This window comes from Schistocerca cancellata, chromosome 5, assembly GCF_023864275.1.
Source record: "Schistocerca cancellata isolate TAMUIC-IGC-003103 chromosome 5, iqSchCanc2.1, whole genome shotgun sequence".
NCBI lineage: Eukaryota > Metazoa > Arthropoda > Insecta > Orthoptera > Acrididae > Schistocerca > Schistocerca cancellata.
In genome coordinates this window covers 497,119,921-497,192,009 of record NC_064630.1, presented here as the reverse complement: position 1 = coordinate 497,192,009, position 72,089 = coordinate 497,119,921, and the positions used below count along the sequence as shown (strand labels likewise).

General features: G+C 43.8%; 1 protein-coding gene across 1 annotated transcript; it reads right to left on the bottom strand.

Annotated features, from left to right (window-relative positions):
• Nucleotides 1-46,178: 46,178 nt before the first annotated feature.
• On the bottom strand, nucleotides 46,179-67,285 carry LOC126188630 (uncharacterized). Its single transcript, XM_049930232.1, has 2 exons — nucleotides 67,232-67,285; nucleotides 46,179-47,129 (listed from the first exon to the last, which is right to left on the bottom strand). The coding sequence occupies exons 1-2, from the start codon at nucleotides 67,283-67,285 to the stop codon at nucleotides 46,179-46,181; spliced, it is 1,005 nt and encodes a 334-aa protein (XP_049786189.1).
• Nucleotides 67,286-72,089: the final 4,804 nt, after the last annotated feature.

Here is a 72,089-nt window from a genome sequence, read left to right as displayed (position 1 = left end):
TCGGTCTCTTCGGATTAGGGAAGGACGGGGAAGGAAGTCGGCCGTGCCCTTTCGAAGAACCATCCCGGCATTTGCCTGGAGCGATTTAGGGAAATCACGGAAAACCTAAATCAGGATGGCCGGAAGCGGGATTGAACCGTCGTCCTCCCGAATGCGTCCCCACATGGAACGAGCCTCTTTTAACTGTCAGCGTGGTGTTTAGTTACTCACGTTGAAACTTTCCCTTAGAAAAATTATAAGTAACTGTGCTAGTAAGCCTCTTACGTTATTTCATTTTCAAATAGATGAGCAAAACTGACATTTCTCTCTTTACTTACTTTGATAATCACTAAACTGACACACAATATTTTTGCACAACACAATCTGACTTTCAATAATCCCTACAAAAGAATGGCCCTGAATAACCTTTCATGAATCATTTACCTCACCAAAATCTTCGTTACTCCAACTACTGCAATACAGCGAGCGCAATACTGCCAGGTAAATAAATGATTCTGACTACTGAAGGCACTATCTACCGATAGGCATAGTTAGCAAATGGAAATTTTTTATAGAGAACAAACAATGTATTTACCTTAATAATGTTCAAAAGTCATAATACATATAGCAGCTCATGACATCCAGTTTTACAAATTTACTGTCTCTGATGGACACACGTCCAGATCATCCGCTGTCAAAACTCTGCCATCTCTCCCCCCACATCCACCACTGCTGGCGGCTCACCTCCAACTGCGCAACGCTACGCGCTGTTAACAGCCAACTGCCCAACACTGCAATATCGAATATTCCAACAATGCCAACCAGCCACAGACTGCACACAGCACAGCCAATGATTTTCATACAGCGCGCTAAGTGGCGTTACCAACATAAAAACGTAAACAGCCTACTTACCATAAAAACCTAAACAGCCTACCTACAACATGGCCAACAAGATCCTCATACCTTTCCCTGATAGAACACTTTTCAGACCAGCTTATACATAAACGCTATCCTGGTGTCAGTATTCATTATATCAAGGACCAGTCACGATGATTTTAGATCAATTTTCATCTGAGGAGCATATAACGGCTTTATGACACCAATTCCAACCGAATCATTACACGAATCCAAGCCAGAGGTGGTGCTATGTCAGAATGGTAAGTGAGCTGTTACTACGAAGTTCTTTTTAATGTGACTCGAGTTTGTAATCACTGAAATAAAATCACAGCCCCTCGCAACCCGTGAAGTTTTATTTAGTTCCCTCGTCCCGGTCCGGTCGCTGCAATTTCTTTTTGGCTGTGAGGCAACAACTCAGTCATACATGTGGCGGAAAAGTTTCTATCGCACGTTAGAAGCAATACGTGTGCGAACTATCAACAAGTTTCTTATCGCCAGTATGATATACAAGTAGACAAACAGTGAGACATGTGCTAAGTACAATGAGACATATAGAGGTATTATATACATAGTAATATCAAAGATAGATAGTGGTTAATAAAATGGGATAAAGCACTAGTGTCTGGAATACAGAAACAGAAACCCACACTTGGATCCATCATGAATAATTCACAACTATCAAAAACTCAAGCCTCAACGAAAGAGATTCTTGAAACTTAAGTATAGAAGTGCAACATTTATGCAGTTTATTTTACAGTTGATTTTTTAAATTATGTTCAAGTGTGTGTGAATTCTTAAGTGATCAAACTGCTGAGGTCAGCGGTTCCTAGACTTACACGCTACTTAAACTAACTTAAACTTAAGTTATGCTGTGAACTAAGTTGCGCTATGAAGAAACTGTGTTCCGCTAACTGAAATGCCGTGAGATACTACCACAAAAAAAAAAAAAAATTAGGAAGGAGACGTTGAAAGAAACTAACGAATGATACAGAAACTACTACCATTTAAAGACTGTAATGTGAAACTCATTTTTACTTGTCACAACAGCTTTTACAGAATTCACTCCTTATTAAAAAAATATAACTCTGCTATGTAATTCGTTATTAAAGGAGTAGTGAATCTACTAGGTGGAGAAAATTAAAGTGACCCTGAGAATGGAGGTCCACGGTACAGAGAAACACGGCAGAAGAAAGAAAATAGATTATTAATGTGGCCATAGCAGGTGGTGAAAGTATCCAAAATTAATCTCTTCTGAATTTTGGGCTCTGGTCAGAAATTTGCTGAAGACGGATCGGCGCTGGGCTGCTGGTATTGCTGCAGTTTCTTCCTTGATGTTTCTCTGCAGTTCTTGAAGACAAGTGGGTCTAAGTTGCATGGGGGCTTTTATTTTTATATATATAATAAGAATGCAAATATTTTTGGTAGCTGTATGTCCGATTACGCAAGTCTCGTAAACGGCTGGCCCTGACTAGTATTAGTACGCAATCTGACTGCTTAGAATGACAACAAAGAATGTAAGAAAATTTCTGTTAGCACAATTAATTAATTAAGTCCCCAGCAACTATAAAACCTACGAAACAACAAACAAGTGTAGCTGTTCTGTATGTGGTAGTATGACTCAACGCACACATCTGGCACGGTTCTTCTTCAACAAGACAAGAAATTTTAAATACCATTTATACTGACGTGATAAAAGAAAATTAGAAATACTATAATTGTGCAAGAAAACCAAATTACACTCTAATACAAGAACACACGCCAGATGCTTTGTTGACTGAATCTGTAATGACACATTATTCAGGTCACTGAAAGAATAAAAGAATAAAAGAAAATACCTCCATATATATTGACGAAATGCACTCTGACCATTACAACATCTCCATTAGAACAACATCTGCTATCTCTTCCATCAAACCACTGCATAAAACATGGAACAACACTCTCCACTACCACATCTCACTCTGACTTCACGACAAGCAGTGTCCACCACAACTTCTCGGTAAGAACTGCCTGCTGCTACGTCTCAATAAGCACTGCCAGTGGAGGCGGCGGAACAATACTCTCTGGCGCGATCTTTGGCGCTGTGGCTCAGTGTAGCCACCTTTCAAAGTGCACCTTAGATTTGAGAGCTCGCCAGGAAAAGTAATCGCACACTGACAGATCGGGTGATGTGGATGGCCAGCTGGAGCCGCGATCAGACAGACCTCTGCTTACAACTTCGTCAAGCGTGAAGATTGTGTAACTGTGCTCCGATTTTCGACCGGCTGTATAGGCAGTTGTTCCATTGCGTTGGAAATAACTACAGTTCTTTTCTTCCTCCGTAAATGCTGCCACAAATGGTCCGGGCAACTTTTATTTGCCCCACCCTGTGTAAATTCGCATCCAAACCCTGTGAGCAGATAATTTTGCTTAATCTCGTCTCGAGAGTCGAACTAATCGACCTGGATCAACAAAGAAATATCACACCGAATATTTATTTTTCTTAAACTTATGAATTACGTACGAGTAAGAAATGCAGCGACAACATTACTTTAATCTCATTTTGGAAGTAAAAACAAACTTTATAAACCATATTTCCAAAAAAAAAAAAGAAAATCAACATCCGATTCATTTGCAATTTTGTATTCTGTTAATTATTCCCAGACCCTCAGCAGCGTGACCATCACACTCAATCAATACTCTTAGAAAACTACTCAGGCAACGAAACAGTACTGAGTGTAACATATATTACTTGCACTCAGAACACTGTGGCCTAACATATCGATTGTTACAGACTTCTCTCTACAAAAGATATTCGGCGTAAGAGTATGAAGTATGGCTCATCGAATAGGAAGAGATCTTTTATCACTCATTGATTATCGAAAGTAAGCTAGAAACCTTACACCTAGACGTTTTCCTTTCTTTTGTAGATTCATTACACTCTGGCAAAAATTTTTTGATATTAAATACGTCAATTACTTGGTTGAGATTTGACTTTATACTGACACCCCCATACAGCTGATTGTTAAATATGACAATGAGACAAGGACATAGGATTTTCAATATGATTATCTGAAGTAAATCTTCGGGTGCAGATGTAAAACTATGGACCATACCGGACTCGAACTTTCGAAAATGGATTTCTCCGGCAATACAGTTCCTGTGTCTCAAGGCATGACTCACGATTTGCCCTCACAGATTCACATCCGCCAGTATATCTGTCATTTTGGGACCAATTTCCTAGGCCGCAGCTAAGCCTTTTTTTCAGCATCGTTCTTCCCTTCAGCAGTGTTTATTCCCTAAGGATAAACTGTCCCTCTGTTTCATTAAAAACAAACTTCCTTCAGACTAAGCTTGAGAGTGAGTTACATACAGAATTTAATCTAAAGAAATTAAATGCAGTCCAAGAACAATCATGAACAGTAGAGAAAGGACAAAATTACTTTCGAACCCATCAGTTTATAGGAAGATGTACCACAGTCTGCAATTTTAAATTGATACCTCTTTATTTAAATTCTGAATTTCAAATAAATAGCCATTGTTAACTACAAATGATGTAACAAACAGGCACAACACGATTCCAGGCCAGACATTACGCCAACAGTGGTCGCCTACCATCTCATGAACACTGTGATTATAGATTGGTATACAAAACTTATAAAACAAGTAGCGAGCATGCATGTCACAACAAACATAATGATCTTAAAAGCCCAAAACCTGCCACCATCTCGGGACTCTACAACACAACGGCAATAACTCCAATTAATAAAATATTTTAATAAATAAGAAAATTTCGAAGGCCAACTTTAAATATACAGTGCTTGGCGTCAGTAAATGGCATCGCCATACTATTGAGCAGTTACTTTACTTGAAAGAGGGCAATACACTTTAGAAATAGTCATCAAATAATTAATGGGATACTCATTGCAAATTTTGAGGGTGTTGGACAAGAATGTGTTTCAATGAACTCAGCCCGCTTAAGGTAACTCAATAAAATCGAAATCACACAAAAGATTTCGAAGGAACTTAAACACACGCATGTGAATAAAACACCTGTTTTTTTGAAAAGCGACCAGCACCCGACATACCAAATTCACATAAGGCTATAGATCCTAATACTGTTAGAAGCAGAGAGATACACATTGAACAACTACAGCACAGGAAATCAACAAATTTTCTACAGACTTGCAGATGCTCATCCACGTCATGCCAAAGCAAAACTCAGTTCTGTTCAACCGCATAGAAAAACTTTACATCAGTGAACAACTCTCAATGTAAGCCCGTACAGGGCGGCTTATTAACACGTCACAACACTGCTAGGCTTCCCCTGGTGCCTACCGTTCAGTGGGTAGGAACACTTCACGCAAAATGTTATGTTCCTGGTTTGAGTCCGTTTCGGCACACCGTTTTAAGAGGACTGCAGTTTTCAAAACAACAGACGCTCCACTACTAAGCGAAAACTTCGTCCGAAAACGTTAGAGTTGTGCATGATTTTATCTATATGGTTCCTTGCGCCATAGCGCGTCTATCAATATTCAGCTGCTTTCCAGATCAGACACAATACTATAGTAGCGGAGATCCGTATAAAGGCGGGGATATTTACAGGACAGTTAACATTATCGGTTGGAATAGTTGTGTATAGCGTACATGCTATAGTATGAGATCCAGTATGCCAACAAATCAAGTCAAACTGTACCGTATCTGGCGAAAGTAGTACAACAACACGTGAACGACTTATGTGGTAGAAGGTGGTGATGATTGGTTTGTGGAGCGCTCAACTGCGGGGTCATCAGCGCTCGTACGAAGACCCAATTATTACTCAGTCCAATTTTTCTACTCAGTCCAATCTCGCAGTTGCCACGAATAATGATGATGATGAAATAATCTTGACAGCTCAAACATCCTGTCCCCGGGAGGAGAAAATTCCCAACACGGCCTGGAATCGAACCCAGTAAAAGGTGGAAGTCGCTATTAAGGCCGTTGGATTTGTGAAGTGTTAGTGTGTGGGTAAGTGTTTTTACTGTAGATAGGAAACAGACATCATTAGTGACAGTGCGTGTCGTGTACGTAAATCATGATTATAACAAAGCCACCCAGAAATAGTTATGATGTCATGACTAATAAAAAATCTGTACGTACAAGGAAATCGTCAAATCGACAGGGGTTGAACCTCTCGTGTACAAAGATTAGTAACATCGTTTGATTAGGTCCACAATATGGATAGAATGGGAAATATGGGCGTAGCAAAAAATGATACGAGGGATCGAAACAGTTACTTTAGCTCGAAGCAAGGGCAATAAACCGTTATTGTTCGTGACTTGTTGCTGATTTACAGTTGCCATTAAATACCAGATGCATACGACAAATTTTCTCATATGGAAAACACTTTGCGTTCAAGAAACGACTACAGAAACCTGCCCGAACACCCACATATAAACGGGTTGGATTGGAAAACATATGTCATGGATGTCAGAATGGGATAAAGTGATCTTCGGTAAACAGAAGTTCATTTTAGGTGGGTTGGATAGATTTCAGTATTACTTGCATGATCTGAAAACAGACCAACAGATAAGTTAAAATGTGTGTGAAATCTTAACTGCTAAGGTTATCAGTCCCTAAGCTTACACACTACTTAACCTAAATTATTCTAAGGACAAACACACACACCCATGCCCGAGGGAGGACTCGAACCTCCCCCGGGACCAGCCACACAGTCCATGACTGCAGCGCCTGAGACCGCTCGGCTAATCCCGCGCGGCAACAGATAAGAATAAGGAGAAATGCTGTGGGGAAGTATTATGAATTGGGCAGGCTTCTGCTCTGTGGGTAAATAACGCATTGCTTGGCTGAACACTAGAATGAACTGTAATGTGTATACTGCGATTGTAGAGGCAGAACCGATTTGAGTGTGTGAGGAGGTAGAACACAAGTGTTTCAACAGGGTAATGCATATATGCATGTTTCTGTTAGAACCAAGACAGGTTTGAAGGTAAACTTACCGATTTCTTGCCTTGGCTTGCTTGTAACCCGGATTTTAACCCTATGGAAAATCTTTGGTAAATACATGCTAGGCGTATTTATCGTAATACAAGATAGTTTGAATACACTTGTGAGCTCGAAAGAGAGATACCGCAAGCGTGGGTGAAGATTTCACTGTAAAAACTACGAACACTAATAAAATCAACGTCGAAGTGAATTATTAAGTTAATCAGGGAGGACCGAGGTTGGGGAAAGTACTAACAGTGCAGTAACATAACAGGACAGTGAGCGCCTTTATAACAGTTTCCATCCGGGAAGTGCAAACACCTGATTTTGTTACACTTGCTATGATAGAGACAATGTAATTCCGTCAGGATAGTTTATATCTTGTATGTGTCTACTATTTTCGTAATAAATTCAATACATCTAGGCTTCAGACATCGCAGTATTACTTTCGGAGGAGCCCTGCACTTATACTGAGATGCGCAAGTGTAGCAGTAGTAGTAGTTGTAGTAGTAGTAGTTGTTGTTGTTGTTTTGGCGGGACGTGTAAGACCCGAGGAGCTCTTCGGTTGACACGTGATGTGGGAGTCACGTAGCGTGGCGCGTGGAGAGTCCCATTACTGGTCCACGTGCATGGAGGCCGGCAGCACGTGATATCGGATGGTGCCGCCCCCACCTCCGCCTCCGTCGCCGGCGCCTCCGTCACAGCCGCCTCCCCAGGGAGCAGACGGCGGCTCACAGAGCGGGTCTCTGCGGAGTGGCGGGTACCCAGCATGCTGATGAGCCCTACCTGTCAACAACGACACGCACTGTCCCACTATGCGAATAGCGCAAAGTGACAGGCGCATCTATTCTTCTCCGTCATCCCCTGCAGCCCTTCCAATACGTACGGTACGTGTGTGTTCTGATGAGCCGTAGTTGTGCGCTAGTTTCGGTCATTCCGCTGTTTCTTCCTTCGTCAGTTCCTTCTGCTTACAATTTTTATTATTGACGGGAAGCGACTCCTACCTAACACAGTGCGAGTAATATATCCGCATCAGAAGGTAAAGCTTTCTACTGAAGACTAAAGTATTTAATTATACGTGGAATACCCGTGGTTTCCCTCAGTTATGCCGATACAGGGGTGGCTCCGTCAGCAAGGTCAAAGCAGTTGTCCTCACCTATTCTAGCTAGTGCTTTGTTTCTGACGACACCGACCTCAGTTCAACGATAAATTTTTAACATTGCTAACACTACAGACAGGACAGCAGAAATACTAGTCCCCAGCGAAACAAACCCATCTCTGTACCAATGCTTAACACAGCCAGCTTCTCAGAAATATTTTCTGTCAAGAGCTCGTCTTTGGAACGACCTTCCTCACCGTATCAGACAAATTCAATACCTTTCAATACTTAGTGGTTCGCCTATTACAATAGCTATCTCTTTCATATACTAGTCTACAGACTGTACATAATTGAAACAAAAATACGCAATGAAAATGAGAATATTCTGTATTGTTTTTCGGTATGTGTTTCTACAGGTCCTATTTAAGAGAGGGCTGTGTGGTCCTAATATCTTAATACTAAATAAACAATGGATAAAATAAAATAAATATGGAAGGCTTTATCAGCGATACTCGTCACTGGATTGGCGCCCTTAAAATTTAGAAGCTCCATCTTGCAATAATGATAAGAGTATCCGTTTACAAACAACATACAAGTCGCAGAATGAGCCTAAGGGTAATATATGTACATTCCGCACAGAGGTTAACAGTATGTCAGTGTAGGCTCACTCTGCATGCACAATGAAAAGGTTTCAGATTTCCATACGGGTGACAGTGTGAAAATACCGACGTTATTGCAACACAGGTAACCACCTGGAAATTCGTCTCCCCTTTGACGAAACTGGCTTTTAACTGGTGCATAATTTTGGATGACAATAGGAAGTGTGATGATGATGCTGAAACGCTGTGTGAATGAAAAGAGATGAAACCTGAATAACAAATGATAGCTCTCATAATTCCCTCACCTAGATTGTAGATAGTTCACGATTTGTAGCCATACTAACAATCATCCCGCAAAGTACTGCATTTTTCGCTAACGCTCCAACTGGGGATGCCTTGAGCTGTAGCAATGTCTGAAGCTAGGTACAAATGTTCGAGTTTCTCTCTCACAGAAAGCTTTTCCGTATAATACGTACACTATAAACACATCCGAGAGTCAGCTCAGCGGCAGTGTCTGAAGGTGCTACAAGACCTGAGATAGTCATCATATGCGAGATTGGACCTCTCATGTACACGGTGACTTCCGTCTCTCGAGAGCCGCTCGCCATAGCTATACTTTAGTGGCATACTCGGGAGAGCTGAGTTATCTCTGTGAGTGCTGAGAGGCCATACTGAGTCCAGGATTTGTGCCGTATTTCGCAGTCTTGGTAATACATTTTGACGTACTCATACACCCATTAAATGAAAGTACTCACCAAACAGCGTGGCCATGTCACGTTTCTAAGGGAAGAAATCGCCTGAATTACCTAGTTCACGAACACCGTAAACAGCTGTTTTAGAAAGTTCTAGACTTAAACAATGCAGTGCAGCAAAGTACTCATAAAAACGCTGTAGATGTGTTATATAGAAGTGATACATGAAAGATATTTGCCCCCGAGGAGACTCGATCCTACGTTAATATGAACGAAGGGTAGCCATGTTATCCACCGCGTCACAAATACGCTGGTTTATACGGGGGAAGACCAGCGGTATGGGATGTACGGTTACTGGTCTACAGGGATCTGAGATAGGAAGCAAAGCTTATTGGATGTAATGGCAACAGCACTAAACACCTCCACAGTTTAAGGAGTGAGGCAAAGTAGTTTTATTAGATTAACATAGGGAAGCGAGTTTGAAAGGAACCGATATGGGTCATAAACTAGTAATAAAGCTGTATCTAAATTTTTTGCGACGTATTTATTGACTATATTATTATATTTAGTGCTGGAGAACAGTCCCCCTTGGAATTTATGAGTGGTTCATTCAGTCAATACAAATAAAAAGTAGTTATAAATGTATATCCGGATATGCTTGGGTTATCAGACATCCTCCTTATTTGGCCTTTGAGTGTGAGTATCTATATGAAATCTGGTATAACGCTATGTCATCGTCAGCCTTACTTTACCCAATGTTAAAGGTGAGAAACCTGTCTGATGCTGGAAATCTTAGTGTTATAAGCAGTCTCTCCGGATTTACACGTAATAGTATCTTTCTTGACAAATCTTATCCAATTTAAAGAAGTGTTTCTTCCCTGTCCATTGCTGTCATTCTCATAAAATTTAGATATTGTTGTGAATCTTGCAACGCAAGTTCTACACTGAGATTCTTCCGCGCTCCCAACCCATCCCTCCGCCTGATTCACACACTTATGCAACACGAACACATTCGTCTACGTTTTCTCTTTACCATTACAAAGTATTGAAAGTGCAGCTTCAACCTTTTGCTGTACGCACAGTACTACGAAAGAATGATCTCAATTACAGCGATCTCTCACTCTCGCAGACTCACCCAATCTGCTGCGTGTAAATACATCCGACACCTTCTCTCACGAGACTCTCAGACAATTACAGAGTGTACCCTCAACGGACTATCACATAGTAACCATTAGCTGGAACTCCCCCCTAGTAAAAACAATTCTTCTAGTGCTAACCGAGGAGGAAAAAACTCTCAGATGTATACCAGCAATGAGAGCTCTTCCACAAGCTCCTGTTTATTTAAGGTATATAACACGGCAAATTCAGGTTGAGCTTTGATATTTATATACTTGAGCGAAATCAGGAACACTGCTAAATGTTCACCAACACTGTTTTTGAAAATTCGTCTAAAGTCACCGTTGATAACAGAAAGTCGCTTTTGTAGTGCACATAAAGCAGCAGGTACTGAGTTTGCCATTTTTTCCAGTTTTTTTTATTTTCTGGGACTGAAATCTTTACAACTGGACGTGGTTCTACCAAATAATTATTTCCCTTTAATTAACTATTTTCTGAATTTGTCTTATATCTGTGGAGCATTCAGTGGATTTCAATCAATTTGAAAAGATAATACTTTTTATTTAGAGAATCGTTTATAGCCCATTAGCTTTATATCCACGACTTTTTCCATGTACATGGGAGAAAGACGGCACCCAGTTTTCTGAGACAATTATCCCTGAACGAAATCATCTAGAAACAAATACCCCCAACACAGTTTAGTGTCTAATTAAAACTGACAGTGAAAAAAAGTAACAAGACGCAGTTATCCGCGAACGAGCAGGAGAAAACATCATTCCGAATAAACAACAACAACAAAAACACATTTGGTATAAAATACAATCCAGCCACAGCCCAGGACAATCCAAATTCAGCGAAGATGACATTGTTTACTTATATTGACCTGTGGAGATTTCCATTGGCAGCCACAGGAGTTACACGGTGTAAACTTCAAGGAAAAATAAAAGAAAAAACCCACTGAGGATGCCGCAGTTGTGGTGAAACACGTCTGATTAGTAAAACCAAGTAACTGTATGCTTGCAGAAAGACGGACTCATCCTTCATCCGTTATTATTGATAAAAAAAGGTTAGTACTTCCAGTTTTTGAAACTACAGGGAAACACACATTTTCTCAATAGAATACAGTGCACATCGTAAATCGTGTTCGAAGTTCAAACGGTTCTTTGATTTTCATTGCCACCATAGTCGACAATGCACTTTCACACTGAGAACGTGTGGCGAATGGATCAATATTGCTAATGCTTTTTTCTGATAATATTGGATAATCGTCATCCAGCATTCTCCAAAATGTTGGCAGTTCTGTTTTGGAGCAATCTGTTTTCAGTATGTTGTCTTTATGTAATCCAAGAAATTCTGCTTTGGCTTGAATTTCACTCTCTGAAAATATTCCTTCGTTCCAAATCCCAGGCATTTACTTGTCGATTCTTAAGTTCAGGAAAACAGTTACTGATAGGATTTATTATGGATGATAAGTGCTGACTTATTTTACTTCTGAATGAGCATTTCTCACTGCTGGCATGTCCGAATCCGCGTCCGGCCATCTTGATTTAGGTTCTCCATTATTTCCCTAAGTCGCTTCAGGCAAATACCTTGATGGTTCCTTTGAAAGGGCACGGTCGACTTCCTTCCCCATTCTTCCCTACTCCAGTGGGACTGATAACTTAGTCGCTTGAGATCAACCCAACCCAACCAACCAACCACCGATGGCATCGAACGTTACTGTCAATTCTGGGAACACTGAAATGTCGAACTTCAGCCCTGTGTTGGTAAGGCTCCAGCCTCCGAAGAAAACTGACAACTTTGTCTTCTGCCGTTAAAATGTTCACCGTATTTTCTTATAAGCCGAGGTTAAGTGTATTTATTTCCGCAAAGAAATCCACAACATGTCATTTTGGAAATAAATATATTATCTGTTAGTGGCTGATTGCTCCATTTGAAGCAACTTCTTTCATCAATCTGTGGAATCCAGAGCGAACGCCGAACATGGAAGGTGCTCCGTCAGAACGTAACACCCGCCAACTTCGACCATAGCAAATTATTTTCTTCAACAAGATTCGTTACTAATCGGAAAATATCGTCATCGCGTGTAGTAGTGTCCAGTGATTCCGGGTGCAAGTGGTGTTCTTTCAGGCCATCGTCGTTTTTCTAGTGAACGTAGATCAGCAGCTGGGAAAAAGTTGAAACGTCAGTCGATTAATGTAACTGCACTGCAAAAAAATTACTTGATCTTATTTCGTTGATTAGTGTGTCCAAGATATCCAAACTCACGTCCTCGGTACGACTTCTGAGCGTGTTGTTAGAAAGGTATCCATGGAACACGCCTATCTCACCACTGACTACTAGTGTTAGACACATACGGTTACTGTCAAGAAGTATGGGCCTGAAGACGATGATGTAACAACATAGAAACTAGTTGCCAATAAAACCAACACCTTAATACAGTTGGAGGAATTACATCATTTTTTAACAACTCTCATATATAGTCATAAAATAGGCCCTAGTGCTTTAATGATATGCAGAATATAAATACGTAATACTAAACACGATGAAGTTAGCAACGCGATATGACTCGAAAATACATGGTCACACACGACACATGTACATAAATTCAGGGCAATAGAAATTAGAATGGGTCTGCATATCGAAATATAGTGTGTAGCATGAACAGCTTCGTGAAAGCAACATATTACTTTGAATGTGCGTTAGCTTTTTGCGTGTAGTGCTCAGTTATGCTATGCGACACTATTCCCTGTTGTCTCAGTACAAATTCACAACTCTAAAAATAGTTAATTAAAACATCATTTAATAAAAAGCTGAGCTCCTATCGGACGGGTCATTACAGCAGTCATATGAAGCAGTGGAACTGTGTATCGGCGACCAGTATCGCATATGGCCTTACCTTACTCAGTCCCTTATAGCTAAGTAACATGTACAGAGATTCTACTGCGTGTTATTTAGGACTCAGTGCCGTCAACTGAAGTGACAGATTTGACTTCTACAACAGGAGTACATAGCAGCTGAGGAACGTTGCACATTTAAGTAATGCAAGTACAAAAGATAATGTGTTTCTGGGGAATCAATTCGTAAGACATAATTTCAGCAAGGTTTGCATTGACGCACTATAACAACTGAAACACTTAAGCAGGGATAGTATAACCTACAATTAACCTTCTGAACTAAGACAATCTCATCGTTAGAGACCGCATTACATGCGTCATAAAAACCTTAAAATATGCAATCAAATACGCATGAAAAATGCTTAAAAATGCATAAAAGTGTCGACATACGTAATATCAAATAATAATAAACATGGTAGTCACTGCGTGCATTATGTCTCAAAGTTGAACATATGCAAATCAATTACCAGGAAGAGCGCCGTCCACGGGAAAAATCGGACATTTAGGACGCTGATATTTTCTGCATACTTTCTGGTAGTGGTTAGGAAGGGGGCCTTGCTGGGATTATTGCCTAAAAACTTGCAAGACGGAGACGCATACCGTGTTTGCAGATTTGTTCCTTCTTTGCTATTGTTGTTGGTAACAAGCGGATGCGGTAAGAGTAAGTAGCAGCGAAAAAATCGAATGTAAAGGACCAAGTTCGAGACGTAACATAAGCAGAGGGAAACGGTCAAAAACTTCGTAATATTTTGTTTGAAAATCTACATACAACATTAATTTTTTCTGAATAGCATAACTTTCCATTATCACCATTGGACCAAAGCATCATTTACAATTTGTTTTACGTTTTTCTACTATTGTTAACATAAACCACGAATTAGTGTTCCTAATGTTCGGTAGAAAGATTGTGTCTTTGATGACTCATAACATTTTTATAAGCAGAAAAGGACGGTTCTACATCAACTGAGATAACTGGGCAGTATTTGAATTTGGATGCTATGTTGGCACTTATTGTTTCTGGTAAAGTTCACCCGTCCCGTTAAAGAAACTATCAATTTGGCACAAGGGGTTCAAACAACGCCTAGGTCATTGTTTAAAATCTTTCAAAAATTTCAAGTTACTTGGCAATACCTCCGACAATGAAGGGTTCACTAGAATAATTTTTTTCATTAACTGAGTAGATTCATTCAACGGCAGATCTTTAGTTTCAAGCTCTTTAATACCTGCAGTTATACAGGAAAAGCGAGTGCTAATCACAGCAATGTCTTTTTTCAATATCGGAATCATGAAAAGATTCCTTGCCATGGCAAACCGTCAAAGCGCCTGCACTATCGAAGTCGTTTACTACCCCTCTAATGGGCTCGAAATGTTCATTGTAGAACAACATTGCTTCACCCCACGTACCCCAGCAAGCATATTTGGAAGTATTTCTTTGTAGGTCTTGATGCGAGTAGGAGCCCTTAGAAACTCATTCTTTGTGGATGAAATCAGTTTATTTACATGCACAATCATGGTTCAAATGGCTCTGAGCGCTATGGGACTTAACATCTCAGGTCATCAGTCCCCTAGAACTTAGAAGTACTTAAACCTAACTAGCCTAAAGACATCAGACACATCCATGCCCGAGGCAGGATTCGACCATGCGAACGTAGCGATCGCGAGGTTCCAGACTGAAGCGGCACAAACGTGGAACGTACTTTTTCAGCAAGGCGATATACTCCATAAGCAAAGCACGTCACGTCAATCAAATTGGGATAAAATACTTGGAAGTAGTTTCCTGCTTTGATCATATAGGGAGCAGTATCTGAAATAAACACAAACACCCTTTCATCTGCAGAAGAGTCTGGAAATACTTTTCGAATGCCCTCATTCACAAATCTGGCGATCGTAGAATGATTTACTTTTTCAAGTTCTTAGCAGGCCGCTAAATACGAAGAAGGTTCTTCTTTTAAAGAACCAACAATTAAATTCGCAATGTATCAGTCACAAGTGTATGCAGTTCCGTAAACTGAATGCTGTCCTTGAGTTCACAGCGTATTTCTTTCAGAAACATTACGTAAATTGTCGCTATGTAATTTTTACGCAATGTTGATTCATATGGTATACACTCCTGGAAATTGAAATAAGAACACCCTGAATTCATTGTCCCAGGAAGGGGAAACTTTATTGACACATTCCTGGGGTCAGATACATCACATGATCACACTGACAGAACCACAGGCACATAGACACAGGCAACAGAGCATGCACAATGTCGGCACTAGTACAGTGTATATCCACCTTTCGCAGCAATGCAGGCTGCTATTCTCCCATGGAGACGATCGTAGAGATGCTGGATGTAGTCCTGTGGAACGGCTTGCCATGCCAGTTCCACCTGGCGCCTCAGTTGGACCAGCGTTCGTGCTGGACGTGCAGACCGCGTGAGACGACGCTTCATCCAGTCCCAAACATGCTCAATGGGGGACAGGTCCGGAGATCTTGCTGGCCAGGGTAGTTGACTTACACCTTCTAGAGCACGTTGGGTGGCACGGGATACATGCGGACGTGCATTGTCCTGTTGGAACAGCAAGTTCCCTTGCCGGTCTAGGAATGGTAGAACGATGGGTTCGATGACGGTTTGGATGTACCGTGCACTATTCAGTGTCCCCTCGACGATCACCAGTGGTGTACGGCCAGTGTAGGAGATCGCTCCCCACACCATGATGCCGGGTGTTGGCCCTGTGTGCCTCGGTCGTATGCAGTCCTGATTGTGGCGCTCACCTGCACGGCGCCAAACACGCATACGACCATCATTGGCACCAAGGCAGAAGCGACTCTCATCGCTGAAGACGACACGTCTCCATTCGTCCCTCCATTCACGCCTGTCGCGACACCACTGGAGGCGGGCTGCACGATGTTGGGGCGTGAGCGGAAGACGGCCTAACGGTGTGCGGGACCGTAGCCCAGCTTCATGGAGACGGTTGCGAATGGTCCTCGCCGATACCCCAGGAGCAACAGTGTCCCTAATTTGCTGGGAAGTGGCGGTGCGGTCCCCTACGGCACTGCGTAGGATCCTACGCTCTTGGCGTGCATCCGTGCGTCGCTGCGGTCCGGTCCCAGGTCGACGGGCACGTGCACCTTCCGCCGACCACTGGCGACAACATCGATGTACTGTGGAGACCTCACGCCCCACGTGTTGAGCAATTCGGCGGTACGTCCACCCGGCCTCCCGCATGCCCACTATACGCCCTCGCTCAAAGTCCGTCAACTGCACATACGGTTCACGTCCACGCTGTCGCGGCATGCTAACAGTGTTAAAGACTGCGATGGAGCTCCGTATGCCACGGCAAACTGGCTGACACTGACGGCGGCGGTGCACAAATGCTGCGCAGCTAGCGCCATTCGACGGCCAACACCGCGGTTCCTGGTGTGTCCGCTGTGCCGTGCGTGTGATCATTGCTTGTACAGCCCTCTCGCAGTGTCCGGAGCAAGTATGGTGGGTCTGGCACACCGGTGTCAATGTGTTCTCTTTTCCATTTCCAGGAGTGTATTTTGATTTAAGAAATGTTTGCGGACGAAGCCTTTGATGATATGGTTTCTATATTTGAAAAGAGGAATATTGTCTGAAATGAATGCCTCACGTAGATCCATGTTAAACAGTATTTCTTTGTTACCTTTGGACAAATTCCTGGTACTCCAACTTGCTGTTGTCAGAAGTTGTTGTCGTGATCCTTTCTTCTGCATTCCTGCGATAAGACGACCTGTCTTGACATGCTCGTCTATTTGAAACTTTTTTCAGACGAAACGTTTTTCTCGCAAACCCGACAACATAAAACAATGCCGTCGTATGTAAATTTCCCGGATGGTTAGTTTTCCACGAAGCGATGTTTCTTTTTTCGGGCGGCATGGCAGACAACACGTTACGCACTACACGTCGTAAACACGTTCAACTGTGTACAAGTAAATAGAAAGCTAAACTGAAACTAGGGACGTGCGACTAAAAGCTTACGTAGTTTAATTTAATTGTTGCAGACGTGTACGACATGACAGCGGAGAGGAGTAACCGGAGGCGCGGGTGCACGGACATTGACTCTGTCTGCCTGTTCCTGTTCCTCTTCTGTAAAGATTTCGCTAGGCAGTGGCCTCTCGGTTAGCGATTGCAAGTAGTTCTAGGTCGCTGTTAATCTGTGAGATATCAAAACTAGATCGAGGAAGAGACCGCCCGCCAAAATTTATAAAATATTGTAAACATAGAGCGAAAGTATGCATTGGCACCAGATTTTAGTTAAAATATGCAACAACCGGAGCCAAATATGCAAATACATATAGTCCGGTCTCTACTCATTGTAATACGTAATGCAGAATCATCACCACAAAAAGTAATCTTACACTTTAATGTTGTTTGTTATACTTTCATATTTGCCAAATTCCACAGATTCGATTCATTATGAGTTGTTTCCTTACTTGCACCTTTTGCTGTTTTCTCTGAACCAGCTAGCTGCCTTTCGCTGGGGCGTCTTCTAAGGAAGTTTACTGATGATCTTTGGAAAAAGTATGGCCTGAGCAAATGGGAGTCTATGGCACGCAGAGGCTAAGCCTGCTTTTGCAAGTATTCAGAGAGAACAAGGTCTGTTCTCTCCTTTTAACCTACACCAGGCCGTGCTAGTGTGAAGTTGTTTTATTCTTACTCAGTGAAATGGTGTGCTATTGGAAGTGGCGGCTTTTAAATATGATGAGGAAGACAGAAAGAGGATCAGAAAGTAAAAACTGTTTTCTTAAATAAAAGTGTGACGAGCCGTGTTCTGGGATTTCTTAGGCTCAGAGACTGAATCCAATAGCAGATTGTCGTTCACGGGTACGATTCAATGGAGCTGTTTCCGTTCTGTTTACAAGCTGCGTTTGGTTTTCAAGCAAGTTTAGGGAGTCAGTATTTCATTCTCCAGATATGATTTGCATCTTCCGAGATTTTCTGTCCAACATACAATAACTGGCCTTTTTCTGTGCATTGAGGTCACTTTCATTGGTTTGACATATGTAAAATCTACGTATTCTTGAAGCCCAATATAATTATGAAGTCGACGGAAAATTCACATCTTTATTTCAATTTGATCCCTTCCACAATTTTAACTAAATGAATTATTGATTTCGCTAGGCAGTAAAAGTGATTGACCATGAAGACTGTGACAGATGCTCTGACTTGAGTAACTAAAATACTGTAGTATATTTTCGTGCCTAACTGAACTGCTGTTTCAATCGGCACTCCTATTCTAGCAAATATTCTGTATATTAGTAAATAGCCTACAGATCTTCGAGAGAACAGCTAAATCGATATTTTGATCACGTTTTGCGATTCTGTGGTATTACCAGGTCATGGCAACGAAGCATAATTACTTTGTACATGAATGCACGAGTTTGCGTCCATACGTTGCTATCAGATGAAAACTAAATGTTTTTAACGGGATTCAACTTGGGTCCAATAAAGGGAGAGTTAACCAGTACGCAATTTTTAGTTACTGGTGTTTAAAAAAATGTGTTACGTTACGCTATTCCAGTATTCATGTCTGCAGAACCATAACTGAGGATGTTAAGACGACGTAAAGTAATTCATTTGAGCCTTATTCACCTTAATAGTGGGGGCAATTTTTATGATCAGATATATTTTATACCTTTCATCAGAGAACTGGATGCAAGCAAGGATAGGAAGTTTGCGTACACTTAATGTAGTAACCTCTTGTTTTTGAATTGAGAGGTCGCATAGTGATACTAAAAATTTGTAATTTCTTCTAACAACATGGGCGTACCTGCAAATAGCCTATATTTTGAATGATGGTCATTGTTTAAATATGTAACACAGATTCAGTAGTGTGTCACGCCTCGCAAAGTAATTTAGGTGAGCAGGAACGCTAACACGGTCTTTAGTTTATTGTCCGTCGGCTGTCGTAGTGGGTTTTTATCTTTTGCGAGTGGTATTGAATAGGCGGTTGTGCTTAGACAGTTTAGGTTCGATGTAATCGCGTTAATGGGATGCTTCAAGTTGTCGTGGGCCTTAAAATATTTGTTGGTGGTTTTCGTTCACCGAGTTTGAGAGCTCAAACGAAATTTACCTGTGGTACCTGAGGCAGCTGACAACTTTGTTTTTCCGCAGTTAATATGGAGACTTGCATGTGATGGACTTTTGCTTGTTTTCGCAATGGTTATTTAGGACTATGCGCTTGTGTTTCATGTCACGAGCAAGTGTGTGGAACTGTGCTGTCCGGCTTTGTGCGCTTACTTTCCAATTTCGTGATTAATTGCCTTTTAAACAAACTTCGGACTTACGTGTTCCGTTTAAACTGCCCTGCTGCACTACATTATCATCTTTATTTTCATTGAATCCGCAGCTATGTAAGGATATACATTCGAAAATGAATGAATTATTTACAATTAACATTTATTGGACTTAAACGACAGTTATCGCATCTCGACAACATTATTAATCTCACGCGATTCATACATGCAGTTTACATATTTATAAATTATTTCGATAAACTGACAACCACACTATAATGATATAAAGATCAGATCTTTAATAAGTGCCTGGGCTTTAAAACGCTGGTGTACACTCGATCCCTGCTGAACTGAAGTGAGCCAAGTTAACCATCTAAATCAGACATTTCCCACACTAAAAGTGGATTTTAAAACTAGTAGTACAGTCTAACCACGACAGTGACCTATTTTCTTGCTGAGAAAAAGTGTCGTAATAGGGACAACAGAAACACTTGGTCTCATTTTGACTGGTCGCCAAATGATGGTTGAATTGATCGCTGTATCAAGCAGATATCTACAGATACCGTGTTTGAATGCTGTCTATTTTGAACGGAACTGAGTTTGAAATCTCCCTACACGTCGGTCAGGTGGCCTGAAGATGGCGTAGTAAGACTGGTAGCCAAATAAAATATGTTTGGAAATTAAACGGCTGAAAGGTGTTTGATTTGACATCCTGTTACTCCACAAATTCTGCGCAGTAAAGGCTAATCGAGTTTTCTCGTGATCTTTACTTCATTCCATGAAATTTCATGCTGCAAAATTCAAAAAGCACTTACTAATCTAACGTAAAAATCCACGTGCTATCAACCATTATTCTGACTTGTTTTAACCAACACTTAAACGCTTTAAATGCTCAGCATGTTTTACATCTCACAAAGACACACAATATTTATTGAATACCATCAACAGATTCTTAGCTTCTATGGTCCCTCGACAACTTGCCTGCGCTGATCCTCTCACTGATGATTTGGTACCATAGACCGAGGAGCTTGGGAATTGTGGGGAAGCTGATCACTAAGGTTCTCCTGGGGTCCGTTTTATGATTTTCCCAAGAACGTAAAATAGGATGAATTAGCGAGCAAGTGAAGGTGTAGGAGGGGCCTGACTGTACAGTTAACCGGGAATGTGAACACGACTGTTGTCACTTACGAAGACCGGAGGGTCCAAACTATTCGCATAATGAAGTTCTAGAATCGTGTTAGATGACTGCGACTTGCACACTCGGCGCCTTGCATCGTTTGAAAACGGTCAAAATCGTAAGCATCGGATCACACTACGCGCATCCAGTCAAGTAATGTCCAGTTAATGCATTGGTTGGCACGTTTGAAAACGTGCTGATGTTTGTGCCACTTCGAGCAGACTGTTTACGAGGTATCCAACTGTAAACAATTACTTCAAGGTGCCCCCCACCCCAAATAATGTTATTTCGGGAACTGATTGAGATGTAGCTACATTAACTGACAGCTGCAATCCTAAGAGGTTTGAAGCTTATATTCATCGATAATGGATAATATTTGTTTTTGATCCCTGTTGGCTGGCATCCTTTTATGAAAAGCTTTATCACTGCGATTTGTACACAAATCCTTGTAGGTATGATGGGCATTCCACGCTGTAACAACAACATGGCAATTTCATTGGCGGTTTGGTCACGGGAACTGTTAACCAATCTACCACATCTCCACGATGACCTGTTATGCACCGTTGATTCCATATAACTGACTGGCACATTCATATCACTTGCAATGCTTACTTCAGAGGTGTCAGATGGACATCATCCACATCAAACGTACAAGAATTATTCTTTAAGGGATGAGTACTACATCAATGGAAAAAATCCCAACCAAAACCAGGGGTTGTGCGAGGTAAACGAAAGTTAGTAGGGATGCTTTTACATCTGAAAGAATACATCTATTCATATTTGGGACTATTCTCATAATAGTGGGGCTAGTATCACCACTATGAGAAAGCAAATAAGGTCTGCTTTAAATAAGCTCTGTAACGATCGCGAGTGTTAGTTACCCTTGAGACTGAACGATGTGTTGATGTTACTGAAGAATTCCTTTAAGGCTACAAAGATGCCAGCTTACCGAGTTTGAAGGAGGTCGTGTAATAGGGCTACGAGAACCTGGATGTTCTTTCCGTGATACTGCAGAACGACTTCGCAGACTATAGCAAAATGTGATTGTGGGCAGTGGTGGTCACGGGAAGGTACTTTCGAAAGAAGACCGTGAGGGAACACCATCGTGTTCGGCGCATTGCTCTGGCCCATTGTACTGTGACTGCAGCGGAAATTTGAGCAGCAGTTAGCACTAGTGACACAACAAACTGTCACAGATCAACTACTTCAAGGACAGCTCCGAGCCTGACGCCCTGCAGAGTGCATTCCACTGACCCCAAACCATCGCAGTTTGCGGTTTCACGGGTGTCAAGTGAGAATTCATTGGAAGGCGGGTTGAAGTTCTGTTGCCGGCCGCGGTGTTCTAGCGGTTCTAGGCGCTCAGTCCGGAACTGCGCGACTGCTACGGCCGCAGGTTCGAATCCTGCCTCGGGCATGGATGTGTGTGATGTCCTTAGGTTAGTTAGGTTTAAGTAGTTCTAAGTTCTACGGGACTGATGACCACAGATGTAAAGTCCCATAGTGCTCAGAGCCATTTGAACCATTTTTGTAGTTCCGTTGTTTTCTATTGGTGGTTGGTTATCCTGCAGTGCCAGTGATGGCCGTGTGTTTGCTACGGGGCCTATTGAGAGCCTGCGATCAACCTATCTGCGTGTCAGACACACAGGACCTACACCTTGCCTTATGGGCTGGGGTACGATTTCATATCACAGCAGGAGCAGTCTCGGAGATATCCCACGTGCCTCATCACAAATGTGAACGTCAGCCTGGTGACTCGACCTGTTGCGCTGCCATTCATTAACACATTGCATTGGATAGGGGGGGGGGGCAGAGTCTTCCAACTGGATAACGCTCGGCCACACACCGCTTATGTAACCTAAAACGCTGTACACCGTGTCGGCATACTGCCTCGCCTGCTCGGTCACCAGATGTCTCCAGTCGAGAACGTATGGGAGATCATCCGGACGACAACTCTGGCGTCATCGACGACAAGCATTAACCGTCCCTTCATTGACAGAGCAAGAGCAACAGGCGTGGAACTCCACCCCACAAACTGACATCCGGCACCTGTACGACACAACGCATGCACGTATGCCGGCTTTCATTCAACTCTCTAGCACTTGTAGCTGTTATTAATGCACAACAATTTCACATTTGCAATTGTTTTCCTCACGCTTACATTAACCTGTGACCTTGTAACATTAACAGCTTAAATATGTTACCTACACGAACGTATTTCCGATATTTCTTTTCTCTGCATTATTCATTTCTTGGTATTGGGATTTTTTTTCCGTCATTGTATGTTGTCCAGTGGGAACAGCTGTCTGCTGGCAGGCAAGGTCCTACCTGTTCTGCTGCTCCAGGATGTGAGGGCTGGTAGCAGGGCCTCTTTAACAGGTGCGGAATTTTTCCGAACGAGCGGAGTAGAAATAATTATTAACGCGGCCATGCTGGGAGGGAGTCTGCGAGGAAATGCAGGAAACTCGTGAATTAATTAGCGCTCTCTGGCCCCGGCGCCGCACGACGCAGTCCTCTGCACTGCGGAGCAACATCACACGACCTCAGGGCAGCACGCGTTTCGCGCGCCGCACGACTGCTCCGCAGCGAAATTTTCGTTACACAACAACAAGAAAAGTGGGGAGCGCCGTGCTGTCACTCCGAAGGTCCACATGCATGTTTCTGGTGCGCTCGGCACTATATCGCACGTATCCCCCAACTAAAACACACATACAACTTTCTGTTTCTGAATACTTTGTTATCGTCTGTCCACCTAATCTTTAATAACTTAAGGTCTCTCTTCTATGAGTCGCCATGCTAATTTTGTATCGTTTCGACACATATTTGCTGTTTCTTTTATATACTGGGTAGCTGGGGTCAAACCCACTAAATTACTGCTCGTCTCATCGTTCATGCGACTCAGTGTCAACAGCCGGCTGCGGTGGCCGTGCGGTTCTAGGCGCTTCAGTCCTGAACCGCGGGACTGCTATGGTTGCAGGTTCGAATCCTGCCTCGGGCATGGATGTGTGTGATGTTCTTAGGTTAGTTAGGTTTCAGTAGTTCTAAGTTCTACGGGACTGATGACCACAGATGTCAAGTCCCATAGTGCTCAGAGCCATTTGAACCAACCGTTCAGTGTCAACAATTAAAAATAAAATAATTTTTGAATTGGAATTTCAGTGTCCGTTCGACACGGCGCTTCAAAATTAATCTAGTTCGATATTCGTTTTACCGATACCTATCAACAGAGACAGTAAAGAGCAGAACAAACAGAAATCCAGGAGCAACTCAGTGGCACCCTATGCTCGTCGGTAGCTGGCAATGCAGGCCAAGCAGTGCTATTGCAGTTCAGTTCATAGAGCATTACTGTTCAAATGGTTCAAATGGCACAAATGGCTCTGAGCACTATGGCACTTAACATCTATGGTCATCAGTCCCCTAGAACTTAGAACTACTTAAACCTAACTAACCTATGGACATCACACAACACCCAGTGATCACGAGGCAGAGAAAATCCCTGACCCCGCCGAGAATCGAACCCGGGAATCCGGGCACGGGAAGCGAGAACGCTACCGCACGACCTGGTTGGTGTCACGATCAATGGTTGTTCAGTGTGCTGTTTCCATACAGTTTGTCATACAATTTGTGCTCACTAGTTCATTTCACATGCACTTACACAATATGTGGCGAAACGTATCGTGAGCAGACACTTCTGCTTAGTGTACGACTAAATCGCTGGTGACGTGTGTGTGCTCCGAAGCTAATTATGTGTGAATGCCTCTGACGTGAGGTGGAGATAAACACCAAGACCTGTTCGACACGTGTGCGTATCACATTGGGGTAGTGACGGAGCGAGGGATGTTTGTATGTGTGAACCGACCACGGTAGCGCTGCCCGTCAACCGTCAAACGGTAACAGAGCAAGCCCATGGCCAATCGGAGCACGTGACGCCAAGTCTCCGTAGTTTAAAAATTGTGCGTGGTCGACCTAAACAACATTATACACTACTTTGTGTGTGTGTGTGTGTGTGTGTGTGTGTGTGTGTGTGTGTGTGTGTGTGAGAGAGAGAGAGAGAGAGAGAGAGAGAGAGAGAGAGAGAGATAATTAACATGTCAACGCATTCTAACCACAAACCTGGGTCCGTCTTATGAAATCAGATTTTAAATTAAGGTTTCCTGCAAGCGCCAGAGTAATTTTGTCCAAAATTCTGAATGTTTCCTGGTGGATACCTACCGCTTTCTGATCTGTGACAATTGTACTGGCGACTTAACTTATTGGTCTGTCAAAGAGGTTCTCAGCAACTTTCAGATGGAATTTAGGTATACACCCGATTTCTGGCAACTCTAGGAATATTCTAAATTTCACTGTCATAGGGATCAAACTAACAAGATTATTTACAGCCCGGCATTTAAACAATCATTCTTCCTGCACTCCAAGCGTGAATGGAACGCGAGAAAGCCCTAATAACTGGTACAATGGCTTGTATCCGCTGGTACGGACTCCACACTGGTTTGCAGAGTATAGATAAAGCACTCAGTCACGAACATTGAACAAAACTTAGACATCCTACATGGAGCTCATAGGGGACGGTTTCCTAACATTTTGGAAGAAGTTGAAATATACACCCATAAAAAGAAAGATTTGGATTTAATCCTCAACGAGCAAAGAGTTCAATCGTAACGCCTATTTTAGTATCTACGACGACTTACTGAAATGATCACTGTTGCGTACAGAAGTCCAAACCGAAGGATGATTGATGGTGCACAGTGAATAAGCTGGAAGATGCGTGCAGCGCCTAACGTCATTGACGGGCCCCTCCTGCAAGGCCCTCATACCCACGGCGATGGACATCAGACGACTGAACGGCTCGCGGGAACCACGGAAGCAGACCATGGAGGAAAACAAGTCTACACCAGCATCATGGATATAGAAATCGTCCTTTCATTTCGAACGTATGAAAACGATAATTTTATTGTGTATTTTAATTTTGGCGAGCACAGATATTAACCTTGACAACTAGAGATTTTGAGTATTTTTAGAAATAAAAGTAGATTAGAAAAATCTACTTAATGCTGTATGTGCATATGTAACAAAGTTACCAGATGCCACCTGTCGGTAATAGTTTTACAATTAATATAAATGATGTGCATTCTGCCAACCAATTTAATGTGATGCAGCATGTGAAGGTTGCTGTGTGTGGACGAGTTACTCCTATAACCGATATTGCAGGTAGGTTCTGGTACATTTGGTATTGATCGGATAGGATGAAAAAGGTTTGCATTTGTGGAATAGTGAATTAGTATTATTGTCGTTTCGGATCTGAAGACGATTCTAGAGGAACCGAAAGCGGTCATGTGAATAAATATTTCTGCAATCAAGACGGATTATAAGTAACATTGAATTACCAGTTATTGCGGTATCCCCTCAGACATTCTTCATCTACATCTACGTGATTACTTTGCAATTCACAATAAAATGCCTGGCAGTGGGTTCAATGAACCACCTTCATGCTGTGTCTCTACCGTTCCACTCCCGAACGGCACGCGGGAAAAACGAGCACTTAAATTTTCTGTGTGAGCCCTGATTTATTTTATCGTGATGAACATTTCTCTATATGTAGGTGAGTGCCAACAGGATGTTTTCGCAATCGGAGGAGAAAATTGGTGATTGAAATTTCATGAGAAGATCCAGTCGCAACGAAAACGCCTTTGTTTTAATGATTGCCACTCCAATTCACGTATCATGTCTGTGACACTATCTCCCCTATTTGGCGAGCTGCCCTTCTTTGTACTTTTTCAATGTCATCCGTCAGTCCCACCTGATGCGGATCCCACACCGCACAGTAGTACTCCAGAATAGGGCGGACAAACGTAGTGTAAGCAGTCTCTTTGCTAGACCTATTGCACCTTCTAAGTGTTCAGCCAATGAATCGCAGTCTTTGGTTTGGTCTACCCACAATATCTATGTGATCATTCTCATTTAGGATATTTGTAATTGTAATCTCTAAGTATTTATTTGAATTTACAGCCCTCAGATTTGTGAGACTTATCGCGTAATCGAAATTTAGCTTATTTCTTTTAATACTCATGTGACCAACTTCACACTTTTGTTTATTCAGGGTCAATTGCCACTTTTCGCAAGATACAGATATCATATGTAAATCATTATGCAAGTCATTTTGATCATCTGATGACTTCATAAGACGGTAAATGTCAGCATCATCTGCAAACAATCTAAGACGGCTGCTCAGATGTCTCCTATGAGTTTATGTCTGTCTTTGCAAACTGTTCCATACGTTTGTATCTTTCCTGGTGTTTGCGGGAACAGCTGCAGTATCGTCAAGCAGTTATCCATTTACGCCCTCTCCGTTGCTGCTTACTTTTTAAAGCCGTTATCATTAAGTGAATCGGTAACCGCTATGTTCGAAGTGGCCAAACGTCACGTTCTCGCTGCTAATGCTAAATGGATCGAAGGTGCCTAAAGGATCAGTCGTCATAGGAATCTGGACAGGTAGGCTTAAGATTAGTTGACACAAGTGCGCTCTAAATATCTATAATTTACTCAACTTGTGCGAAAGAACTGCTACACTGTTGACAGCTTGTGGCAGCCGTAGATACCTAAATTAGAATAAGTATTGCATCACCTCGGTTCCGAGAGTTCCGGAACCTGTGCAGAAAATTAGAAGAGAGATCAACGTAAACATCGTTTCCGTCCTTTTTTATTGCTCATGAAAACCACACATTGCAAGTTGTACCACCATACATCGAGAGCTTCAGAGATAGTGATCCAAATTGCAGTACGCAACGGTACATCTAATACCCAGTAGCAGGTCCTCTTGCACTGATGCATCCTGTATTCGTCGTGGCATACTGTCCACAATTTCATCCAGGTACTGTTGGTCCGGATTGTCCCACTCCTCAACGGCGATTCGGCATAGATCCCTCAGACTGGTTGGTGGGTTACGTCGTCCATAAACAGCCCTTTTCGATCAATCCCAGGCATGTTCGATAGGGTTCATGCCTGGAGAACATGCTGGTCACTCTAGTCGAGCGATGTCTGTCCACAAATAAGTCATTCACAAGATGTGCCCGATGGGATATCGAATTGTCGTCCATGAAGACGAATGCCTCGCCAATGTGCTGCCGATAGGGGTGAATGGCATTCACGTATCGTACAGCCGTTACGGTGCCTTCCATGGGCACCAGTTGCGTACGTGGGCCCCACATAATGCCAACAGCAAGGAACATCTACCTTGTTGCACTCGCTGGACGGTGTGTCTAAGGCGTTCAGCAGGACCGGGTTGCATCCAAAAAAATCTCTGACGATTGTCTGGTTGAAGGCATATGTGGCACCCATCGGTGAAGAGAATGTGATGTCAATCCTGAGAGGTCCATTCGACATGTTGTTGGGCCTATCTGCACTGCGCTGCATGGTGTCGTGGTTGCAAAGAAGGAGCCGGCCGAAGTGGCCGAGCGGTTCTAGGCATTACAATTTGGAACCGCGCGACCGCTACGGTCGCAGGTTCGAATCCTGCCTCAGGCATGGATGTGTGTGATGTACTTAGGTTAATGAGGTTTAAGTAGTTCTGCGTTCTAGGGGACTGAGGACCTCAGATGTTACGTCCCATAGTGCTCAGAGCCATTTGAACCATTTTTGCAAAGATGGACCACGGCGTTGACGTCCGGGGTGAAGTTGCGCATCATGCAGCCTATTGCGCACAGTTTGAATCGTAACATGACGTTCTGCGGCTGCACGAAAAGTATTATTGAACATTTTGGTGTTGCTGTCAGGGTTCTTCCGATCCGTATGTAGCGGTCATTCACTACAGTAGTAGCCCTTGGGCAACCTGAGTGAGACATGTCATCGACAGTTCCTGGCTCCCTGTATCTCCACCATGTCCGAACAACATCGCTGGATACTTCGCTTGTCGAGAGCGCTTCCTGGCCGAAGTAACAGAGTGAACGCGATCATTCAGCGGTATTGTCCGTGTAGGCATGGTTGAACTACAGACAAGATTAGCCGTGTACCTCCTTCCTAGTGGAATGAGTGGAATGAGTGGAACTGATCGACTGTTGGACCCCTTCCGTCTAACAGGCATTGCTCATGCATGGTTGTTTGCTTCTTTGGCCGTGTTTAGTGACATTTCCGAATACTCAAAGAGACTGTATCTGTGATACAATATCCGCAGCCAACGTCCATCTCCAGGAGTTCTGGGAATCGGGGTGATACGAAACCTTTTTCATTTGTGTAATTGTAAACAATGGAACGGCACGGTCGTGTATCTGTGTGCTCTGAATATTTTCTGGTAGACCTGGTTAGGTATCAGCAACTCGGTGTAAAGTTGACAAGTTGGGAACTACACCAGAGGTGATCTACCAGAGGACTGTTGCTTACGTCCCCGCTGCTTGTAACACCGTCATGGCGGTATTCATTGGTCGACGGCGTGGAGGTTCTTCATTGGTGGCGATGTTCAAAGCGCCACTTGCGTCGCCGGCAGGTATCTTCGAGGCACCGGCACTGGCAGTATCGATGAACTACGACACTATAGAAACGGAAATGTCGCTCGTTAATATAGTGATGAACAGGCTTATTTACGAAAGACAGAAATTATTGTACTAACATTCGTAGATTTGAAAACAAAGAACTGCTACACTGTTGACAACCTGACCTGTCCTTGCCCAGAGACGCTTAAATGCTTCTTAATGCTAGAACACCTGCTATTAAAACGGGTGTCTATAGAAACTTATATGGAATGCAGTTAAAATAAAAATTAAAAAAATGGTTCAAATGGCTCTGAGCACTATGGGACTTGACATCTGAGGTCATCAGTCCCCTAGAACTTAGAACTACTTAAACCTAACCAACCTAAGGACATCACAAACATCCATGCCCGAGGCAGGATTCGAACGTGTGACCGTAGCGGTTGCGCCGTTCCAGACTGAAGCGCCTAGAGCCGTTCGGCCACGATGGCCGGCCAAAATAAAAATAACATTTTATTCAGAATGACTGGCGAGATGACATCCACAAAACGAATACTTTACTTAACACAACATAGTTCTACATTTCACTTCAGCATTTCCACAAATTACTTATCATCGACTGAAAAACATATTTTCAGCAATGGCGTAGTTAGGGCGTCATGACAGACAGTGGTGGCTATTGTTGTGCCAATGAAGATTTCAGCAGTTCAGTATTGTATGTTACGTAAATGTACATTAATGGTGTTGTTAAACGTTGCTTCGTCGGTGAAGAGCACACTTTGGAAAGCTGTCGTGGCGTATGCCAGGCACTGCAGGGCAAACCGATAAAATTCTGCATGACGTTCGAAATCATGTCCTCCGAGTGCCTGATGATGAGGACGGGTCCACATCCTGCCAAAGTTGTTAGGTTGTTTCGAGTACGCTATGGAAGTTTCGGTGGGAAGACCTGACACATTCTCCACACAGTGCCTATCTCTCCCCAGCGGATTTCCGTATCATTCGAGACACACTCGTGGCCATCGGTCTGCTTCGGACAAGGAGTTGCACGTCTGGGTACAATCATGGTTCTGTAGGAAACCGCTGGCGTTTTTCCATGAAACCACTGACCACCTTGTTTCAGAGTAGGATAAATGTTTTAACATTTATGGCGATTAGTTTTGAAGTAATAAACAGTTTACTTACTTTTCGAACACCTACCTCGTTATCATTTGATTGCCCCTTACCACAGACGAAGGACCGTTAAACGTCATAAAGCTCTTCGGACAGTAAGTGTGTACTTACGAAAAGATCGGAAGCAAGTGCCGTAGTAATGTTAGGCTTTTTCTCTTCTTCATTCTAGTGTAGCGCGCGAACCATGACTTTTTTGCTTGCAGTTATCAGAGATTGGCGTTAGGAATTACACAAAATCTTACGTTCCTCGCCCCTGTATCCCATTTCCTTTTTTCGATTTTGCAAGGGGTGATCAAAAAGATTCAGTTCGAAGGCCGTACAGTCCAGAATCTCTATGCCAATCAGGCAAAATCGCCCTCAGCTTTGAGCAATCACCCCTCCGAGGCACCAGGTTGTGGATACGAGTTCGGTGAAACACAATGTCCTACAGGCTAAGGAAATTAGTAACTGCTTGTTTCCCTTTCTCGTCCGACAGGAATAGTCAATCTTTCATGGCAATTTTTGGGGGACCGAAGGCATGATAATCGCATGGAAGAGGGGTCAGGACTATAGAACTGGTGCTTGGGTGTTTCCCACTAGCGAAACTACTTCATTACGCCTGCCGCGAAGCAGGGACGGGCATTATAAAGAAGTGGCACCCCGTGTCGCATGCCACATACGCATTCTACCGTTGGTTGTCCTTCGGCAGCCAATAAAAGAATAATAGCACTTGATCCTGTTTGGACGCATGTGGTAATAACGTCGCCATAGTTAAAGTTTCCGCATTTACCGTATGCACACAGGAAAGACACGAATGACACATTGATCCCTTGCCTGCATGTTGGTGCTTATACAGCAGCATCGGATTGATGCTACACTGCAGCAATGGCCTCAAACTGAACCTTTTTGATCGCCCATCTTTTTGATACAAAAAGCTGCACTTTCTTACAGCTCATATCAAGTTACTGATGAGTTGTGATAACTAAAAAATTGGGCAAAGTGATTGTTACAGCATCAGAGGGGAGAAATAGGGGAAGACGGGAGACTTACCACGCCTAAAGCAATAAATTTGTTAGTCACAAGGTTCTGTATTTAAAACCGTGGTGTTGAGTGGGTCGGCGGGAGGAATTGCTAACCGACAGGAGAGTCATTTGTATAATTACTTGCTACTTTTTTGGCTAGATTCAAAGACAAGAAACATCCCCTTCATTTCGTTTATTCATTTTCGTCCATGTGTCCATAATTCAGCATTAAGTAAATATAAATTTGGATGACTAATTTTCGTGTAACACTTCACCAGTCCCAATTTCTGCAACGCGACATTCTACACGAACATGACGGGAAAAACAACTCATTAGCTGATGTTAAGCAAAGCACAGTCCGATCTTTTATTGTCTGCATTACGTAGTTTATTTAACGATATAACTTTGGTTAGCGTGCTAAGTGCTTCATATCAGACAATTTGAAAATAAAACATATCACTATTAATTATGAAAATAAAGCGTCAACTCTAGTGCGGAAATGGCTCAATAGAAAGCTAATAATTCACAGTTTGCATAAACATATATCATGTAAATAACTATGAGAATTTTCATATTTCAAGACTATGAATAGTTCTAATTCCAGAAGGACGCTCTATGCATTAAATTTCTCCGTATTTTGAATTTCAACACACACTATAAAAACTTATTTCCAATCAGTGTACATACCACCGAGTGTGCTGTCATCACACAAGTTGGTCAAGCCCGCACCTGATTCTAATTCCGGTTCAGATGCGGAATTTACAAGCTTTGCCTTTTTTGTCTTAGGAGGAAATGCTTTCTTTGTAATTTTTTGTTGGTTCTGATCTTCGCATTTTGTTTGACCTTCAGTTTCTTTTCTGTTATTTTTAACACTTTTTGATTCAAGGACCGTGAAAATTGTGGAATGATGATCTTATCTGTTTGTGTTGAGTTGCTTTGTTGTTACCATGTTTGCAATTAAACTAATGAGTAAGCAAAATATTACTGCCAACTGCAATTATAATAAAAAAAATAATTTTTATTATTGTGGTGCCACATGACCATTTTTCCCCATAATTTATTAATTGCCTACATACGTTACTAGAAATAAGTATCAGGTTCAGTCTATTAAATACTCTTTCTCAGGATGTGCAAGCAAATGGAAATGACTCCTATTGCACGTGCATTTAATAGTAAATTACTCATTGCATCTTACTTCTTAAAACATGTCATTTCGTTGTACTAACTCACAGGCAACTGATGGCTTCTGCACTTGCCGAGTGAGCTGCATGCACAACTACCACGGTTTAGTACCATTCAGGCCCTTATTGATTTATAAAATAACAAAATATATAGGTGTGGCATATTCCCTGCCTTGTGAAATTTCTCAACCGTCCCCTGTTCTACGTCACCCACTTCGGCAAAATAGGTAGGGTCTGACGTGTTTGAGTCCTTATCTGCATCATGTTTCGCATTCGATATTAAATACAATCAAACAATAACTTTTATATCGCAACTATAAGAATATATACGTAAATAACTACAATGCGAACAATTTCCAGCGTTAAACCTCAACCACAGATATTTGCTAATCATTATTTTGTAGACTGATTCCATGCCGCAATTTAAGCCTGAGAACGTTTAACAAGGACGCACAAAATCGCAGTCACTTCCGTTACTCGACTCATCAACGCAGTGTAGCAACGTGTAGCCAGCCCTATTTGGAAGTATCCTCTTGCATATACTGTGTAGTGACTTTGCAATCGTTCACCGCGCATAGCGTGCGGTGCTGTGACGACGAGACGGAGTAGCAGAAACAGCAGACTGCTGTCAGGCGTACAATAGGTCGCCCTGTGAAAGGAGTGGAGGGGGATTTCACCGATACTGCTCTGAAGGTTTATCGTTCCATTTACACATCTCTTTCTACAAGGAATTGCGGCCAAAACAGGACAATGACGGAGTAGGGTCGTGGTGTGTGTTTTGGCCGTGCAAAGAAATCGATTCGCTGCGAGGGATCTATTGATGAAATTTATTAAAAGGACGCTGGAGGAATGTGCTAGACAACAGTGTCGGCTGCCTAAGTGCTAAGCGAGTAGCAGTTTGCTTTATGAAAACATTGTGATACCTATGTAATGGGTAACGACCAGACATTACTAAGATGGTGACCTTTTTTCATTCTGTTTTTGCATATTGCTTCGTAACATGCCACGTAAATTCGTTTGGGGCGAGGTGTTAAAAAGATCAAAAACATTTTATACTACTGTAAGTAGGCTGTTTAGGTTTTTATGCTGGTAACGCCATGTAGCGCTCTATATGAAAATCACTGACTGTGCTGTGTGCAGTCTGTGGCTGGTTTGCATTGTTGGAATTTGCTATTGTAGTTGGCTATTGGTTGTTAACAGCGCGTAGCGTTGCACAGTTGGAGGTGAGCCGCCAGCAGTGGTGGATGTAGGGAGTGAGATGGCGAAGTTTTGAGAGCGGATAATCTGGACGTGTGTCCATCAGAGAGTAATTTTGTAAGACTGGATGTCATGAACTGATTATATATATATATTATGACTTTTGAACACTTAAGGTAAATACATTGTTTGTTCTCTATCAAAATCTCATTTGCTAACTATGCCCATCAGTAGTTAGAATCTTTTATTTAGCTGGCAGTATTGGCGCTCGCTGCATTGCAGTAGTTCGAGTAACGAAGATTTTTGTGAGGTAAGTGATTCGTGAAAGGTATAGGTTATTGTTAGTCACGGCCATTCTTTTGTAGCGATTATTGAAAGTCAGATTGCGTTGCGCTAAAATGTTGTGTCATTTTAGTGATGATCAGAATAGGTAAAGAGCGAAATGTCTGAGTACGTTCAGTTCTGCTCAGCTGTTTGAAAATTAAAGAACGTAGAGGTTTATCAGCACAGTAATTCATTAATTTTCCTAAGGGGAAGTTTCACTACAAACACCTGTTTTTTGTTTGTTTCCAGCCTCTTTTAGGTGTATCATTTAATAACATATTAGAAGTCATTGTAAGGCATGTACTTCCTCCAAAAGTAGATTAAGATCCTATATTTTGTAGACCTTCACGTATTTATTTGTTCACAGTAAACAGTTCCTCTCTGACTTATGCCGTATGCACGAAATGTATTTTATGGCGTACGTAATTAATGAATATCTGATCAGCAATATCAGAGAAGATGAATTCGTCTAATTTCTAGCGACAAAGATGGCCACTGCTATCATTGCGAATACTCTGACAAACTGTCTTCATATGGTAAGCCACAGGACGCACATTGCTGTTTTGATACTTTCTTCTATGTAATTATGTAGGAGAGAATATTCAGCAATTTTTATAAGTCTGACCCATTAATGGAAACCCAATTACTTGTGCACACTGTGATACGAAACAAACTTAACACTAGCTGCTTGGCTGTTGAAAATTGAGACAGTTGCAATTTCTCTCCAAGTGCAACCTCTCAGGTATAGTTCTGCACGCAAGAATCTGGGTAGAAAGAATAAAGCTCTACTGTTATCCTTTATTTTCATTTCCGTTAAGGTATGAAATGTTGTAAGCAAATGGAATGTATTTTATCTCATTTTTATCATTTTAGAGAAATTGAGCAGCTATTAATGGTATGGTGTTACGAAATTTCCTTGTCCTTCTCGGTAGATAAATAATGTCAAGTCAATTTCAATTCAAGCTTTAGTTGTTACAGTGCATTCTCGTCATTGACGAAAGTCCAAAGTCAGTTTATAACTGATTTACAATGCTATTTACGATTCGTTATCAGCAGCCTTCAAAAGCTAAGGTAATTTGTGCTCGGTCAACGGTGACATAGGTACCCCAATCCAACGGTTCACAATGTTTAGTGCAAATGCTACTAATTTAATGATTCGAGATTATAATTAGAGATCGTTGGAACTAAACAGCAACAAAACGTAAGAATTTTCTCGTCGGACCTGTTTCACGCAGTGCCTTCAAAGTGGTCCACTAGACTTCCGTTAGAGAAACAGAGGCGGTAGAAGCCATCTACTTGGTAAAAGGAATGGAACTAAACACGTCACGTAGCAGCCAAGAGAGCTTGATCGACTACTGGAGATACACTGTTAAATAAAGTAGGCTCACACCGTTGTCAACCCTTTGAATTGGAGTATTATGAGCCAATCTGATGCAGACTGGTTGCGTTTGACGGATAATAATCTGCTGTCTGGGGATTCCTATTTCCAATCACTACAGACACGGTTAGGCGCACAGTCCCGTCATCGGACAGCGTTAACCCTGTGATCTGTGGAATGCATTTTTAAAGCTACACGTTTGCGACTTCTGCGGCTTACGCGTTTCCGAATGTCAATTTTAGCGAAGTCAATTTTGTATTTCGAACAGCAATTAGTGCATTTATTAGTGATCTGTCCTCTGTTTCAGCTGATACTGGTACGATGTTCGTACGTGTAGTAAAATTTTCTAAGCTGTCAGCGAACTAGTCGAAACTGTTGCGGTGTAGATTTATTAATTCTTTGAAGGCTGTTCTAGTCAACGATCCAGGTGTGTGTCTTAAAATACGATCGTATTGAAAGTAATGGTCTTCTAAGAGCACTCTAGGTATAAATAGTGACTACTTGCGAAGTGGACTGTTGTGAAAGCCTTTCTTACCAAGTAACACAAAACATTTTTGGGCAACAACATCATCATCCTAGCACCAGCATCGCACCGCTGAGAGTCAGTAATTATGGAGGCACCATGCCGAGCAACACTCTCACCCCAGTGAAACTGATGGTGGGCGCGTTCACTATGATTGTCTTTACTTCTGACTCAGAGACGATACGAGTTGCAGTTGGTCATAGCCGACCGGTCATTGCCGACCCATCTTACTTATGCTATGATAATACGACTTTAGAAGAACACTCACAAGCACTAGATAGAGCTTGTTTCAGCGTAAGCACGTGTACGGGACAGAAATCAGCAATGTTTTTAATCTGACATTGCTTAAGTACCTGGTTGCGGTAGTGAAAAACTCCTTAATAGTTGTATGCGTCCTATGTAATATTTCAGTGTGATAGCTCCTTACGTTGGGGGAACAACTGAGAGACATTTTAGATCAAGTAACTTAGAGCCATTAAGTTTTACAAAATAACAGTAATTAAAGCATACGACACTTCATATATGTTGGAAGTAAACCAAAATATTGAACCCAAAAGACATAAATATGACATAATACGAGCCCATCTGCAGAACAAAAGTTAATCCTCTGTAACGGACAGGGTTTAAAGTGTGTTATCAGCTTTTTCTACCTGGTGGGGTACATATTACAACGCTATGAATTGTGACTGTCCCAACAAAAACACATTTCATGCCGCGACGAAACATGCATTTAATGCCTATGTCCTTTACCTATTATAAAATGTTTGAAATGAATGTAATTCTTCTCAGAACATTATTCTTACTACACTAGAATCTAAGGAGAAGACTCATGGTCAATATATTATGTGAAGCTATCTCGTACCTTGTGACATGATGGCCAGGAATTTTAACTGGGCCTCCAAGTTCTGAAATAATGTGCGATGAAGATATTCGTCCACAACCGATGAGATCGAACGTTGTATACCTATTGCACCAGCATAACAGTGTAGATGAGCATCGACAGTGTTGTCTGGATATACCCTGGAAATCCGTACGTGAGATTTGATTCCCACAAACGACATTTTACGGCATATAAACAAAATTAAGCTGTGTATAAAATATTTAAAGCTGAAGACTCTTTTCTTATCAGAAAACGTCATATATGACGTATGTGACAGTTCCCATACATCCGAAACGTCCATGATATTTCCGTGTGTCATTTTTTAGGTACACTAATATCCCTCTACGTCGTTACGTACTGTCTTTTGCGAAAGCAAATATTTAGACTTTCAGAGCCGTGCTAATCCGCAGATACGATTTTTGTACTACAGTGTGTCTTTCCCTCTGTTTATTGCAGGTTTCCAAACCGCCAAATTTACCATCAACTACTGAGGAGAGCAAGCGGCACAACTAAAACAGAAGATATGGCGAATGATCACATGTGATTAATATTTTAGTTTTCCTAAGGAACAACGAATATTAAAAAAAATTGGTAACATAAAGTATAAATCGCATAAATTCTTAAGTGACTTCGAACCAATTTACAGAAAACTACTTTTACGGAAACAAGTTATAAGCGTAGTGGTTGAACGATAGTCCCTCCAGAGAACAACAAAACACATACCATTTAATCTTAATTATGGATTTTTTTCGTGACGTCTTGGTAGAACAGTTCCATATTTAAGGTTGAATAATAAATACACTCTTCTTGTTCTTTTGAGTTTTGTTTATATGAAACTAGTTTTTGGCTTATTTGGGCAATCTTCAGGAAACATGGCCCAATAAGCCGAAATCTAGTTCGAAATAAACGAAGTCATTAGAACAAAAACAGCCTACTTGTTATTCAACGTTAAACTTAGTGTGTACTCACTTCTAAATTTTATTGGATTTTTCCCGTAAACGACTGCCATTACTGGTCAATGAACGTACACAGAATATCTCTGCATACAATACCATCTTAACACTTGTGATGTATACTCTGTTCATCCTCGTTTGTTGCTGTCACACTGACTTTTTCTTTAAAGGATTATTTTGCTGAAATAGGATAAATTCGTAATGCACAAATTATTTCAAGCAACTGGTGCAAATTTTTGCTGTGCGTAAGTGTTAGTTATGAAGTGTTGGCAGAAGTGCCAACACCTTGTAGTTAGAGGAGGCCGAAATGCACGCAAAGCTCACGCAGGCGCGCGTGAGGTCTGACACTGGATACGTAATGAATGCTATAAAGAAAAGTACGTAGCTTCTGGAATACTTAACTTTAATCCACATTTGTAGAACATCGCTCTTGATAATACATTAATAGAATATCAATATCTATACTGGTAATGGCGCATTGCTAGGTCGTAGCAAATGTAGCTCAAGGCTATGCTAACTATCGTGTCGGCAAATGAGAGCGTAATTCTCAGTGAACCATGGCTAGCAACGTCGGCTGTACAACTGGGGCGAGTGCTAGTTCGTCTCTCTAGACCTGCCGTGTGGTAGCGCTCGGTCTTCAATTACTGACAGTGGCGACACGCGGGTCCGTCGTATACTAGCGGACCGCGGCCGATTTAAAAGCTACCACCTAGCAAGTGTGGTGTCTGGCGGTGACACCACAAGTTATATGGGAGTAAAATGATTGTTCTCGAATGTTGGTTGGCTGCGTTTTACATTTACTGCAATGTCAATCTTTTTACCTGATATTTAATATGTACTTGTTCAAAAATGTGTCAATAATTACATTAAATATTGAATATTATCTTGTACACGATTATAAGAAAGAGAAAGTTGAAATAAAATCCAACAGAGACATTATAGATAAACGTATGATAAGGTAACGCCAAACCAAAGGTTGGTGTGAACACCTTACTGATTTGACCTGCTATTGGATAGGTCTGTGGTGTGTGTCCCTCCCTCCTACGGATTTCTGAATTGAATTAACTGGCCAGCTGTAGACTGACCTACACATTAACATGGACTTATCAGATGCCTTAAGTAGCATACTGAATGACAAAGATGAATGGAGCGATTGGTGAGGGAAAAACATCGAGGACGTACTGACGAACGAAAATTAGGCCTTTGAATTTGTAGGCTTCTACCCACAGGCCATAAAGCCACAGAAGTATGTGCTATTAATCCCTGCAAATTCTATAGTTTTGGGGCACTATCAACGATATTTTCGTAGCATAGAGCCATTTCACAAAGCTATCCTTGTATTATATATTAGAACAAATACCTGATAACACATTCAAGCGTAGTACCATTTATGAAACAGTCAGTGAATCAGATGTGGTGAGAGGTAGGGGAGGGAGGGAGGGGGAGAGAGGGCGAGAGGGGGGGCAGAGAGGGGCGAGAGAGGGGCGAGAGAGGGGCGAGAGAGGGGCGAGAGAGGGTTGGTTGGTTGGTTGGTTGGTTTAAGGATTAAAGGGACCAAACTGCAGAGGTCATCGGTCCCTTTTTCCAAAACACTAAAAATATCTGCAGAGAATAAAAATGTTCAACAGAATAGGAGACAGACGACACAGAATAAAAGAAACATAGACAAGGACCAGACAAAACGAAATAAAATCACACGGAGTGTGACGGTGGGTGGCCGACCATAGGAACAAAAAAAAAAGGAAAAGCCAACCACCGAAAACACATTAAAAACTTAGTTTAAAACCGTAGGCCAAATGCCAGAATCAACACAAAAAAATAAAATAAAACAGAAACACTCGGATTAAACAATAAAAACCCCCTGCCCGAATAAAACGTAAAAGTAAGTCAGCCATAACAGGGTCATCAGATAAAAGGGCAGGGAGTGTATCAGGCAGCGCAAATGTCTGCCTGATCACAGCTAAAAGGGGGTAGGCCAACAAAATGTGGGCCACTGCCAAAGCCGCCCCACAGCGACATACAGGAGGGTCTTTCCGGTGCAGTAAATAACTGTGTGTCAGCCGGGAGTGGCCAATGCGGAGCCGACAAAGGACGACTGAGTCCCTGCGATTGGCTCGCATGGATGACCGCCACACAGTCGTCGTCTCCTTAATGGCACGGAGTTTATTGGCCGTGATCCGATCGCGCCATTCAGCATCCCAAAGTGCAAAACCTTTACGGCGGAGGACTGCCCGCAAATCAGTCTCTGGGAGGCCAACATCCAGAGACGTTTGTCTCGTGGCCTCTTTCGCCAGGCGGTCAACATGTTCATTGCCCAGGATACCGACATGACCGGGGGTCCACACAAAGACCACATAGCGGCCGCAACGCGCAAGAGTATGCAGGGACTCATGGATAGCCATCACCAGACGAGAACGAGGAAAACACTGGTCGAGAGCTCGTAAACCGCTCAGGGAATCGCTACAGATAACGAAGGACTCGCCTGAGCAGGAGCGGATATACTCTAGGGCTCGAAAGATGGCGACCAGCTCAGCAGTGTAAATGCAGCAGCCAGCCGCCAAGGACCGTTGTTCGGAATGGTCCCCTAGAGTTAGCGCATACCCGACACGACCAGCAACCATCGAACCGTCGGTGTAAACAATGCGAGAGCCCTGATACATGGCCAGGATGGAATAAAAGCGGCGGCGGAAGGCCTCTGGAGGGACTGAGTCCTTCGAGCCCTGTGCCAAGTCGAGCCGAAGACAAGGGCGAGGAACACACCACAGGGGTGTACGCGGAGGTGCCCGGACCGGAGGTGGAACAGGGAAAAATCCAAGCACGCAGAGAAGCTCCTCGACACGTACGGCGATCGGACAACCCGACCGGAGCCGACGGTCTGGCAGATGGACGACAGACTGCGGGAACAGGACATGGTAATTTGGATGCCCAGCCAAGCTAAAATCATGGGCAGCATAAGCAGCCAGTAATTGTTGGCGTCGTAACCACAGTGGAGGGACACCTGCCTCAACAAGGATGCTGTCCACAGGGCTAGTGCGGAAGGCACCAGTGGCAAGTCGGATCCCGCAGTGTAGTATTGGGTCCAGCACCCGCAACGCAGAGGGGGATGCTGAGCCATAAGCTAGGCTCCCATATTCCAGACGGGACTGGATTAACGCCTGGTAGAGCCGCAACAGGGTAAATCGGTCGGCTCCCCAGCAGGTGTGGCTCAAGCATCTCAGAGCGTTTAGATGCCGCCAACACGCCTGTTTAAGCTGCCGGATATGACGCAGCCAAGTCAACCTGGCATCGAAAACCACCCCCAAAAACCTGTGTGATTCCACCACTGAAAGAAGTTCGCCGGCAAGATAAAGCCGCAGCTCCGGGTGGACAGTGCGTCGCCGGCAGATATGCATAACGCAGGTCTTGGCTGCCGAAAACTGGAACCCATGAGCTACAGCCCAAGACTGCGCCTTGCGGATAGCACCCTGTAGCTGATGTTTAACAGCTGCAATGCCAGTAGAGCTGTAATAAAGGCAGAAGTCGTCAGCATACAGGGAAGCAGAGACAGAATTTCCCACGGCCGCAGCGAGCCTGTTAATAGCTATTAAAAACAGGCAGACACTTAAAACAGAACCCTGTGACACACCGTTCTCCTAGACGTGGGTGGAACTATAGGAGGCAGCGACTTGCACGCGGAAGGTACGAGACGACAGGAAATTGCGGATAAAGATCGACAGAGGGCCCCGAAGACCCCATCCGTGAAGCATAGAAAGGATGTGATGACGCCATGTCGTATCGTACGCCTTCCGCATGTCGAAAAAGACAGCGACCAGGTGCTGACGGCGGGCAAAGGCAGTACGGATGGCCGACTCCAGGCTCACCATATGGTCGGCGGCGGAGCGGCATTTCCGGAACCACCCTGAGACGGAGCCATAAGGCCCCGAGACTCCAGTACCCAATTCAAGCGCCGGCTCACCATCCGTTCGAGAAGCTTACAAAGAACGTTGGTGAGGCTAATGGGGCGGTAGCAGTCCACCTCCAAAGGGCTCTTGCCTGGTTTCAAAACAGGTATGACAATGCTGTCCCGCCATTGCGACGGAAACTCACCCTCGACCCAGAGACGGTTGTAAAGGTCGAGGAGGCGTCGCTTGCAGTCCACTGAAAGGTGTTTCAGCATCTGACAGTGGATACGATCGGGCCCGGGAGCGGTATCAGGGCAAGCGGCAAGGGCACTGTGAAATTCCCACTCACTGAATGGAGCATTGTAGGATTCAGAAGTGTGGGTGCGAAAAGAAAGACTCCGACGTTCCATCCGCTCTTTAATGGAGCGGAAGGCCTGGGGGTAATTCGCAGAAGTGGAACTCATAGCAAAATGCTCTGCTAAGCGGTTTGCAATGACGTCGGAGTCAATACAAACTGCTCCATTCAGTGAGATCGCAGAGACGCTGGCAGGGGTCCGATAGCCGTAGACGCATCGAATCTTGGCCCAGACCTGCGATGGAGTGACACGGAGGCCAATGGTGGACACATACCGCTCCCAGCACTCCCTCTTGCCTTGGCGGATAAGGAGGTGGGCCCGCGCATGCAGCCGTTTGAAGGTGATGAGGTGTTCAATGCAGGGATGTCGCTTGTGACTCTGTAGCGCCCGCCGGCGATCTTTAATCGCTGCAGCGATCTCAGGCGACCACCAAGGCACAGTCCACCGCCGAGGGGACCCAGAGGAACGGGTAATGGCAGATTCGGCGGCAGTAACGATGCCGGTGGTGACCGATGTAACCACCGCATCAATGTCATCATTTGAGAGAGGCTCAATAGTGGCAGTCGAGGAGAACAAGTCCCAGTCAGCCTTATTCATAGCCCATCTGCTAGGGCGCCCAGAAGAGTGACGCTGTGGAAGTGACAGAAAATTCGGAAAGTGGTCACTACCACACAGGTCGTCATGCACACTCCATTGGACAGACGGTAAGAGGCTAGGGCTACAGATTGAAAGGTCAATGGTGGAGTATGTGCCATGCGCCACACTGAAGTGTGTGAAGGCACCATCGTTCAAAATCGAGAGATCGAGCTGCGACAATAAATGCTCAACTGTGGCGCCTCGACCTGTTGCCACTGACCCACCCCACAGAGGGTTATGGGCGTTGAAGTCGCCCAGTAACAAGAAAGGTGGCGGCAATTGGGCTATCAGCGCAGCCAGGACATGCTGCGCGGACATCACCCTCCAGTGGAAGGTAAAGACTGCAGACGGTAATAGCCTGCGGCGTCCACACCCTAACAGCGACAGCCTCTAAAGCTGTTTGTAGAGAGACCGACTCGCTGTGAAGAGATTTAAGGACATAGATGCAGACGCCACCAGACACCCTTTCATAAGCTGCTCGGTTCTTATAATAACCCCGGTAGCCATGGAGGGCGGGGGTGCGCATTGCTGGAAACCAAGTTTCCTGCAGAGCAATGCAGAGGAAAGGGTGAAGGCTGATAAGTTGGCGGAGCTCAGCTAGATGGTGGAAGAAACCGCTGCAGTTCCACTGGAGGATGGTTTTGTCCATGGCTGAGAAAGGCGTGACGGGACTGGGAAGGCAGATTACGCCGCTGGGTTACCTGCTGCCTCCGATTGAGCACCTGTGCTAGTGCTATTCATGCCGTCTGAGGGACCGGCGAGATCGAGGCCCTCAGCGGACGCCAGAATCTCCACCTCGTCCTCAGATGCAGAGCTGGAAGGTTGCGGTGGGATGGCTGCCACCGCGAGTTCCTTGGGCTTAGAGCTCTTCTTCTTGGATTTCTCACGCTGCTCCTTGGGTTTAACTGGCTGGGAGGGCTTCACCGATTCAGTCTCCGGGACTGAGGAGGATCGTGAAGCCCTTCGACCAGCTGATTGTGGGCACTTACTCCACTGTCGGTGGTCAGCCTTCTCCTTGGTGGAAACCTGGGAAGGGAGGGACCCAAGGGACCCCTTGCGAGCGTGAGAAGCCGAAGAAGTTGGACACTTCTCCGGCTTAGAAGCGGGGACCGACGTCCCCGAAGGGGAGATGGTGTTGCTCCTGAGGTAGGTGGCACAGGAGCAACCCGGTGGGTAGAGCCCCCCACTGGCAAGGGGGCAGGAGGAGTTGTACGACTCGTCGATCCGGCTGGAATTCGTGAAACTGATGGGGCGAGCACAGGTGTTGTAGCAGCGGCGTAGGAAGATGTCATTCTCACTGGATGTAATCGGTTGTATTTCCTTTTGGCCTCAGTATAAGTCAGTCGGTCCAGGGTCTTATATTACATGATTTTGCGCTCTTTCTGGAGTATTCTGCAATCTGGCGAGCAAGGTGAATGGTGCTCCCCGCAGTTGACGCAGATGGGAGGCGGGGCACGTGGAGTATCGGGATGAGATGGGCGTCCACAATCTCGACATGTGAGGCTGGAAGTGCAGCGGGAAGACATATGGCCGAACTTCCAGCACTTGGAGCACCGCATCGGGGGAGGGATATAGGGCTTGACATCACATCGGTAGACCATCACCTTGACCTTTTCCGGTAACGTATCACCCTCGAAGGCCAAGATGAAGGCACCGGTAGCAACCTGATTGTCCCTCGGACCCCGGTGAACGCGCCGGACGAAATGAACACCTCTACGTTCTAAGTTGGCGCGCAGCTCGTCATCAGACTGCAAAAGGAGGTCCCTATGGAAAATAACACCCTGGACCACATTTAAACTCTTATGTGGTGTAATAGTAACGTTAACATCCCCCAACTTGTCACAAGCAAGTAACCTGCGTGACTGGGTGGAGGATGCCGTTTGTATCAGTACTGACCCAGAGCGCAGTTTAGACAAGCCCTCCACCTCCCCAAACTTGTCCTCTAAATGCTCGACGAAGAACTGAGGCTTTGTGGAGAGAAAAGACTCCCCATCAGCTCTTGTGCAAACTAAGAATCGGGGCGAATAACTGTTACCTCCATCCTGAGACTTACGCTCTTCCCACGGCGTGGCCAGGGAGGGGAACGTTTTCAGATCGTACTTCTGAGCATTAAAATGAGCCCGAGAACGCTTAGAGACTGCTGGCGGCTGGCCGCCAGCGAGAGATGATGTACCACGCTTCATTGCGGGTCATCCGCCCTGATGCCACCTACTCCGACCAAGGGCCCTCCCCACGGGCGCCACCCAGCCACAGCAAAGGCCACCTGGCGGGATGGCCGTTTCCGGGAGTCTCGATACCCCAGGAGGATAGGCATCTACTCCTTGGCATACGTGGGGAGTTAATGGCGGAGGCATTAGCAGAGCGATCCCTGTGTTGTCAGGGGGCTACAACCAACAGGGTACATGGCGGCCCCACCACAACGGACTGGCTACCGTGCTGGATCTTAGGTGCAAAAGAGTCCAAGGTCGTCGTCGCAGGTAAAAGAAACACTGCAGAGTGCAGCGAGGTAATCACACCCAGGGACGTATCCTCGCCCAAGAGATCGAAAACGAGCGGGACACCATTGCAACGACGAGAAAGCCGGCTAAAGGTCTAATTGCATGACGGATACAGTGCACCATGTAAGGCGCCCAATTGGCTCGCTCTTCAGAATAATTTAGAAAGATGGAGGTCAAACCCGAGAGGGGACCATCACATAAGGCCGAAACATGTGAGACTCCTTTTAGGCGGAAATACCGTGGGCCTATTCTAACCCCTGAACCCGCAGGGGGGGGGGGGGGTGAGAGGGAGGCGAGAGAGGGGCGAGATAGTGGCGAGATAGTGGCGAGAGAGGGGGGAGAGAAGGGGGAGAGAGGGGGAGAGAGGGGGAGAGAGGGGGGAGAGAAGGGGGAGAGAGGGGGAGAGAGGGGGAGAGAGGGGGGGAAAGGGGAGAGAGTGGGAGAGGGGGAGGGGGAGACAGGGGGGAGACAGGGGGGAGACGGGGGGGGAGACGGGGGGGAGACGGGGGGAGACGGGGGGAGACGGGGGGAGACGGGGGGAGACGGGGGGAGACGGGGGGAGACGGGGGGAGACGGGGGGAGACGGGGGGAGACGGGGGGAGACGGGGGGAGACGGGGGGAGACGGGGGGAGACGGGGGGAGACGGGGGGAGACGGGGGGAGACAGGGGGGAGACAGGGGGAGACAGGGGGGAGACAGGGGGGAGACAGGGGGGAGACAGGGGGGAGACAGGGGGGAGACAGGGGGAGACAGGGGGGAGACAGGGGGAGACAGGGGGAGACAGGGGGAGAGAGGGGGAGAGAGGGGGAGAGAGGGGGAGAGAGGGGGAGAGAGGGGGAGAGAGGGGGAGAGAGGGGGAGAGAGGGGGAGAGAGGGGGAGAGAGGGGGAGAGAGGGGGAGAGAGGTGGGCTGGATAGAAGGCTGTGAGGAGAGGATATGGGTTTTGGGAGGACAGTGGTGATGGTCACAGTAGAGTGCTGTGGGTAGGAGGCAGGGCCAGAGGCTCTTGTCAGCGGGGGGGGGTGTTTGATAGCATGGATCGTGGGGGGAAGCCTGGAGCCTGGGGAGGGTAGAGAAACTTATGAGGGGGAGAGAGGCCAGGAGGAAGGGAAAAGATGCCAGGGGGAAGGAGAAAGAGGGAGGATGGCCAAGTGGTGTGGTGAGGGGACAGGGAGTGATAGGGGGAGGAGAGGAGAGGTAGGGGGCAGAGGAGAGGTAGGGGGCGGAGGAGAGGTAGGGGGCGGAGGAGGGGTAGGGGGCGGAGGAGAGGTAGGGGGCGGAGGAGAGGTAGGGGGCGGAGGAGAGGTAGGGGGCGGAGGAGAGGTAGGGGGCGGAGGAGAGGTAGGGGACGGAGGAAAGTTGGGGGCGGAGGAGAGGTGGGGGGCGGAGGAGAGGTGGGGGGCGGAATAGAGGTGGGGGCGGAGGAGAGGTGGGGGCGGAGGAGAGGTGGGGGCGGAGGAGAGGTGGGGGCGGAGGAGAGGTGGGGGCGGAGGAGAGGTGGGGGCGGAATAGAGGTGGGGGCGGAGGAGAGGTGGGGGCGGAATAGAGGTGGGGGCGGAGGAGAGGTGGGGGCGGAATAGAGGTGGGGGCAGAGGAGAGGTGGGGGCAGAGGAGAGGTGGGAGCAGAGGAGATGTGGGGGCGGAGGAGAGGTGGGGGCGGAGCAGAGGTGGGGGTGGAGCAGAGGTGGGGGCGGAGCAGAGGTGGGGGCGGAGCAGAGGTGGGGGCGGAGCAGAGGTGGGGGCGGAGCAGAGGTGGGGGCGGAGCAGAGGTGGGGGCGGAGCAGAGGTGGGGGCGGAGCAGAGGTGGGGGCGGAGCAGAGGTGGGGGCAGAGCAGAGGTGGGGCGGAGTAGAGGTGGGGGCGGAGCAGAGGTGGGGGCGGAGCAGAGGTGGGGGCGGAGCAGAGGTTGGGGCAGAGCAGAGGTGGGGGCGGAGCAGAGGTAGGGGCGGAGGAGATGTAGGGGCGGAGGAGAGGTAGGGGCGGAGGAGAGGTAGGGGCGGAGGAGAGGTAGTGGCGGAGGAGAGGTAGGGGCTGAGGAGTAGGAGATGTAGTGGAGGAGGGGGAGATGTAGTGGAGGAGGGGGAGATGTAGGGGAGGTGGGGGAGATGTAGTGGGAGGAGTGGGAGATGTAGGGGTAGGAGTGGGAGATGTAGTGGTAGGAGGGGGAGATGTAGGGGTAGGAGGGGGAGATGTAGGGGTAGGAGGGGGAGATGTAGGGGTAGGTGGGGGAGATGTAGGGAGAGGAGGGGGAGATGTAGGGAGAGGAGGGGGAGATGTAGGGAGAGGAGGGGGAGATGTAGGGAGAGGAGGGGGAGATGTAGGGAGAGGAGGGGTCGATGTAGGGAGAGGTGGGGGAGATGTAGGGAGAGGAGGGTGAGATGTAGGGAGATCAGGGGGAGATGCGGGAGATATAGGGGGAGATGGGGGATAGGTAGGGAGGGGCGGAGAGGTAGGGAGGGGCGGAGAGGTAGGGAGGGGCAGAGAGGTAGGGAGGGGTGTGAGACGTAGGGGGGCGGAGAGGGGTGGGAGGAGGGAGGGGGAGAGAGGGATTGGAGGAGTGGGGGAGAGAGGGGTGAGGGACGGAGAGAGGGATGGTGGAAGGGCGGGAGGGAGGAATAGCGGAGAGGGTGGGGGAGGGAGGGAGGAATAGTGGAGAAGGTGGGGGAGGGAGGGAGATTCAGAGGATATAGTAAGCTTCAACATTTGTTAGAAATAAAAATTAGTGTAACTAGTTGATTATTGTCTTACGTATTGAGGAGAATACCATCCGTTTATTTCCTATTTTCTTAATGCATTGAACAGGATTGCTGAAAATGATCTCATGCATAGGTGTGCATACTTTTCATGCTCGGTTAACACTATTTTATCATATCAATCGAAATATTCACGGGAGTATATTCTCTTAAAAAATGGAATGGCAATCTACTGACCCTGAACCACCGCTAGTTACAGCTCCAGTGGTGATAAGAGAGAGTTCAGTGGAGGACCGGATTGAGTTTTGTTGTATTTTCTGAGAAAAGCCGATTCTGTCTCGGTTCTAATGATGGCCTTATACTGTTTAGGAGGAGACCTATTGGGGACCTGAACTTGGGGTCTGCAGAGCCATTTCGTTGACAACAATAGCATTCTCGTGGTTATCCACAAATTGTGACTCCAAATTTGTATGTTAGTCTCATGACTCCACCATTTGTGCTGCCATTCATGGACAGCGTACTGGTTTGGGGGGGGGGGGGGGGGCGAGTTCGAACAATATAACGCTCGTCCGTATACAGGTAATTTAGCTCAACATGCAGTATATAGTGTTGACATGTTGTCTTGGCGTGCTCGCTTACCAGGTGTGTCTCCTATCGACCACATATGGGACATCGTCGGAAGAAAGTTCCTGGATCATAACCAACCAGCAACCTGTATTGAGCAACCCGACACAATAGAAGCACGTGCGCATGGTTGCATTCAACATTCTGACGGTTAATCCGCGTCCTGATATTCCAGAATTTCATACACATTTTGTATTTGCAACAGCTTATCTCGCGCGTATATTAACCTGTGATCTTGCTATGTTAATCACTTTAATACGTTTCCAAGACAACTGTATTTCCGAAATTTTATTATTCTAAGTTAATTTTTGGTGTTGGTATTTACTGCATCAGTGTACTCGTATATTGAATTATCTTTAGCGTGATCAGTATTTCGTAAGACTGTTAGCAATAATTATATTTGTTTATAAATACAAGCAACAACACTGGACACAATGCGGTGGAGGTTACACCTTGTGAAATGAATATATGATATCTGTCGTCCTCACGTAGTCCATGAATTACTCTCACTCTCACACTCTCTCTCTCTCTCTCTCTATCACGCGTAAACCGTTAAGTTGAGACGTATGTGCTAAACTATCTCATGAAAATACCTTCACTGAGTTTTAGGTAATTTCCGCAATAGATCATAAATTGCCTTTTTATTTACTTCACAACAAATTACGAACTAATTGAGAGAACAACGTAACAGTATAAGTGTGACAGCTACTAGAGCAATATAGAGCCTACACATTATTATTATTATTATTATTATTATTGTAAGTCGGTGATCAAACACAAATAATTGCTAGCCTAAAGTCTTTCAATTTCTGGCAGTTCAGAAGTGTGGAGTCCAGCATTCAAGTGATTTACAAACATTAGGCTTAATTACAGTGCACAAACTTTCAAGAGGTCGATTTAAAACGGGGATTCATATGAGAGTGAACCAAGAGTGGCGCTGGGAAAGCATGTTGTTAGCTTTCTTGTCTGAGAACGAATGACAAGTAGCGCTCGCGACGAACTACAGATTGATTCGTGATTCTATAACAACAAAAGTTTCTTAGAAATAAGGAATACAAGTGGCTAAATTGACCCATTCGTTCATGGTTTAATGAAACATTCACAGAAACTAAACATTTTTCTATCGTAATTTTAAGGATAAAAGCATTCGAAAAAAATAAATGCTTTTTCATTCTAAAGTTTAGTTATGCGCTAATGTTGAACATGGCGGTGGAAGACGGAGAGGGGGGAGGGGGGGAGGAGGCGGGGTAGTAGCTAATACCTGATTGCGGACAAGGGTTGGGTCTCAGAGACGCTGAGGATTACTGATCTGTGACGATGAGTGATACGTTATGCATTGTCTTGCAAGACGATCAGCTAACAAATCGGTGCACCGATATTTAATTTTTGGTTATGCAATGATGAAACACGATTACTTCAGACTCTCCATCCAATACTGATCAGATTCATCGGCAATAGGCCTGTCTCAACCTTCCTCTTCCTGTCATGGCATTTTTGCGCGTCATCAAACTATTGAGGTTTGTTGGCCCCTATACTGCGGCGACCCTCTCCGTGAATGTGCAAAGGGGAGGCGGTTGACCGGCTTCGTGGTGCAGGTCGTGACCGCGGCGAACACCACTCCGCATTCACGTCTCGCACGCGTCCAGAGGGAAAGTTCACAGGTCATCGCCACGGTGACGCGCGGTGCTCTGGAATGGGCGTGCCGTGACGCAGCTGTCATCAGGCAATGAGCGCGCGCACTCAGCACGCGCCACGCCGCCTTCCTTTCTATGTCTCCTTTGACCTCTTAGGGCCATTAGGAGAACACTACGATGTTCAACTCAAGCAGCGTGGAGGACGCATTCACTGACTTCAAGGCACTGGTACTTGTGGGTCCATTAGGGTTCTAACGATGTATGTACGTGAAGGGAGGGAGGCAGCTTCCTGATCAAACTGCAATATCTCATCATCCTGACAAGCTATCGAATCCTTCCATTTCGATGTCCTGTAGCTCAGATCAATTAATTGCTTGCATGGATAATTAGTGAAAACGGATTGAGATAGCGTTGCAATGAGGTTGAGCAATTCGTTCATGCCTAACAACAACATGGTAACTACAGCAAAAGACCAATATGAAATGTTTCAAAATAGGTCAACAAAGGTGAAAGAGCGGTTGCTTTATTTCAAATGTCAAGTGCGATCATAACACTGCCAATGCTATTAGAATATTAATTCTGCCTTGTTTACTCATTCATTCCATTAGCATCCAAAACACCACCATGGAATACAACACAAATCGGTAATGATACTGTCAGCCAAACCTTTAAATGCATGTAATCCCTAAAATCAATAGGTTAAAATATACACTCCTGGAAATTGAAATAAGAACACCGTGAATTCATTGTCCCAGGAAGGGGAAACTTTATTGACACATTCCTGGGGTCAGATACATCACATGATCACACTGACAGAACCACAGGCACATAGACACAGGCAACAGAGCATGCACAATGTCGGCACTAGTACAGTGTATATCCACCTTTCGCAGCAATGCAGGCTGCTATTCTCCCATGGAGACGATCGTAGAGATGCTGGATGTAGTCCTGTGGAACGGCTTGCCATGCCATTTCCACCTGGCGCCTCAGTTGGACCAGCGTTCGTACTGGACGTGCAGACCGCGTGAGACGACGCTTCATCCAGTCCCAAACATGCTCAATGGGGGACAGATCCGGAGATCTTGCTGGCCAGGGTAGTTGACTTACACCTTCTAGAGCACGTTGGGTGGCACGGGATACATGCGGACGTGCATTGTCCTGTTGGAACAGCAAGTTCCCTTGCCGGTCTAGGAATGGTAGAACGATGGGTTCGATGACGGTTTGGATGTACCGTGCACTATTCAGTGTCCCCTCGACGATCACCAGTGGTGTACGGCCAGTGTAGGAGATCGCTCCCCACACCATGATGCCGGGTGTTGGCCCTGTGTGCCTCGGTCGTATGCAGTCCTGATTGTGGCGCTCACCTGCACGGCGCCAAACACGCATACGACCATCATTGGCACCAAGGCAGAAGCGACTCTCATCGCTGAAGACGACACGTCTCCATTCGTCCCTCCATTCACGCCTGTCGCGACACCACTGGAGGCGGGCTGCACGATGTTGGGGCGTGAGCGGAAGACGGCCTAACGGTGTGCGGGACCGTAGCCCAGCTTCATGGAGACGGTTGCGAATGGTCCTCGCCGATACCCCAGGAGCAACAGTGTCCCTAATTTGCTGGGAAGTGGCGGTGCGGTCCCCTACGGCACTGCGTAGGATCCTACGGTCTTGGCGTGCATCCGTGCGTCGCTGCGGTCCGGTCCCAGGTCGACGGGCACGTGCATCTTCCGCCGACCACTGGCGACAACATCGATGTACTGTGGAGACCTCACGCCCCACGTGTTGAGCAATTCGGCGGTACGTCCACCCGGCCTCCCGCATACCCACTATACGCCCTCGCTCAAAGTCCGTCAACTGCACATACGGTTCACGTCCACGCTGTCGCGGCATGCTACCAGTGTTAAAGACTGCGATGGAGCTCCGTATGCCACGGCAAACTGGCTGACACTGACGGCGGCGGTGCACAAATGCTGCGCAGCTAGCGCCATTCGACGGCCAACACCGCGGTTCCTGGTGTGTCCGCTGTGCCGTGCGTGTGATCATTGCTTGTACAGCCCTCTCGCAGTGTACGGAGCAAGTATGGTGGGTCTGACACACCGGTGTCAATGTGTTCTTTTTTCCATTTCCAGGAGTGTAGAAACGCTTTATAACACATTTTATATTCAGGTGGCCCTCCATGGGATGGGTGCACGCAACGACTGTGGTTATATTGGGTTAGATAGAGCAGCAATCACTCGTAGAATGAAGTTGCTTTAATATGACATGTATAGTCACAACGCAGATCAGATTTCGACCTATATGAGGTCATTATCAATGCAGTGCGGAATTGTAGCAGTTGTTCGTGCTCAAGTGAATGCTTACACAGTTCAACCATTAGCATTTTATACTGTTTGCTCAGGCATGCCAGCAAGGTCTGCAAAACTCATTAAGGAACTATAGGAGTGACGATTAGATAGGATCTACTATAAAATGTGCGAGAGAATCTACTTCCAAATCTAAAGTGAACTACATTATACCTACCTGGTATCTAAAGTGATGAAACAGCTACAAACATCCATAATAACACTCAGTTATCTGGAGCCATAGCAGATGATTTTGGCTATAAATCTAAAAAGAGGCTGGCTTTGAACTCGGGTCCTAGGACTTCAGGATTAGCAGCTAAAACGTTAGCCCTGGACCGTGGGGACACTCTCATAGAATTAAAGTGACGCAAGCCAGGGGAAATAGATGGTTTGGTCAGATGTCTTGATTATAGGTGCACCGTGGAGTGGTGTGGAAAAACAGTCAAAAGCAAAGAATCCGTTAATTGCTTGTGAGGAATAATAACAGACGGAGCAGCAGCTCATTTGTCCGTGCGAGGATATCCACAGAAACCTGATATTTCTCGTGCTGGGTAACAGTCTATGACGTCAGAATCTTTCGAATTAAATCCTTTATACCACCGGCACGAGATATAAAATAGTGTACCAAGCCTCATCGGCCCATGACGCCCACTAAAATACTTATAGACTAAGTTATCCTGTTCCTGTGTCGTTTTAAGCTGTGTGTCTAATAACATGGAACTCCAAGGGGTACTCATCTTATGCAGCTGTTCATTATTTCAATAGAAATATTTATTTGTAAACGATTACAACGCACACTATTGTAAAGCCAACACACACCACATCACTACGCTCCATTCAAAGATTCATTTAATCTCTCTCTCATGATTTATCTTCCTCCATATTCTGAACCAGAAGTTTTACGTTCTCCGCGGGGAAGGTGAAGTATCAGAGCATTACGGTTACCTTTTCCTTTCACTTAACGAAACAGTAAAAAGTTTAGAAAGTAAGTATTGTCGAACCTTTATTTTTATTAATCAACATTTCTCCTTTATGGAATAACTGGTGAATTTACTACTTTATAATGCTGTCGTCTTGCATTGTATCCCTCCCCTCAACAACATATTTCTGAAGGAAAATCAGTACAGTACGACTATCCTATTTACTCTCTCCACAGACTACATTATTTGCTGCTGTAGAATTGCTGGTTTCAACTCACCAAATGAGATTAAACTCTTCCACCCTGCCCCATTCGCAACACCGTCTACTTTCTTAAATTATGGAACTCATTTCACAAAACTTAGATCGTGAAACCTGTTCTATCAGTCAGACACGGATGATTTTAAGCTGCCGTCACTATATCCCAAGGTTGATTAAAACGCACACAACCCTCCGTACAAGGCTTTTTTCTATAAGATCTTTCCCTGGGTTAGCAAGTACCATAATCGAAAACACCTAAAAGAAACAACAAATTATGATATATGCTTTCTACACAAGATTCAAGATTCCTGGCACACTCACCCATGATGGAAGACCATTACAATTATTCGCTTAATTGCAGATAATGTAAAGACTTGTTGTACCACTGCACAACTTACGTTACGAGCCGACGCTTCCCGCAAACGGAACCCACGTTACAAAAATGTGACGAATTATTGATCTCACGTGGAGTGCCTTACCTCGCATCACATTAGCATTTTCTAGGAAGACACCGTTACCCTGTTAAACAATTTATTCTTATGTGTTCTTAAAGCTTATCTGTTCACTACTCGAACTTAAGTAAGTCATGTTCCTTAGAGTCACAGGCTGCAGACATTTGTTAAGAAGCTCTCAGAAGTTTCGCTTTTGTGCTTTCTTTGTGCTGCAGAATTTAGCCGTTCTTCTTGCTCTAACTTCTAAAGTACTTCCGCATCGTGTAGCTTAGTGGCCTCGTCAGTTGTAGTCGAATTCTGCCCGTGTTTCTCCGGTGTTCAGTACTCTTCGACAGTTCCTCAGATGACGTTTGGCGTCATTAAGAGCTCTACTGTGTATTCAAGTTTATCTGCCACTGCATCATAGCTTCTTCTTATAGCGAACCATTCTATATTGATTATAATTTCTTACGTGAGCTACGTACTGCTTGGATCATATACTGTTGGTATAGCCGTGCGGTATGAGGCGCCTTGTCACGGCTCGTGCGGCTACCCCCAGTCGGAGGTTGGAGTCCTCCCTTGGACATGGATGTGTGTGTTGTCGTTAGCCTAAGTTATATTGAGTAAGCTTAGGGATCGATAACCTCAGCAGTTTGGTCCCATAGGACTTACCACAAATTTCCAGTTTCCGATTTATTATGTCACTGTAATCGCACACAGTATTTCTATTTCTCATGTTAGTCTAAGACTTCTGCCTCTCACAGTTTCTTTTTTAATCCTGCCCTACTTTTCTTCCATCAGGCTCGCTGCAGTTATATTTTGGCAGTTGGTAACTTGTATCACACGTATTAATACTATTGCCCATTTCCCTTTACATTTCTGTTAGTCTCAGTACATTGCAGTCTAATTTTAGCAGGCGAGTACAGAGGGAAATACAAACTGTCGGAGGAATCAAATGCGAGGAAGTTGCCATTTTTTAATGTTGAAAACAGAGACGTTAGGTGGAAAGAAGCACCCAGGGCTTCGGGTGCGGGTGAGGGTCGGGCGAGGTCGTCTTCCAAGGGACGCGAACTGTCTTGTCACGTTTTAGGAAGAGGAAATTGGATTGAGTCTGGAAGACGTAGGGGATTCAGCATTGAAGTTTGACGAAACTGAATAGGACTTGCGACGAAGTAAAGCTAAAGTGATGGATATAATTCTTTCACCATTTCTAAAAACATTGGAGGAGTGTAAACAGAACGGTTATCCCAGTTACCATGTAAAATGTGTACAACTGGAGATATACCAATGATGCAGTCTTGAAGATGGCGAGTAGAGGTAAGTGTAAGACCCATCACAAAATCTCCCTTTTTTTATATGTAGAGGAACCACAGCCGAAATAAACGAGGACGCTGCGACTGTCAGAATCTTTATTGGAAAATACGACCGATTTCACAAATTAAATTTGCATCTTCATCTTCAGGTGCTTGAAGTCAGTAGAACTGCCGTTAGTTGGCGCTGGAAACAGCGGCGCTTCCTCCCAGGCGGTGTACAATGGAGGTTCGGGAAGGCCTTAGCCCCCAATACATTTTATCATTGAGGCTCACACATTCGTGAATCAGAATTCTTAAATACCTAGATAAAAATGTTGCGAATGGCTGTATACAGTTAAAAAAACACCTTTAATCTTTTAACCTGAAGCACCTGAAGATGCAAATTTAATTTTCGAAACCGGTCGTGTTCTCCATTCTAAGGAATTCTAACAGTCGCAGCGGCCTTGTTCATTCAAATTGTACCACACTATCAGCTTGGCAGCTTACGCATTCCGAATACAGACCATAATAATTTATAGAAACATAGGTACAAATGGCTTCTATGTAAAAGGACGGGCCGGCCACGGCGGCCGAGCGGTTCTAGGCGCTTCAGTCCGGAACCGCGAGACTGCTACGGTCGCGGGTTCGAATCCTGCCTCGGGCATGGAACTGTGTGATGTCCTTAGGTTAGTTAGCTTTAAGTAGTTCTAAGATCTAGGGGACTCATGACCTCAGCAGTTGAGTCCCATAGTGCTCAGAGCCAATAACCGAGAGTGACTAACAAGAGTAGAGGACCAAGAGAGAACAGCTCTAAATAAGAGGGGAATACGACGGTGGGGCGGTCTTTCTCCTCTATTAATCAATGTACGAATAAAAGAAAGATTCAAAAATGTTAAAATTTCGGAAGAAAGTATGTTAATCATAATACTTCTGGAGAGATTGCTATCCTTTGCTAAAGTGAGGAAGCATTAAACCACTTGTTGAATCGTCTACGGAACTTAGAATAAATATTTAGAGTAAAACAAAGAAAAGGGAATATATTACTAAGTAGAAATGGGATTATGGAGGAACTTAACATCAAAATTGGGAACCATGTACGAAATGAAGTGACTGAATTCTACTACGGGAGCAAAATATCGGACGAAACGAATATAGTACGCATACAAAGACAGTGCTCTTTGGGAAACGTTGTTGATATTATGAAACAGAGGTTCTCTGACACTTCTTTTAGTAATTGTGATTTGTATCTGAAACACAGGACTATGAAAGAAATCGTCTGTGGGACAACCAGAAGAGTAACGAAGGATTTGAGATATGACACTAGAAGAGGATCCAGAAAATAAGGCGGAGCGCTAAAATGAAGAGGCTCGTCGGAGTATAAAACGAGGAAAAGAACGCCTGTAGAACCGCATCAACAAAAAGAGATGCAACTCTCACGATAGTACAGGGAGCCAGAGAAGCGAAAAAGTGTAGCGGAGTACAGTCGTTGAAATGTAGCCGCAGAGTAATTGAGAACGTGCGGAATATACGAATAAGTGAGATGAAGAGGGAAGAGAAAGCCAGAGAGATAGTGAGAACAGAAGCAAATTGCATTAAACCAGCCGGGAAGGTGATGACCCAACAAAAAGGGTGTTCTGCATATTTCTTGAAATTACCTGTTTCGAGGAATAAATATTTTCAGTTTAGTACTTGCCAACAATTTTTGTTGTCATATTTCTCTGGTGCAGAAGTGAACGCAGGAGAACGTGAATACTTTACTCCATAGCTGGCTATGACCTCTTACGTAACGTCATAGTACATGTGATGTCCAATTGTGAATAAATTTTGTATTCTTGTTTAGGTTTTTACTTCATGGATCGTCGGCCTCAAGAGTTACGCCTTAAAGTATTTCGTTAATATTCAACGCGTTTCAAAAGCTATAAACTGGAACGTTAATTATGAAATCATAATATGAAAACGATGATGATGTAGCATGAAGTAAATACGTCCCAGGAACATCAACTGTATATGATTAATATGGAAACAGTAATAATTTTAAAAATATTAATAATAATAACAATAATAATAATAAACCACGTGGAAGCACGGGAAAATAATAGGCCTCCTGTATGTTCTGCCAGTCGTAAAAGGAGACGAAAAGAAAAAACCATTAAAAGGGCTAACCCCCTTTTAGTGTGATTAGTTGGTTCAGGACAGAACTAAAGAAGCCTCGGACAAGCGCTGTCAAGTTCAGGGTCGACGCTTGAACCCTATGCCCGTCCACAATGGTAACGACACTACTAGCCACACGGAAAATGATTTAAATCCAAATAGAGGTTTTTTGCAGGAAATGCTTCCTGCAATCACTCTAGAAGGAAAACAAAGGCAGAGGATGAGATGGTCAGATCAAGTCAACTGACACTTCATGTTCTGTTATTACCAAGCAACCAACTTATCAACCAACACAACTGGATACAGATCACAAGTATATACAACATTACCAGATACCCAGAAGTAAAATTTTTAACACAACAACGGCTAGCTGATCAGATCCGGGTAATAATAAAAAATAACAGCATACCCCAGTCAGAATCAGAAAACATCAAACAACAAGAGCAACAAATACTGGAAGAAAATAATGTGCAGTCAGAAGAAGAAGAAGAAGAAGAAGAAGAAGAAGAAAATACAGTAATGGACTCATACATCCCAGAGCATACAAACAAAGAACAACACGCATCAATTAAACAAACAGAGGAAAACGAAATATTAAGACAGCCACCAGAACAAGCACTAATAGAACATGAAGTGACACACATGTTAGATACACAAGAAAAATTTCAGCTGACATATATAGAATACAATGACAAATACAGAAATTAGACCAATCTTGCATAGACCACCAAATAACCCACAAGTCGAAACAACAAAAGCAACTATCAACTCCGTCATACACAACAAAATAAATGAAAATACAACTATGGAAGAGTTACAACTACTGGTTTATATAGGAGCACTCACTACACTAAATATACACACTAGGCAGAGATCAGAACGAACCAACACACAGAAGAAACCCACAAAACTAGCATGGCAACACAGGCTACAGATCAGAATAGAAAAACTGGGAAGAGACATTGGACAGCTAACACAATTTATAAGAAATGAAATATTAGACAAAAAACGAAAAAGGTTAAGTAAAATCTCGCAACAAGAAGCGATAGAGCAATCAGACGATAAGAAACAGAAATTACAAGCATTGCCCAAACGTCTTACAAGATACAAAAAAGTGAAAATAGAAGGAAACAAAACCAAGCATTCAACACAAACCAAAAGAAGTTTTACCAGACAATAGATAACACACACATTAAAATAGACAATACAAAAAACATAACAGACATGGAACACTTCTGGAGCAACATATGGTCAAACCCGGTACAACATAACAGACATGCACGGTGGATACAAGCAGAAACAGACACATACAAGATGATACCACAACTGCCTGAAGTGATAATTTTGGAACATGAAGTCACCTGAGGAATTAATTCTACGCACAACTGGAAAGCCCCTGGAAAAGATAAAATAGCAAATTTCTGGCTAAATAAGTTCATCCCAACACATTCACATCTAACTAAATTACTTAACAGTTACAATGCAGACCCATACACATTCCCTGATACACTTACACAAGGAATAACTTATCTGAAACCTGAAAGATCAAGCAGACACAGCAAACCCAGCAAAATATCGTCCTGTAACATGCCTACCAACTATATACAAAATACAGTCATTAAACAGAAATTAATGACATATACAATACACAATAAAATTATAAATGGAGAACAAAAAGGCTGCTGAAAAGAAACATGAGGATGTAAAGAGCAACTGATAATAGTTGCAGGGGTGACATATCACGCTAAAACTAAACAAAGGTCGCTACACTACACATACATTGATTACCAAAAAGCTTTTGATAGTGTACCCCCACTCATGGTTATTACAGTTATTGGAAATATACAAAGTAGATCCTAAATAGATACAGTTCCTAAACATAGTAATGAAAAATTGGAAAACCACAATATCACATCACAGCCAATACAGTTTAAGTGTGGAATATACCAAGGAGACTCATTAAGTCCTTTCTAGTTCTGCCTTGCTCTGAACCCACTATCCAACATGCTAAATAATACAAATTATGGATATAATATTACTGGAGCATAACAACACAATATCACACATTTGATATACATGGATGATCTAAAACTACTGGCAGCAACTAATCAACAACTCGAACAGTTACTAAAGATAACAAGTATTCAGCAATGATATAAATATGGCTTTTGGAACAGACAAATGTAAGGAAAATAGCATAGTCAAGGGAAAACACTAAACAAGAAGATTACTTATTGGATAACCACAGCGACTGCATAGAAGTGATGGAAAAAACAGGATGCAGGCAAAAAATAGTAATACAAATATTAAATAAGGACTAAAAGAAAAATATAGACAAAGACTAACAAAAATACTGAAAACAGAATTGACAGCAAGAAACAAGAAAAGAGCTGTAAATACTTACGCTATACCAATATTGAATTACTTATATGGAGTAGTGAAATGTAGTAACACAGACCTAGAAGCACTCAATACACTTACACGATCACAATGCCACAAATATGGAATACATCACATACATTCAGTAACAGAAAGATTCACATTAAGCAGAAAGGAAGGAGGAAGGGGATTTATCGACATAAAAAACCTACATTATGGACAGGTAGACAATTTAAGAAAATTCTTTCTAGAACGACCAGAAACTAGCAAAACACACAAAGCAATCACTCATATAAATACATCGGCTACACCACTGCAATTTCATAACCACTTCTACAACCCTTTAGATCACATAACATCAACATATACGAAGAAAGTGAATTGGAAAAAAGAGAACACTACATGGCAAGCACCCGTATCATCTAACACAGCCACGCATCGATCAAGACGCATCCAACACATGACTTAGGAAAGTCAATATATACAGTGAGACGGAAGGATTCATGATTGCAATACAGGATCAAATAATAAACACCAGATATTACAGCAAACATATTATTAAAGATCCCAATAACACAACAGATAAATGCAGACTTTGCAAACAACAAATAGAAACAGTAGATCACATCACAAGTGGATTTACAATACTAGCAAATACAGAATACCCCAGAAGACATGACAATGTAGCAAAAATACATCACCAACTTGCCATACAACATAAACTAATGAAACAACACGTTCCTACATACAAGTATGCACCACAAAATGTACTGGAGAACGATGAATACAGATTATACTGGAACAGAACCATTATAACTGATAAAACAACACCACATAACAAATCTGACATCATACTCACCAATAAAAAGAAGAAATTAACACAACTAATCGAAATATCCATACCCAATACAACAAATATACAAAAGAAAACAGAAGAAAAAATTGAAAAATACATACAACTGGCTGAGGAAGTCAAGGACATGTGGCATCAGGATAAAATTGACATTATACCAATTATACTATCAACTACAGGAGTCATACCACACAATATCCACCAGTACATCAACGCAATACAGCTACATCCAAACATATGTATACAACTACAGAAATCCGTAATTGTTGATACATGTTCAATTACTCGGAAGTTCCTAAATGCAATATAACATATACCATACAGTTAAAAGGAAGTCACGCTTGATCAAGGTCCGCGTCACTTTCCATTTTCGATCAGACATAACGTCTGAGAAAAGAAAGAAATAATAATAATAAATAATAATAATTTACTACAAGAATAAGTTAACTTTAGAAACTACAATTGTCACCTCTCAGTGGTGGTGTTCCATGTATTCGGCTTGGGTAATTTCGAACATCCACGAAATCTGAAATTAGAGTAGCTCCATTGGGCAGAGATTCCCTGAACATCAAGATCGTTTCTCAGTCCTGTTTTCATTTAATAATCGTAGATGCAGCTGCTGATAAGTTTTAGTCCAGTAACTACTTTCCAGGCACTTCACTACCGGCTTAAGTTCTTCAGTTTCTGTAGATAGTGTCTTCAGGGCCATCTATTTACGAGTATGAGCTAAATGTATGTTCAATTTTCAAATAAAAAACTGGCACTGAGCACTATGGGACTCAACTTCTGAGGTCATCAGTCCCCTAGAACTTAGAACTACTTAAACCTAACTAACCTAAGGACATCGTACACAACCATGCCAGGGGCAGGGTTCGAACCTGCAGTTCCAGACTGAAGCGCCTAGAACCGCTCGGCCACACCGGCCGGCTTCAAATAAAATCCATGGAATATACGAAATACATGTTAACATATTTCATAGTAAGTCTTTCCTCACATTGAAAAAAAAATTTTGTGTAGAACAACGTAGGACCTGTATTTATCTGTGATGAGTGTAGTCTTCGTTGTTCATCACTGTCGGAAATTACGAACGCATATTTACTGCCGTATGTATATCATGGATTGTGAAATTAGCAAACCCGAAGGTCACAACCGCACCAACCACGCCCGGTGCGCGTGTGTTTGCCGCTGAAGTTGCCAGTTTGTTGACTCTGCGCCATCGGCGGGATTAGAACGGCAGGATTCTATTGACACTCATGCCCTCCGGCCTGAACTTACCAGTGCAAGCAACCAACCACACGCTATGTTTACTCTCTAACTGAATCAATTATTTGGACCGTGCGTTGGGCGGTCCATCTGAATGGTGTGGGGCAGCGGTCAAGTTGTGCAAGCCTAGTCCTCATGGCGACCGCTCCTGATCGGGACTCTGTGGTTTTATTTTCCTTCAGCATCTCTCTTCAAAAACTCAAGTTAATGTCCCTGTGCCAAGAAAATATCCTTACCCTTCAATATAAGGTCGCTGCTTTCTACGAATCTCTTGTGAAAAGGCTGATGAAAGTTTAGCTAAGAAAATGTAGATTACTGTATCACTTCTCCTTTTTATTGAACCTGTATTAGCTCTCTGGAGTGAAGGGATTTTAATCCCACTCCTTTCGCTCGTATTCGTAATTTTCATGATTTCCTAAATCCTGTATATTCACTTCCCAGCACAAAATCTAACTCGACGTAAAATTTAATTTTGCATAATAAGCAGGAGATGATAACGTCCTGCGTACTATGACACGAAGTACGAATTGCGACACTCAGCAGTAACTAAATTTCACAAAAGTTTCAGCATTCTGTGTATAACAGACCTCGAAAACACATTTGTTTATGTGACGTCCAAAAATGTGGGAACTGCACCAACCAGAATATTGTCTTAATGAATGGAAGAAATAATGGGTGACTAATGACTGACAGATCGAAATGTTACGAAGGTAGTTTTCAAATTACAAGTCAGATTTTTCTATAAATTTGACCTCTGCAATGATTTTCTTTGACTGCACAACATCACAAATTAAGTTATCTAAAATACTGGAAAGGGAAGAGTACATGATTTGTTTACCTATTCATACCCTGTCTAACATTTTTCAACTTTCGCCACAGTCCACATCCGTCGACAAAAGTAGTGTTTGTGGTGCGAAAGGATTTGCTTATTATTTCTATGACATTGTCGCATGTTAAACTACAGCTTCTACTGTAACTAACTCGAAAACTTAATTCAAACGTTGTAAAACCATTTCCAATATCCTGCGAATGAACTGTGATAAAGAAACCACTGTTCCTCCTGGAGACAGTTTTAGTAAGTTTTTAAAGTACTCTTGTGTGCAACCTCAATGTGGGTACAGAACATTTGCATTTAATGTGTCAGACTGCGGGCGTGTTTTTAAGGTAGCAGGAGTTACAGATGGCAACACCGCTGCGTCCGGCTTATTGTTCCAATCATTTTGTAAAAAGACAATAGAGAGACTTGCGTCTAGAGAACATACAAGGAAAAATACAGAATCAAAACCATAAAGTGTCAAAATTATGCACGACATTTTTGTAACAAACTAGCAGCTAGTGAGGGCAATTAAACTAAAAAGTAATTAAACATTACAGAAAAAAGAATATTTCCTTGAATGCGTTTATACTTTAGATGACATTTATAATTTTTATAATTCTGGCGTCCTCAGTACAGAAATATCTCTGCAACGTAACAATACAATGAGTATTATGCAAGTGCTCAAAAACATGTCTTCAAGCGTATTCCACGAGGTACTTCCATTTAGTGTATCCTCTTCTGCACCAAATTGTGTTACCTTTTTATTTTGGATCCAGGTAAAAATCGATCTTCTTCTTCTTCCCTGATTTTCCACCGAAGCATAAATTTTGGTATTCTTGTTCGAATGGTTCAAATGGCTCTGAGCACTAAGGGGACTTAACATCTATGGTCATCAGTCCCCTAGATCTTAGAACTACTTAAACCTAACTAACCTAAGGACAGCACACAACACCCAGTCATCACGAGGCAGAGGAAATCCCTGACCCCGCCGTGAATCGAACCCGGGAACCCGGGCGGTATTCTTGTTCCTTCAGTCTTATCTGCCCATACCATTTGTAATCTCCTTCGGTCTGTCATATCATACATTCCTTCTTCCACTCGCTTTACCTCCATCAATTCGGTGTTCCTTACACGGTCTTCCCTTGAGATTAAGGCAGATCTTCTCCAGATCTTCTCTCGTTAGTCGTTCAGGTCTCGGCTCCATACAGGACTATGCTCTTAAATATCGATTTGAATATGAGTATTTGTTCTATTCATCATATTCACGTTACGTAAGATTAAATTTGGCATCCCTTGATTCTATCACTCAAACCTTTTATTGATTTGTAAATATTAGTTTCCTCATTTTTCTAAAATGAAATCCAGGTAGCAAAAACTAATGACCTTTTTGTATTTTCCCTTTATTTACAGTTAAATAAGATATTGTGTGTTTTCACTGTCTTCAAATCCCGGTTTTCATATTCCATTACTAACTGATTACATATGATCATATTTTGGAATCATTCCCATCTTGTGCTATTATAAAATGGTCATCAGAATGTAGTAAATGATGCTGATACACTTTGCAGTCTGTAGCCCCATTCTCTTACTTTTCTCTTTCTGCTGCAGGTATCTGCATACACACTGGTGTCCAAAATTAAAGCTGCAAACGGAAATTCTTTAAGGTTGGACTTATTTTGCCACAGGAGAGTATAAACTGACAATTGTAATGTACAAAAACCTTAAAGAATATATAACGTAAACAACTGCAACATGCATAACGGTAGACAAAAATGTTGTTCGTTCTTTTCGAATTTGACGCACTTGTACACACATTCCGACAACTGGTTAGTTTGTTCAGTATGAGGTGTTACCACCTATGGCTGCAATACACGTCTGGCAATGACGGGGCATTTTGTGAATGATGTCATAAATCTCATCTCGAGGCAATAACGTCCATTCTTCTTGCAGAGCTGCTCATAAGTGTTTGAGAGTGGTTGATGGATGCTGAGGTGTTTCAGCTCGTCTCCCTAGTGCATTCCAGACGTGCTCTGTGGGATTCAGTTCAGAAGAGCGAGCAGACCACGCCATCCGTACAATATCTGCCGTCTGCAAGAAAACGTCTGCCACTTGTTCTCTATGAGATCGAACATTATCGTCAATCAATACGAAGTTGAACCCATAGAACCTAGCAACAACCGCACATGAGGTCGCAAGACCTCGTCACGATACTTGGCAGAAGTGAAACCTCGCCACCCGTACAGTATGAAGAACAGTTGTTCGAGTGTTCCTTCTCTGAAGACGAGTCAGAGGTACAAGTAAAGAAGGTCTCTGACAATAAAGGCAGCTCTGCCGAAGCCTTCTGTACACCGTTTGCCTCGATACAACACCTCCAGTGAATGCTGCGAGTTCAGATGCCAGTAGCCGTGCAGTACTAAAGCGGTACCGTCGTGCCCTTACAGTCAAGTAACGGTCCTCTCTCTCTGACGTCATACGTTGTCGTCCCTGCTCTGGATTTCGGGATACAGTCTCGGTCTCTATAAGCTGTCGCCACACCCGAGGAACAACAGAACGTTTCACATTAAGCCATCGGGCCACATCAGTTAGTGACTGTCCTGCTTCCGTTCTTCCTAGGCCGTCCACCGCATAGAATGTTTAAGGCGTCTTCTCCGTGCCATGCTGCACCGTCTGTGCCTGTGTACAAAGCGATAGGACTAACCAGCAACCACTACCCCGTTTGACAGGTGACCTCATGTCATCGTTGGCGTCTTAGTCCGTTGCCCGGTATGTCATGTTCCGTGCAGAACATTATCTTACGAACATCCGTTGACAGTTTGGATGATTATATTATGAATGAAAAGCAGGACGGGGAAATAACAGTTTGTTGCTTAATTTTGAACGCCAGTGTATTTTGAATAGCAGTGGTTGTATGGGAAGTCTTGGAATAGGCCTTTGCTTGTACTAAATTTTTTCTAAGTATATCATTATCCATTTCTTTTTTCAGTCGTCAGTCCTCTGGTTCGTTTGACGTGGTCCGCAATGACTTCCTCTCCCGTGCTAACCTTGTAATATCAAGGTAGCAATTGAAACTACGTCCACAGTTATTTGCTGGATGGATTCCAATCTCTGTCTTCGTCTACACATTCTACAGTTCCCTCTACTACCTTGGAACTTATTCCGTAATGTGTTAACGAATGTCATATAATCATCTCCCTTCTACTTGCCAGTGCTTTCAATATAATCCTTTCCACGTCGGATCTGCAGATAACCACCTCATTCTGTATCAGTCCACCTGGGACCACATCTCAAATGTTTCGAATCTCTTCTGTTCCGGTTTTCCCACAGTTCATGTTTCACTATCACACAATGCTATGCTCCAAACTCACGTACACTGACATTTCTTCCTCCGATTAAGGCCTATGTTTGGTACTAGTGGTCTTCCCTTGGGTAAGAATGCCCTTTTTGCCAGTGTTGGTCTGCTTTTTAAGTCCTATTTGTTCTGTCAACCGTGAGTTATTTTGCTGCTCAGGTGGTAGAATTCTTTAACGTTGTCTACATTGTGGTCCACAATTCTAGTGTTAAGTTCCTCGCTATTCTCATTTCTGTTACTTTCATTACTTTCATCTGCCATCGATTTACTCTGTACATATATTCCTTACTCTTTAGGCAGTTCATTCTATTCAACTTACCCTGTAATTCTTCTTCACTTTCACTGTGGATAACGATGTTTCCAGAGAATGTTATCATTGATAGGCTTTCACCTTGAATCTTAATCCTGGTCTTCAACTTTCGTGTTATTTTCTTCATTGCTTCTCCGATGTACAGACTGAACAGTAGGGGCGAAAGACTACATCCCTCTCTTATACTCTTTTTAACCCTAGAACTTCGTTCTTGCTATTCAAATCTTACCGTTTCCTTATGGTTCTTGTACATATTGAATATTATTCGTCTGACCCAAGTGCTTACCCCTGTTTTTCTCAGAATTTCTGACATCTTACACCATTTTGCATTGTCGAATTCTCTCTTCTAGGTAGATGAATGCAACGATCATGTCTTCTTTCTTCAGTGTTGCTTTCATTATCAACTGCATCGTCAGAGCGGCCTCTCTTGTGCTTTTACCTCTCATATAGAAAAAGTGGGCGTCATTTAGTAGATCATCAATTTTCTTTCCTGTTCTTCTTATACGAGAATTATTCTTGTATGGATGATTTTTTCCGGTAAGTCTGTTGGTATACTGTTCGCTCGCTCGCCAGTATGAACTGTTGTTTGGATCCCACTTCCCCTAATCATTTTAGAAATTTCGATTTAATATTTTCCACCCCTTCTATCTTTATGGATCTTACGTCATCCAAAGTTCTTTAAATTCTATCCTCCATAGTTCATTCCCTACCTCTTCCCTAGTAGCTAGTTCCTGTTCTTCCATCACGTCATTAGACATGTCCTCCGCTCAGTGTAGTCTTTACAACACCCACCTTGCGTTAGCAAGACTGGTCACAGACCCTATTGGTGACGAGTCGTCTGAATTCGGCGTGGCTGCTGGTGGTGACACGCATGTCCAAGTATCTCCAGTGTCTCCAGTGTCTTTCAGAGCGGATGAATGACTGTAACATTGTAGAATTATGTGCAGTCTGACAGCAGTTAGTGGTCGAATTATACAGTCTGACAGCAGTTAGTGGTCGAATTATAGTTAATTCTAGAATATCATTTGTGGCTGATTACAAAAACACTTTTACACTGTCACTTATCACCTGTCTGTGTTGCATACTGATTACAACGGTCTTACACTCGCGTATCTCGACAAAACCATGTCAGTTACATTTAAAAAAACTCTAAACAGTGTGGCACAGATTAACAAGGTTCACTATACGATGCTCAGAGGGATTTTCCCCCACCCCCGCTTTCTTATAGGATGGAAAAGTGCTTCCTTGTGTTTTGAGTCGATTAGAGCCCTCCGTTTTGTTGCATAGGCCGTCCTCTTACGTGGCTGATGTGATGCCCATTATACCTTCAATGTACTCTTTTCACCTATCCACTCTCTCCTCTGCATTTAACAATGGAATTACCCTTCTGCTGTTATTGTTACCATCTTCTTTCTATATGCTGTGTCAATCCTTCCGATAATGATTTTGTTTTCGATTTCTTCACTTTTTTTCAGCCAATTCGTCTTAGCTTCCCTGCTTTACCTGTTTATTTCATTGCTAAGCTACTTGTCTTTTTCAATTTCCATGAACATTCCTGTACTTCCTCCTTTTGCCGAACAACTGAAGTTTATGCTACCCACGGTTTCTTCACATTTACATTCTTGTAACTATGGTTTCCGTTCTAACTTCAGTGGTTGCCCTGTTTAGAGTTGTCCATTCCTCTGCAACTGAACTGCCTGCCGAACTATTCATTATCGCGGCTTCTGTACCCTTAGAGAACTTCAAGTGTGTCCTTCGTTCGTTAGCACGTCCATATCGCACTCCTCGGCTCACTGATTCTTGTTGAGTGTTATCTTAACCTTTAGCCTACTCTTCATCATTATTAAAATATGATCGGAGTTTACATCTGCTCCTGGGTACGCCTTACAATCCAATACCTGATTTATGAATCTCTGCCTGTCATGTAATCTAACTTCCCCTATCTCCGTGTCTATTCTAAGTGTACCATCACCTCTTGTCGTTCTCTGAGACATTATTCGCTATTACCAGCTGAAATTTATTGCAGAACTCAGTCTTTCTCCTCTGTTATTCCTACTACCTCATTCATATTCTCCCGTAACACATTTCTCTACTCTTTGACTACCACCGCATTTCAGTCCACCGAGACAATTAGATATTCGTCTCCCTTCGTGTACTGAATATCTGTTCTACATCTGCATAGACTGTCCTAATCTCTACCTTCTGCTTGCGACATGGGCATGTACACTAAAACTACTGTTGCCTGTGTTGGTTTGCTCTCTGTTCTTATAAAAACAACCCTATCACTGAACTGTTCACAGTAGCTCACTCTGTGCCTTGCCTTCCTATTCATAACGAATCCTATTCCCTTTATTTAATTTTCTGCTGCTGTTGACACTATCCTACATTTGCTTGACCGGAAATGCTCCTCCTCTTTTTAGCATCTCCCTTCACTGACCATCCCCCCCCCCCCTTCCCCAGGTCTTGTTGTAGCCTTAGGATTTCCATTTTGACATTAGGTAGCTTCGGCATCATGCTCAGTCTTCTGAAATTTCACACCCACATTCGTAGAACGTCATCCTTTCATTGGTTACTCGATCTTCTTCTCATGGTTGCCTCCACCTCAACAGGCCCCTCCCTGTGACCCGAATAGGGGCTAGTTGGAAATATTTTGCCTATGCGGATATACTCAAGATACGTTTCCGATTACAAGACGAATGCCCTGTGACTACACTTTATGCTTGTTTAATACAGTGGTTTCCATTGCTTTCTGCATCGTCAAGCCGTTGTTCGTTGCTGATCCTTCCGCCTTTTTAAGGGCAGTTTCCCACCCCAAGGGCAAGAGTGTCCCCAGAACCGCTGTGCGCTGCTCCGTCCTCTTTGAAAAGGCAATTGGCGAACGAGGATCACGTCTTGTGCCGAAGTTTTCAGCAGCGATTCCTGATAATTTTTATTCATCGTTTGAACAGTTACGTGGTTAGAAACCGGCACCCATGACTGTTTGATTACTAATTAAAGACGCCACTTCTAGACCACGGGTGCCAAGAATATTGCAAGATTTTATTTGGCATTTGTAGTAGTAATTTAAGTAAGGTATCGTCTGTGCCTGTTATTTGTTATGCTTTACAAAGCAATTTTTTTGCACTGGTATCACATGACTTATTGATATATGAAAACTAATCGAATACTATTTGATTTTTCTGTACAGCTTTCATTATATATCGTAATGTGAAAGTGTGGCCAGCTGTGAGACCACGTTGCTTTTCGGAACTAAAATTGTCACTCTTTATTATTTACCTGAAAATTATTACTTCATTCAAAAAAATTGCGGTACACTTTGCTAACTGAGAGACTTGTCAAGTTACAACTGACTGACTGATCTTCCGTCATGGATAGTTTAGCACAATTTGTGCTTATAAATTTTTAACTTAGCGAGACTGACAGTCAATGCAACATGAAACTGACACCACATGCGAGATGACATAAAATATACGATGCATCTGGTAAGTTCGGCGAATTTTCTAAGAAAATGAAATAAACGGAAGTACAAACGATATTCCTGTCCTGGCCTTCGAAGTAGTCAACATTAGCTAAAAAAACACGTCTGAAATCTGTTGTAAAGATGTTGGAAACAGTAAGCAAGTAATTCTTGTGGAATCGCTCGAAGCACACTGGTTACGCATTGTTGGATATCTTTAATTTCTGCGAATCTTCGTGAACAATAGTGCTTGCACTGACTTTGCTTACCTTCAACCATTCCACTATCATCCAGAATGAGAATTTCACTCTGCAGCGTAGTGTGTGCTGATATGAAACTTCCTGGCAGATTAAAACTGTGTGCCTGACCGAGACTCGAACTCCTTTGCCTTTCGCGAGCAAGTCTTCTACCAACTGAGCTACCCAAGCACGACTCACGACCCGTCATCACAGCTGTAATTCCGCCAGTACCTCGTCTCCTACCTTCCAAAGTTCACAAAAGCTCTCCTGCAAACCTTGCGGAACTCCGGTGCAGAGTGACAATCTCATTCTGGAAACAACCCCCAGGCTGTGGCTAAGCCATGTCTCCGCAATATCCTTTCTTCCAGGAGTGATAGTGCAGCGAGGTTCGCGGAAGAGCTTCTGTGAGGACGAGACGTGAGTCGTGCTTGGGTAGCTCAGTGGGTAGAGCACATGCCCTCAAAAGACAAAGGTCCCGATTTCAAATCTCAGTCCGGCACACAGTTTTAATCTGCCCGGAAGTTTCATTCTACTATCATTCTCAAAGACAGCTAAAGACGCGGCAAGGATCCGACGCAGTCGTTCGATGTTGGCTGGGATGGTGCCTGATAATCCGAACGTGGCTCCAACTCGACACTGTCTTCTCCGTCACTTTAAACAGTTTATATCAGTGAAACACACATTTTTACTCACTGCTTCGACACCGTACACTTGTACCAACATCCTGTGTTTCCATCGCCGTTTCCCCTAATTTTAAGACAAATTCCGTGTTAACTGGTTGCTCTATTTTGCGCTCTATTATGCAGTGACACGATCGCGAAGAATGTTTAGGATCGCTGTCGTCCGTCTCTGAGAATGAGAGCATAAGGGTTTAAGATAAGCGAAGACAATATAAGAACTATTATTCACTAACATTTGCAGACGTTTCGGATATCCCGTAACACATGACCACCGTGCATCGAGCGATTTCCAAGAAACTTTTACTGGCGGTTTCCATCAGATTTACAACTAATGTCAGAATTGTATTGTAGGTAATTGTGACCACCTTGGACGCTAGTAAAGGTATTTTACTTGTAACACTCGTTGCCTTTGTTTTCTGAGAACATTCGCCAACCTTTCCAGACACAACTTCTATAGTGCATTTTTCAACAAGAAAAGCACTCCTAAATGATATTTCAGTGTGCAGAAATCAACGTATCATGGTATCTCAGACATTAAAGGATGAAACTAAACAGACTATCGACTACCCCAAGTTCAATATTCTGCAATAACTAACCAATCGAAGAGAATACTTCAGGTGATATCGAGTCTAAAACCAGCAATGCCACTGCAGCCACTTTGTAGCTGTTCTGGACGTGTGGGTATCGCATTGTCCTTCTGGAATTGCCGAAGTCTGTCGGAATGCAAAATGGACAAGAATGGCTGCAGGTGATCAGACAGTACGCTTACGTGCGTTTCACCTGTCAGAGTGGTATTTACACATATCAGGGGTCTCGTATCACTCCAACTGCAAACGCCCCACACCATTACAGAGGCTCCACCAGCTTGAACAGTCCCCTTCGATATCATGAAAGGTCCATGGGTTCATGAGGTAGACTCCATACCCGTACACGTCCATCCACACGAAACTGTTTGAAACGAGACTCGTTTGACCAGGCGACATGTTTCCAGTCATTAACAGTCCAATGTCGATGCTGACGGGCCCAGGCGAGGCCTAAAGCTTTGTCGTGCATTTGTCAAGAGTACAAGAATGGGCCTTTTGCTCCGAAAGCCCATATCGATGATGTTTCACGGTATGGTTCGCACACTGACACTTGCTGTTGGTCAGTATAGAAATCAGCAAATTTGCGGAAGGGCGGCACTTTTGTGACGTTGAACGATTCTCTTCAGTAGTTGTTGGTTCCGTTCTAGCAGGATCTTTCTCCGTCCACAGTGATGTCCGAGATCTGATGTTTTGCCGGATTCCTGATATTCACAGAAC

Coding starts and splice junctions, on each gene's coding strand:
- LOC126188630 (XM_049930232.1), bottom strand. CDS start 67,285: ATGCGTGTCACCACCAGCAGCCACGCCGAATTCAGACGACTCGTCACC. Junction 47,130..67,231: donor GACGACTCGTCACCAATAGG/GTCTGTGACCAG, acceptor CCTACTCCTCAG/CCCCTACCTCTCCTCCGCCA.